Genomic DNA, 72089 nt, shown 5'->3' with positions numbered 1-72089 from the left:
CTTGGCGGAGGCCTTAAGCCTGTTTCAAATTTACGTATTTCAAAGTCGTCGCAAAAATTCCACAAGAAATGGCTCAATAGCGCCACCTAGAAATTTTCAAAGGACCCTTTGCTATTCACTTACTTCATCGTAGAGACATGAAATTTGGTACACTTGTAGAGCTCCCCAACATGCTCAAAATTTACAATTAATGTCATAGTGCAAGTATCACAGGAAGTCAGCCATTTTGGATTGAAGGTCAAATTTTCACCCCATTTTTGCCGTTTACAGCCTTCGTATTTGATCGAACTCCTCCTAGGGATTTCGATTGATCGGCTTCAAACTCGGTCAGTCTGTTCATAAGGCATGTCCCATCTAAAGTTATCAAAACGGTGAGTTTTTGAGTATGCTGAAGGGGGGTTAGCAGGGGTCAAAGTTCACCTACTCCCATAAAAAATAAACTGCTATATCTCCTACACAGAAACTCACAGAGGCACCAAAGTTTGAGTGATTGATCATCATCGGGTGTCCTACAATACCCTATGGTCGAATGATGACATCACTTAGGCCACGCCCCCTGAGAACAGGAAGTGTAATGTTTTACTGTGAACGTTCGCTATCTGACCCCTTTGACCTCATCAACATGAAACTGTGCCCAGACACAGAAGACATGTTGGTGTATTGAGGATTCCAACCCCGACCAGCTTCGATGGAGGAGGTGGGTGTGGCGGCGTGGCGAAGTGACCTGTAACGCCATCGCCATACGTTTGGCTCTCAATACCACATTTTCGGGCTCAGCTGCTGCAAACTCACAAGGATGAATATTTATCCACTCCCCGACTAGAATCCATCACAATATTTGTAGGGCGTGGCCTAATTTCTCTATAGCGCCCCCTAGAAAACAGCAGCCCATAGGTTATGTTGTTATTAATTATTTAAATATACATTATTATAACTTTTTATATATATATAAGTTTATTTTGTGGGTTAAAGTACAAACATTCATTCATTTTTGCTAGAAATAATACAAACAAAGTCATTCAGCAAAACTTATGACCAGGCGAAGTAAGAACACACTGGGGTCAGTGTTGATGGAGTACCACTGGCACCTTGTGGCGATATACTGGTACTGCTAGTGCAATACCAGTATTGCCCCAGCAGGAGGCAGTGGTACTCCATCAATGAGAAAACAGATCGACGCTACGTAATAACAGTCAGCCGGCGACAGCTGGAGCTGCGAAGTTTTCCTGAACATTTTGCCTGCTTTTTGGAGCCACAGAACTGGACTACGCTCAACATTTTGCTTTGATTTTGGAGTTGCAAATCCGAACCACGCTTTTGAGCAAGAAGGCTCTGTTGGACCGGAGTTGGAGAAGTTTAAACTGAGCAACAGCTTCCGCGGTGCGGGCGGAGGCGCTGAAAACTGCGTGAGAGGTTCTGTGGTGGCTGGCGTGAGGCGGCGGTTGCTCGTACCCCGCGGTGGCAATAGGCCGGAGCGGCGCTTGGCTGCGAGGGCCGTTCGAGGCTGCTTGCAGCTTTAATTATTATTATTATTATTCTTCCACCCAAATGAATTGGCTTTTTGAGGGCTTTATCATATTCAAAAACTCACCAAACTTGGCGGACGCGTAAAGGGAGTTTCAAAATTTTGTATTTTAAGGTCATTGCAAAAATCCCATAAGAAATGACTCAATAGCGCCACCTAGAAATTTTCAAAGGACCCTTTGCTATTCACTTACTTTATCCTAGAGACATGAAATTTGGTACTCGTCTAGAGCTCCCCAGGACGCTCAAAATTTACAATTAATGTCATAGTGCAAGTATCACAGGAAGTCGGCCATTTTGGATTGAAGGTCCAATTTTGAGGCCATTTTTGCCGTTTACAGCCTTCGTATTTGATCGAACTCCTCCTAGGATTTCGATCGGCTTCAAATTCGGTCAGTCTGTTCATAAGGCATGTCCCATCTAAAGTTATCAAAACTGTGAGTTTTTGAGTATGCTGAAGGGGGTTTAGCAGGGTCAAAGTTCACCTACTCGCCATAAAAACATAAACTGTTATATCTCCTACACAGAAACTCACAGAGAAACCAGAGTTACTGTGATTAATCATCATTGGCTGCCCTACAATACCCTGTGGTCGAATGATGACATCACTTAGACCACGCCCCCTGAGAACAGGAAGTGTCATGTTTTACTGAGAACGGTCGCTATCTGACCCCTTTGACCTCATCAACATGAAACTGTGCCAAGACACAGAGAACATGTTGGTGTGTTGACGATTCCAACCCCGACCAGCATTGATGGAGCAGATGGGCGTGGCGGCGTGGCGAAGTGACCTGTAACGCCATCGCCATACGTTTGGCTCTCAATTCCACATTTTAAGGCCCAGCTGCTCCAAACTCACAAGGATGGTCCCTCATCTACTCCCCTACAGGAATCCATCACAATATTGGTGGGCGTGGCCTAATTTTTCTATAGCGCCCCCTAGAAAACTTTAAATGATCAGCCCCAAGCCATGCTTTAACCTACAATTACGAAACTTTGTACACATTTGTATCATGTCAGGACTTAAAAGAAAGTCTCTTGGAGCCATGGTCTAAACCCCACAGGAAGTCAGCCATTTTGGATTGAAGTTCAGATTTTGACCCCATTTTTGCCGTTTACAGCCTTCCTATTTGATCGAACTCCTCCTAGAGATTTCGATTGATCGGCTTCAAACTCGGTCAGTCTGTTCATAAGGCATGTCCCATCTAAAGTTATCAAAACGGTGAGTTTTTGAGAATGCTGAAGGGGGGTTAGCAGGGGTCAAAGTTCGCCTACTCGCCATAAAAAAATAAACTGCTATATCTCCTACACAGAAACTCACAGAGGCACCAAAGTTTCTGGGATTGATCATCATCGGGTGTCCTACAATACCCTATGGTCAAATGATGACATCACTTAGGCCACGCCCTGAGAACAGGAAGTGTAATGTTTTACTGTCAATGGTCGCTATCTAACCCCTTTGACCTCATCAACATGAAACTGTGCCCAGACACAGAAGACATGTTGGTGTGTTAAGAATTCCAACCCCGACCAGCTTCGATGGAGCAGCTGGGCGTGGCGGCGTGGCGAAGTTACCTGTAACGCCATCGCCATACGTTTGGCTCTCAATTCCACATTTTTGGGCACAGCTGCTCCAAACACACAAGGATGGATCTTCATCCACTCCTCTACAGGAATGCATCACAATATTTGTAGGGTGTGGCCTAATTTCTCTATAGCGCCCCCTAGAACATTTTAATGATCAGCCCCAAGCCATGCTTTAACCTACAATTACGAAACTTTGTACACGTGTGTACCATGTCAGGACTTACAAAAAAGTCTCTTGGAGCCATGGTCTAAACCCCAGAGGAAGTCGGCCATTTTAGATTGAAGTTCAGATTTTGATCCCATTTTTGGCGTTTATAAACCATTTCAGTAATTCGCCACTTGGGGTAAGTATTGCTCCACAAATGAAACAGCAGATAAACAGGATGAAGAACAATATCAGTATTTCGCCATTAGGTGTCAGTGTTCCTCCACCAATGACAAACAGATCCACGGGCGGATGGGCGTGAAAACTTTGTGAGAGCGTTGCCATGACATTTCTAAAAGGATAGAAATGTCTCAGATAATTTTTGTTGAATTAAATCATGCAGTAAATGTAGCGTTTTCTTACTTCTTACAAACCATTTCAGTAATTCGCCACTCTGAGTAAGTATTACTCCAACAATGAAATAGAGTGCTTTAGAAACACAGCTGAAAATGATGAAAAATGACGAACTGTAGTACTTCGCTATGTGCATATGATCGGCTGTAAATGACACGTGGATCATCCGACTGACGCCAAATTGGATACGTATGACCTTTGTTGACCTCTAAAGAGAACAACAGCATTGAAATATATTTTGACTACACTGCGCGTCCTACATTAATCCGCCAGCTATATTTCCTCGCTAAACCAATGAATCTGCACCACATTTTTTGAATCGTCAAGGAGCGCCTCCGAACGCATCAGTGCGTACCGCCTGGTGGACGGGCGCGGAAACTGCGCAACAACTTCTGTGTTAGCACGTGGTCAGCGTTGATGGAAACTGGACAACAGCTTCCGCGGTGCGGGCGGAGGAGCTGAAAACTGCGTGAGAGCTTCTGTGGTGGCTGACGTGAGGCGACGGTTGCTAGTACCCCGCGGTGGCAATAGGCCGGAGCGGCGCTTGGCTGCGAGGGCCGTTCGAGGCTGCTTGCAGCTTTAATTATTTTTATTTTCTTAAATAATTTTGTATTGATTTAAGTTGAGTGGTTTTGTGTTTAATATATTTTTAGTGTAGTGATTCTTTTTGTAATTAGTTTGGCTTTAATTGGTGGGCGAGGACGGCCTATATATATAGGCTGGGTTGTAATGGTTGGCCCGCCCAGCCGCTCTCTCTCTAGCTTGCTCATCCACCTCCAAGAGGGATGCCCGGAGGAGGCTCCTCCAACTTTGTCGGCATTTGGACCCTTGTGATGCCTCCTGCCTGCCATGGGGATTTTTTGGGTGTTTTTTGGTTTGTTTTGGCCTGGTGAGTCCGGTTGTCCTGTTTTCGGGCATTTGTGTTAATAGCTTATATTATTTTTCCCTATTTTTCTTTAGTCTGGTACTAGCAGGGGCTTCGACGGCCCTGTATAGGGTTGGCCCCCTGCTGTACCTTTTTGTTTCTTTGGACCGGCTCACCAGGTCCACCTTTCTGTTGAACTTTTTTCTCTTACTTTTTTGTTACGTTTTGGGACACGGGAAGGGGTTCTTTCCTTCCTTTACAGAAAAAAAAAAACAAGTAGAAAAGGACAAGGAAGTTTGAAAGAAAAGAAAAAATGAATAAAGGAATATTTTTCTTGGAATCCTTTTGTCTACGTGTCCTTTTAAATATGGCGTCCTGGTGGACGTAACAACATGGCAAACAACATTTTACATTTTTTTTAATATTTTCTACTTTCTCATAAAAACTAGAGATGTGGAGTTCACAACCTGTAGTTATCCCATCAACAGGTTCTTCTACCTGAGTTCATAAATAAAAACCCTGAATACAAGTATTTTTAGTAAAAACTATTGATGGCAACATATAATTTTCCCTTAAGTAGTGCACAAATTTTCCCATTTGTGCACTACTTTGCATTGGTCTATCACATTAAATCTCAGCAAAGCAGTTTGTACTCTGTTTTATGATCCTCTCTTTCTGTGTCATTTTTTAAAATCCTCCCACTATTGTTTTTGAGCATTGCAGAAAAATAAGGCATAACAGGGTTGAATATTCTGAGGAACAGCTAAAGAAATCCTCTGATTTCATTTCTGAAATACTTAGCACAGGTCAGCTGGGACCCCTGGCAAACTGTGTGTTCTTTTTGTTGTTGGCAGATCTGAGTGCTCTTCTGCTCACAGTTCAACCGCCGCAATGACTGTTAGAGCTACGTTTGAACTCGGGTTTGCTACTTCTGCAAGAGAAAAAACCTCCTAGAAGATCTTTAGTAAAAGCTAACAACACAGTACAACTTCTATGGTTTGCTGTTATCTATTGTCAGGCTGGGTGTTACTGGTCATTGACTGATTATACTATGTTGACTCAACCAAAGGTGACCATAATGAGTGTTGGAAGGTAGACCAATACTTCACTTGTTGATTAACCTCTTTCTTCACCACAACAAACCTTAATAGCACATTTCTTTTTAGTCGTATCAATTTAGTTTATTTTGCAAAACTGCGACAAAAGCACTTTTTTGTTGCAGTTTTCTAAATGTAAGCTAATATTTATAATGATTTCAGACAAATGAGCTAAATTCAAAGCAATTTTGTGCATAAAAGATAATGCCTTTGACTTTTTTATGGCTTTGAAATGTGGGGAAGCCTTTGCTTTCCATGATAATGGAACATTATCATGTTGCTTTTCAACACTAAAACTAGAAAAAAGGTAATCCAAAATGACTATCTGATTGTTATCACATGGTCAACAATCAGATACTGTCACTGGCACAAACTACAAAGGAGAAGAAGATGAGAAGCAGCCGGAGGATGATTATCACATGAACAAACTTTCTCACATTTCATCTTAATTGTGTTGCTTATTTATAGGAAACACATCAACTGTTAAATTGTGTTTTTTTGTTGTTGTTTTTTTTACTTTAGTGGCATACTGACATGTGTAATGAAAATGAATTACTGTCTGGAATGGCATCCCATTCTTCAACCACCATTTTTTGAAAAGTAACCAATTTTATCTTGTTGGTTTACTCCGGTAAGATTTACATTTTCAACTTGCCAATCAAGCCAAGATTTTACATGTTTTGGTGTTCTTCTAGACCAATCAATGTCTCCAGAAAGTAAGTCAGGAGAACCTGTGGAGAACTATTATCATGGAAAAATATCTTAGAGCTAAGGATGTTTGTGTCAAAATATAAGCTGGAGATGATTGTTCACACTTCTATTAGTAATTAATGGCTTCTTTTTAAGCCATTAATTACTTTCAACTATGTTACTCAGCACTTAAAGCCACAAATTCCAACTCAAACCCTCAGATTCTGGAACCAGAATAGTCCCAAAAACTGGATAGGAAAGTTCTTCCAGACTGTTTTACATTGACTGTAGAACAACCTTCACCTTTTCTTACATTGTCTTCAGATATATTCATACATGCTTTTCCTTAAGATCCTCTTTTGAAGGATTTGTTTTCTTTTTACTTCCTTCTTGTCTTTTATTTGGGTTCTTATCAAGTTTTGATCTTTGTATTCTCTTTGTAAAACCCTTTTTATCCTTGAATGTTGCTGTATAACTGAACTTTTCTTACTTACTGGAAGCCTCTAAATCTTACTTGTACCAATCAACCTAATTTGAAGAGGTTTTTAAATTATTTAAGGTGCAACTGTGTGTCAGTCGGGCTTGATCTGTCAGAAAGCTCTTGGGATGTAAACTTATGTGACCTAATGTGCTGAGAAAATATTGATATTTGAACTGTGATGTCAGAAATTTAAATATTTAATTTTCAAAACATTGTAGAGGCAGCTGTTGATTCACCAATTGGTCATAGCTGAAGATGAGATCTGCTTCAGATATGAGACCTGCGTGGCTACTAGATCTCTAAAAATCCTCAAGTGGCTCTGAAAAAACATTTGGAAATGAATTGGCCTTCCACAACAAATTATTGTTTCTGTAAATAACGTAGCAGTTTTCAATTTTTATGACATTAGCTGAACATTAGCTGAACATATTTTGGCTTTAGCTCAGTGAAATTGGTAAGTAACACCGAACACCCAGGGATCTGAGTTTTGTTTTTGTTGGGCCATTGTTTCAATTAATTCACTGAAAACAGAAAAAGAAGACAAACCAAATAACTGCAACATAAAGAATGACCAAATTCCTCTCGGGACTTTGCACAGATTGTTTGAAGATCCTTTTTACTTTGGGATAAAAAAGATGTTTTTTTTTTATTGAATTGAATTCAGTTGAACTGTGTTCCTGGAGAAAGGGATGGCAAGGTTTCCCTTGTTTACATCTTACACTGGTGACCCAATCATAGAAAAGTTTTCGTAAAATATCTAGTAGAGATTGCTTTTGCACTGTAGAAGAAAATTCAGAAATTCAAATCTTTAATTTCAAAGTTCTAGATAAATTTAGAATGAAGGATGGTTTAAAGATCTTCGAATGTGATTTTCTACATTAAAATCACATCAGAGATACACCATAAATGCTCATCAATCAAAACAAAATCTTAAAGACGCGCAGCTTATGATAAATACATATTTCCACACCTTTTGTGGAAAATACACTAAAAGTATGCAAGAAGAATTCTTTCATCCTTATTAATCGTCCACATACATATCTTGCAAATCCTCTGACCTACATTTTCTTAATTTTACCAGTCTGTGCTGTGTAAAAGAGATGAATTATAAATCCTGGCACTCTATGTGAAACCTAAGGCTTTATGCGATGCCTGCTGAGGGCACCTCTAAATAAATCCTCCTGAGACTCAAACGAAACATATGAGAGCTGTAGCTCATCCCTCATTATTGATATGTAGAAGGTCCTACGGGCTTTCTGTCCTCCCATCCTGTGATAGTGCTGTCAGCTTTTCTTTACAGTTGATATGTGCGTGATGCAGAGGGAATAGCAGCTTCACAGAGGAGAATACGAGACTGCATCTGTCTTCTGCTGCAAGAAACCTGCACTCTATTCGTTTCTTTGCAACAAATTTCTTCACGTCTGAAAAAGCATGACAAACACAAGTCTATTGACTGCTAAAACTTTAAATAAAGGAGGCCTTTTGCTTAGTTGAATTAATTAGCACTTCTTGCATCAGTTACTGCTTTTCAAAGAGGCAGAGAAAAACTTTTCATTTTATGCAAGAGAAAATCAAAGCACTGTTTTGATTACTCAAACATCAATAATAGTTTAAAGAGCAGAATCCCCTCTCTAATCAGCATGCTGGTGTCACCTTAACGCTGACTGAAGAATGTGATTGTGGGTGTGAAGCCTCTTGTACTAATGAGAGTATTGCTCAGTGAAAGCTCTTGATGTTTCTCTGAGCCATGTAATATAGAATCACTCACATCGTCCCAACCACTGGCTGTAAAATCATGCCACCATGGATTGGTAACGTCATTAAAGTACCAGTGTGTGTTTTCCAGCCACATAATTCTATTTAATAGCACAATCAAGTAACTCTTTAACCTTCGTTAGTTATAAAAATGCTATATATATCAAATATGGCATAAAAGAAATTTTACTTTGTGATTTAGTGCGTTGAAATTGGGCTTCTGCCTCTTTAAGAAACCCTGTTTAAAGATCTCAAGGTCCTTCCACATCCAAATTCTAAAATTTGGATTTGATTTGTTGCGGATCCTAATGTTCCCAGGACAAAGAGATGTGAATGGAAAAAAGCACAATGAAAACACACAGGAACCAGGGGGTGATCAGCAGTGAGAAAAAGAAAACAAACAGCTTGAATATGAGGAGTTGCAACTATGACATGAAAATCATGTGTACAATCAACAGAATGCTAAGTGTAGCATGTTTCCAGTGAGTGTGTGTTTGCCTGTTTGTGCCTAGGCACGCTAGTAGGCATGCCAGTTGTTTACCCTTGTGTGTGCGAGACTGAAGCGATCGGTTGATGTCGCCAAGGCAAAAACGACACAGTTAATGCCTGGGCAGTTCACCTTGTTACTACAACTGGTGAGATATGCTACAATATCTGTACATTGAGGACAGTAGAAAATATAAATCTCTTACCTGTACCATGAAATGTGTTGTGGAGCTGCTTCTGTGGACTATCCAGGAGACTGGTCACAGACAGCCTGCTAGCTACTCGCTAACACACCAGAACCAACAATCACTCCACCGGAGAATCGATTTGGCATACACTCCTTGTTAGCACCACAAGGTTAGCCAGAGTAGCACACCTCATAAACTCACGGTCTCTTTCACACGGTTCTCGCCGGCCCGGATGTATGACACTCTATGTTCTGACCTCCAGGCCTATAAGCAGGTAACTCGCTACCTGCTAAGACACCAGAACCAATAACCACTCCACCAGAGAATCGATTTGGCTTTCCTTAGCCTTGTTAAGTTGCCCGCTTGTTAGCATACCTCGGCAACTCCCAGTTTCTTTCACATGTAAAACAACGCAATAGATGCTGATGCTGGGTGGTCTGAGTGCACAGCTTTGAGGCAAGTGGGTGCCCCAAGGTTGTCTGGTTTCAACTAGCGAGATATGCAATATCTGTGCAATAAAGACATTGGAAATGCAAATCTCTTACCTGTGCCATGAAGTGTGTTGTGGAGCTGATTCTGTAGACTCTCCATGAGACAGATCGCTTATCAGATGTTCCGATGAGCAAACATCTCATCAGTCGCTTTCACATGGAAAACAACACATTTGCATTGTGCGTGTGTTTGGGGGTTTTGTCCTTTGAATGGTCATAAGTGTAGCACTCTGGTTTTTGTATTGTGATACGATGCATACCAGACCTATCCTATCTGTGCTAATGGACAGCAAAAAAAGAAGGCTGTCCAATCAGTGATCATCCTCATCATGTTAGTCATTAGCCTCTCCAGTGCTAACACAAAAGAGTAGGCCTGTTCTGGCCTCTCAGTCATTAGTCCAAGCCTATCAATAATCAGATTATTAGCCAGCCTGTAGATATTTTGGGGATGAGTTTACCAATAATCCATATACAGTCTTTTAGTACCCTTCAATGATCAAATAGTTATAACATATATTGATCAGAAAGTCATTGTGGTTGTTAATGCAGAGGTGGCTGAATATTCATCAGTGCAGGCAAAGAGTCTCATGTGACTGAAAAATGTCATTCAGACATTTTCACACATCAGAGCACTAGTTATATTTCATAAAAGTTGATAAAGTGAGATATATCTTGCCTGTCAGGTGCAATGCTCATCCAGAATAGTGGAAAATGTGGTGAACAAAATCTGCTTAGTTTCTGATCAAACATTATTAGAATCTTTCTTCTATTGCCGTTCCATTGCTCTCTAATTTGTTTCAACATGGGCTCATGATCTGCCACTGATCCATCTAAAGCACACAAACACATTTTATCCACACGACTCTCATGGCGATCGAAGGTGATAAGTCAGTAGATTGGTACAATGACATTTTTTAACTCCGAGACATAAAAATGAAATTGCTGATAAGCAATTTGGCAGATAAGGAATGCAATTTGGAATGCTAAGCTACAAGGCGGTCCTCTAACTGAAGCTTCCATTGATAACACTCTGCCCTATGATTACCTACTTTGCAGAAAGTATATAAATGCATACATCTTAGAGAAAATAAGATATATGCAATTAGAGAATAAGAAAAGCTGCTCTGTAAATGGATGAGTGAGAAACTGGCTGTACAGAGATTCTTGAAAGCAGAGCTTTAACTAAGACTCTTTTCACCTGAGAAACCTTTCTGCCAAAGATGGAGTATTGATAACCTATGATATACATTGCAATAAATTATTACGTAGATGCTGAAGCAGAGTGCAGAAGACAGGACATAGGACATTTTAAAACAGACACCTGGAATTCTTATGTTTTTTTTTCAAATACACCAAGCTCAAGTTATCCGTTATAATATTCTTAGCATGTTGGATACACAAAAGTAATCAATAGGTCTGATAATGCTAAGACAAATCTAGATTTGCTTAAATCCAATATGGTGTTATGACACATTTACAAGTAACAGACTTTGAAGAAAAAGTGTCAGCACTAATCATTTCTCTGATTAAACTAATCAATGTCAGTTCTGACTGCTTTGATATAAAATTTCTCCTTTTGTAGTTTCAGCTTTTTAGATGCTAACAGTCACTGTGTGTGGGTATTACGATCATGGAGAAGACTTAACACTGTAATGCAACAGATCACTAGTTTGAATCTGATACTGCACAAAAACTTTTTTTTTCACTTCCTTACTATCCCTCCCCTCTGACTCACTGTTCCTCATCATTGACAAACTAATGGCTTGAAAGGTTTGTCTCAGAAATAACATAGTAGTTTAGATGTTTCAAAGTAAAAGGCAATAATACAGTTGGACATCAGCAGCACCCAAGCAAACAGGGTTGCCAGACAGGTTGCCACAGCAGCTCACTTTCCAGCCCATCGGTTGGAACACAACTTTTGTTTGAGACGGAGAAAACCAATTTTGAGTTGTCTCCTGGAGACACCAGCCTCCTGAAATAAACCATCTCCACATCAGATCTGGTAGTGATTGAAATCATCATTCATTATTAGTTATTATTAGACATACAGTAATAGGAATGACATGATATGCACAAATTGCTCTTTTAATAAAACTAATAAATGTGATCAAAGTGGAGAGTGTAAATTTCATGGTTTTCTTGCAGGATAGATGTCATTATTAGCATTTACATTGTAATTAAAAGTAGTAGTTGTGGTAGAAGTAGTAGGAAAAATTACAACTTCTACAACAATACCTGATATTGTTGATATCAGGTATTGAGTCCCACGAGGAAATGGGTTTTGGTTGACCTCCACCTATTCAGTATTTGCAGATTATTATATTTGCAGATTTTCTTGTGGAGAGTAACTCTGAAATATTTGTGAAAAATTAAATGATTTTTTTTCAGGAAGCATATCTAAAATATTCAAAAGAATATAAAGCTTAGGTAGCTGAAAAACATAGGTACTCCAGCCAATAACATGTTTGACATGTTATTGGCTGGAGTTGGCAAAGCAGCCAATCCTGGATCACCATTTGTTTTTCTTTGGTGCTAATTGTTTGTAACCCCAAGAACAGAAATAAAGGAGGTTGCAGATAAAAGTGGTCTTAACACATCTTAACATGACTATTAAGATGTTTTCCAATGTTTTCTCTTAATTCACATTAAGGTGTGTTTGGTGTTAAACTAATAAAATAGGCAGTTAACATTTTAGAGTGGATTTCAAATATTTGTAGATTTGAGCAATTAGATTTTTGCAGCTGTGGTCGCTATTCTCCCAAAATGAACCAGCAGCCTACCTATTATAGGGCAAACTCCTATATTATTGTCACAGTATACAATAGAACTTTGTTATCAGACAAAGATATTCTAGTGGAATACAAATAATGTTTTCAAATTATAATTTTATTTATTAATAGAAAATAATCAATACCAACCTCAATAATATTCTTACATCTTGAATGTTTTTGATTAACCTCAATGGTACAATTTTACTGATAATGTCCAAGTCTGATTTCTGCCAGACCTGAAGAATCAAGAAATCTCTGAAGGTTTCAAATAGCATCACATCATCAACAAAAACTATGGTGGGTCAGTTTAACACAATTTCTGATAAGACATGTATGTTTTTTTTTCTCTAAAGAGTTTTTGTGGCACTAGTGGCTTGTATTTTTTACAGTAGACAGACAGGAAAGAGAGTGAGGAAGACATGCAGCAAAGGTCGCCGGGACCGGGAGTCAAACCCGCGATGACAACTGAGGCTTCCAAACATGGGAGTGCTCACACCTGCGCCACCACAGCACTCCCCATGTGTTGGATGAGGACTTTAGATTCCTAAAGTGCATTTTAATTTTCATCTGTACATGCAAAACCACATAATGAATACACTCATAGGCTGACACACAATTTTGGGAAATGAACCCAAAGTGAAACAGAGCATTACAAAGTGTGTAATTTCTTCACACCTGAATGTCAAATATTCCCCTAAGCTTGTTAAATTAGTCTGGTTAAACATTCTTAAGAGTCAAACTTTCTTTGCTCAGGGTCTTGAGAAATTCCTCTCTTACTCCTTCAAATCCACTGGGAGAACCAGGACATTATTCTTGAAGGTGTAAAAGCTTGTTTCCCACCACAGTGCACAACAAATGAGTGAGTTGTGTGCCTGAAGTGACTGCTAACCAGACTGCTCACAACTGCAACCCAGCAGCCGGAACTCAGTTTATCTCAGAGTGCGCATTGCCTCACTTTAAACACTTTGTTGTGTCTTAACTCATAACTTCTAATAGGGAACATCAGAAACCCCTAAGAAAAGAAGTGGTAGATAGCCTTGGGAGGAAGCATTATTACTTTTGCTGAGTCATGAATAATGGATCAAGTTGCTGCATATTCTTTGGATGATAACTATCCGCATCAGCATGCACCGGGGGAAGCTGAAAACAGAAGAAAGAGAAGCAAAAAGAAAGGGATAGGATCTTTCACAGGAACATGTGCATGACACAGCATCAGCCCAAACCCAGCCGTCCCTCCCTGCTGTGACACCACCATCCCTTACACTTACAAAATTCATTTTGTTGTCACAGTTTTCAAATCCATCCACCTTGACGAAATGTGTTTTTGCAGTAGGCTTTGGTTGGTGATGTGGGGTCGCTATAGCAACAGTGACTGTGAGATTTTATTTTATTTATTTTTTCTATATTGGCCGTAAAATCAGACTGCTATTCCTGGCATGGATGGATATCGGTAACATCTCTCAGGTAAGTGATTGTATTATGGCAGCTGACGGGAGTAAAGCACATCTATTTCAGGGTGCCGCTCTTTTGAAACGCTTAGAGAGCTGAATATCAAGTAGAACCAAGGAGGGCAGACAAGAAAACTGCAGAACAATAGCTCCCCCACCTGACCAAGGTAATACTGCAAGTGCTTGCTTCAAAATATCCTAGAACTGCTGATGGTTTAAGGAGACACATCTAATCATCAGATGTAATCTGTACTTCACATCCCCACACATTACACACTCAGTAAAAACAGGCAACCTCAACACACACAAACACTCCCTCACACATACATCCTTTTTTCCTCTCTCTCTATTCCTAATATGGGCATCAATAGTAAAAATAAAGACATTGTTGCAGCCTCCTGTCGGCTCCCTCATTCTAATAACTATTGTCTGGCCTTCTTGAGGGCTAAAGCACCGGCAAACTGTGGCTGGATGAATGGATGTTGATACAATAGCCCACAGCAGTTTGCGGAAAGCTTTTTCCAAATGAAAGCAATGTTGTTACTCTGGCAATATCTCAAATTAAACATGGCTGCCTTTTAACCTTTAACAGGTCCTTTACAATCCTAACACATTTGTCCTAGAGGATATTTTCAACACATTCAATGTTTGTGTATATATGGAAGAGCGAGTCTGTATTTTGACATGTACAGTTTAACATTTGAACATCCCTTCTTTGGTTTTTGGACACATCAAGTCAATAAAAGTTTCAAATGTGAATAAACATTTTATGGCAACCTCCAAGTAAAACCTTGGAGGTTTTACTTGGAGGTTGCCACCTATTGTCTAATTGACTGGGAGGTTATGGGTCAGAGGAGTGCTCATGGGTTCTGTGCCCCACATTATGGACAAGGCTCTCATCAGCCAGGTGATCCTTCAGGGGCCAGACCTTGAGGTGATGTTCACATGGTGCTCTGTGGTTTCTGTTTTGAGCCCACCATGTCATATTCCTAATTTTTGTTATTTCTTGCACCTGTGATGCTCCCCGATTGTTTCCCTTCTTAAGCCTCTCTCAGTCACAACCACACTGCCAGATTATCGAATGCTTTCTGCAAGTAGTTTTCCAACACTCCTATCTCGCCCTCATTATTACAACCATGTTGTCATTCCCCGGATTTGCTCCTTTTGTCTTGCCCTTGTCAGACTTTTGCTGACCACCCATCTGGATCTCTACCCATGCCTGTTTTGGTTACACTGCTCTCGTCCACTCCCACAGAGTCTGCTCTCAGCCGCCATCGTGCATGACCTCAGCCCATCTGACCAAGAATTTGGATTTGGTACTTCTGCTGCTTCACAGAGTTGATGTGCTGCCCTGCATTAAGGGTTCCCCTCCACAGGCACTTCCTTCTGAGTCCTGAGTCAGCGCAGCATCTGCTCTCCAGCTCGTCCCTCAGCTGATCACTCCAGTACCTGATCGCCACGCCAGTGCTGCAGCTGACGATCCAGTGAGCCCGGTCTGCGCTGTCTTTTAATAAATATCTGAGTTTTCTACTCACTCCTGTGTCGTGGCTGATTTTCCGGGTTCTTCTAGTGAGTCTTTACAACCCGAATACATATTAGAAATAAAAGCCAAATGAATCAGTTTTAAAGACTTCTAATATATCCACATTTCTTTTCTGCAAAAGACCAGCTGCTTGACTTTCATAATTTAGTGGTCTAATCTTTTCAGGTCAGACCCACAGAGGAATAGAAATAAGTGAGAAAAGTGCCATCTGTATTGTGCTCAGTGTGCTTGACTGAAGCTGCTGCCATCTGACAGACCAATGGCAACATTCATTATGTTTGAATGTCATCTAAAGAAACACTTATTAGATATGACTGCAGCTTCATAACATTACATATATAGTTTTATTTACTTTTTATAGTTCTATAGGCAACAGTATTCTCATTTTACAGCAATTGAGGAACATATAGTGCATTGTAATTTACACACACACACACACACACAAGCAGGAATATTATATCTGCATCTCTTCTTACTGAGTGTTGCAACAGTTTGTGTTGCAACTTTAGCAGCTTGAATTACTTCTTTTTCATCCAGATTAGGTCTGACTGCAATTTGGACCTGCTGCCTCTTGTTTTGATCAATTCTCTGGAAAATGTCTGATGCTTTTCTGCATTGCAGAAAGAGTCATATGCACTGAAATGAAATATAAAGCCATACCTTTACCAGAACAGACATGATTTCATCAGTATTATTGCTACAATGAATTTAGATAATCCCTTTGATATCATGTATAATGTCAAATGAGTTACAAAGCAGAAATAATATTTCATAGCCATCTATGTATTCTAGAAAGCGTTAGGGCTTTGGGTATTCTCTTTGTGTCCAAGACAACTTTTAACAAATGCAGGCGATAATTGTGCAGACTTCCTATTTCTGCATTTTCAGGCCAGCTGTGATCTATGGAACTATCAAGAAAACATTCCATTTTGACCAGAGGCCCAAACAAAACAAGAGCAAAGCTAATCAGTCAGTGGGTGCTTCTTTTTTTATTGATCATTCTTTGCTAGAGCTGCAGTCAGGGGACGTGCAATGTGATTTAATGCAGTGATTGAGCTTTTAAACAGAGGCACAAAACCTGTTTGTTAGCAGCTTGTATGACATGCAAATTACAAAGAACATGGCATGTGTCTGCTTTGAGAGTTGTGTATCCTGTAAAATACAGGAGAATGTTGTCAAAATACAGGACATACAAACATCACAAGAATATGTGATTCTTGTTAATTTGTTTAAAATATTAGAAATCTTTCACTGAAGCTACATGACAACTGAGAACAAATTTATATATTTAAATAAATAGTGGTAGTGGACTAGTTGAAGCAACATAACTATGAAATTTTCCTCATGCATCAATGAGAGTCGATTTTAACACTTTGGTTGAAGTATGGGAGAGCTTTTAACTCTGATCCATTACATTTTTTAATAGAACTTCAGTCTTTTTATTAGCTGTGTTTCCATTGACCATAAAATTGTGCAAATTCAAAATACAAAATAAATTGTTTGATGGAAACAGCTATATTGGCAAACGTTTTTTGGTAAAAGGGTTTTGCAGTAGGATGAGATTGTTTTTTGGCTGTATCATAATGTATTTTGCGAAACTGCAACAGACACACAATTTCTCCATCATACCAGTCACATGATCAAACAACACTATCACTGGTAGAAAAGACAAAGAAGATAGCGGAAAGTGCTGCATGCTTTAAAGAGTCTGGTCTCTTGTAGGTAAACATGAAGCAAGAAATCAGAGAAAATTCCTTATGAAATATATTTGTGTTGCGTTACTGATGCTTTGGTTAGACTTTATTTTGATTTATAGGCAGAAGCAGCAATGTCCAAACTGTACACTGCACATGGACAAGTTAGAAAATGCATCAAAGCTGAGGATGATCAAAAGAGACTTTGAATTTCTTTACCAAAGATGGATTCTCCATTTTATTTTGGAAACACACATGAATATTTAAATAATCTGAACAACCCATATATTCAGAAGGCAGCCTTTTAACTTGGAGCACAGATTGAAAACCAACTGGAAATGAAAACCATCTGGTGTTTTGTTATATTATTACTGAAAGAGAGAATATTTTTATTACTTTTATCTTTTTTTCAGTTATTGGGTTAAAAATAGTTAGTTTATCTTTCTAGAAAGAGAGTTATCAAGATTTTATTTTGGCTTCTTTTGATAAAAAAAAAATCTACCAACTGACTTTCTGCTATGAGTTATTTCAAGATCTAACTAATAAAGTCATTATCTATGTTTACTACATTCACTGCTTTACATTCTTATATATTCTTTTTTCATATTTTTCCACATTTCAGTCACAAACTTAAATTTATTTTACATGAATATGCTGTGACAGACCAACACAAAGTGGAACCTAATTATGACTAGGCAAAAAAAAATAAAAATGCTCCAGATATTATTTAAAACTGTATTATTCACAGACACTCTGCATCCAGTTTGATGCAGAGTGTCTGTGAATAATACAGTTTTAAATAAAACTGTATTGGGAAAAGAATGTTTTTCCCATTCTTTTTTTTTATAAAAAAGAATGGGAAAAACATAAGATAAATATTCTTAAAATGAATACAATCAAACATTATTCCAGAAATGTTTCTGTGACCCTGAGAAAGAATGGATGAGGATCTTACAGTTTGTACTGATGAACCCAGCCAGAGGCTCCGGTTCAGAGCTCTGCTGTGTTTTGGTTTGATGGGAGCTTGTCCAATTACAAGGACGCCACAAAACTTTCAGCCCATTTCTTCACCCTCTGCAGAAACCTATCAAGTTTCTATTGTGTGTACATGCGATACGCAACACAGTTTTTTCTCTTCTTTTTCTCCCTGCTGTCTGAGCAGCCGGGAAAAGAATCACAGTTATTGTTTTCCTTCTTTGTCCTCCTGAAGGATATCCAGTTTTACCTTCTGTAAATACTATAGTTTTGCCCTCCATCTTCCAGAGGAGACTCACTGAAATTAGAAAAATTGGCCAGAGACTGCGAGCTTGGCGCTGTTGTGCTTTTCCACATCTACTTTAGAAAACTGCTGTGACTCTTCAACCAAACCTCAGTCTACTACTACTACTCTAATGCCATTTAATCAACATTTCTATGAGAGACTCTTGTCAGAGTTGGTAATGTTCGCCTTGTGCTATTTTGTCACATGCAATTTTTTCAAATATTAAGGTAATTTAAATTTTCACTTAAAAATGCATCAAAACTATTTGTAAATATACCCTGTCTGACCTCCCATACTCTTTAAAAATCATGAATTCACAGTTTTATTAGCAACCTTTTTGTAAACGTCTAATTCCTGATCTGTGGAAACAAGTAAATTCTTTAAATGCACAGTGTATTTATAAGATCTCAAAAAGCCTCATAATCCATTCTAAAAGAATTTCAGAACAGATGAGAACTAAAATCACTGACATCAGTCTGGAAACGGTTACAGCAGTCATGGTTCCACAATGAGGACAGACTGTGTAAAAATGACTGAGTTCAAAGGTCAGAGCCAATGCTGACTCAAAAAAACACAAGGTTTGTCTCACATTTACCAAGGTTTGTCTCACATTTACCAAGGTTTGTCTCACATTTACCAAAAACCTACTTCTTAAAAAGAACATCATAGACACAGTCAAACATGGTGGTGGTAATGTGATGGTGCAATGCTTCGCTGTGTGATTTGTCCCTTGCTGATGTGATTGCACTAAAGGTCTTTCAGTAGGTCATCACATTCACTCTCTCTTTTCTTTGACTCCATACCTAACTACATTGTTTTTTTCCAACCTAATGTTAATCTTTTCTCTGTCTTGTCTCTGGTTCTTTTTTTTAACACTTGTAATAAATCTTTCAGCAGATTTATTATTAAGTTGTCGAGTCATTCCAACAGCATATTTGGGGGTTGCTTTCTCCTCTGTTCAACCATTAGGCTATAATTGCAAGGCCTAAACTCACAGCAGTGACATCTCTCTCCACCTTGTTTATACTCCAACACATAAACATGTAGCTCACTCCTGACTCTAAACTTTGATATTTTTTTCTTTCTAATTTTGCTCCAAATATTGACTTTTAAATTTTTAATTAAACTTAATTTACTTGACTGTGAATTTGTAAGCTCTCTGACAGCTTTACAAAATGCATTTGCATCAGAAACACCAAAGCTAAAAGATACACACTTGCAACAAAAAACATAACCCCTTCAATTTCTACAAATTTTGTGATGTTTCCACTTTCATGATTTATTGTGTGTTGTTTTGATTTTATGTTTCAGACCAGCATAGAACAGAAAATTAGTGAAAAGTAGAAGGAAAATGATTAATAATTGTGATTTTCATTGTTTTTCAGCCAGAGGTCAGTTTACCACCTTCCATTTGGATTTCTGCTGGTTTTTGAAAAGTATCAATTTCAAAACAACACAGTGATAGAGGCTTCATCAAAATATGGAAAGCCTATCTGATGAAGGACTTTGATTCTTTTCCTGTTTAATTTGTCTTAAGAGAAAAACATCCTTTTCGTTCTTCTGATCTAAAGTCTACTGCACACCTTTCAGGATGAATGGCTATAAAATAGTGTGGTCAAGGGTCATCAAGGTAAAAAAGAAACAGCATCAGCCACCAGTTTCTTCTTCTTCTTCTTCTTCGTGTGAGAGGAGGGTGTGAGGAAGAGCGGAAGGAAAGTGAAAGAGAGCGTGTTTGTATATCTTTATCTTTTCTTACTGTCTTTTCACTGGGTGTCTAGTTTTATTTGTTTAATTGTAATTTTGTGTTAGTTGTATCACGTTTTAAGGGGTTTTTTGTTCGTTTGTTTGGGGTGTGGCCGTCGGGCGTGCCTGGCTTGCCGGCGTCTGACGGCAACAATGGTGGGTGTTGGTGGTGGGTCTTTCTCCACGCTGACACGGAAGAACGGCATCAAGGTGGGTGCCGGCTCTCCGTGCAGCGTGGAGGAAGTTTGTTTAGCGGTTGGAGAGGTGATTGGGCACGGGTCTATTCGGTCGGCTGCACGGATGAATGGGCGGTGGTTTTATTTGTGGAAAAAGTCGAACAAGCTCAACAGTTGGTGGAGGCGGGTGTCCGTCAACGGCTTATTTCTGCAAGTGTCACCGTTAACGCTACCAGCAAAAAAGGTGACACTATCGAATGTACCGCGTTCATTAGCGATGAATTTCTAGTAAAGGAGCTATCGAGGCATGGTAAGGTGGTTTCACCTGTTAAGAAGGTACCATCAGGGTGTAAATCACCTTTATTGAAGCATGTAGTTTCTCATAGAAGACAACTGTTCATGCTTCTAAACAAAAAAGATGAGGAACTAAACTTACGGTTTCATGTGAGACTAGATGACTTCGACTACGTGCTTTTTGCAACCACTTCAAATATGAAGTGCTTTGGTTGTGGACAAGAGGGACATTATAAAAATGTGTCCCGACAGGGCCGGGCTAGCCGCTTCGGTATCGGAGGAAAAGCAGCCCCCTGCTGGGCAAGATGGCGAGGCCGCTATTGCTGCTGCGGCGGGGGAACCCGCTGCTGCGGCGGGGGAACCCGCTACTGCGGCGGGGGAACCCGCTGCTGCGGCGGGGGAACCCGCTACTGCGGCGGGGGAACCGGAGAATGTTGATGAAGGGTCAGTGGAGGACGGAGATAAGAGTGGGAATGTCGGAAAAGGTGAGAGCATGGCGGTGTGTGGTGATGGGGTGAATGGTGGTGTGAGTGAGAGTGTGGAGCAGGTGAATGACGGTGTGGAAAGAGATCTGGAAGATGTGAGGGGCGATGAGGAGTCGAGTGTATGAAGGTGAGGGAAGAGAGCTCAGGCAGAAGGACAAAGCAAAAGGAAAGGCAGTGTAGAGTCGGTGGTAGGGGATGGAGCAGAGAGAGAAACGGTGAAGTAGAGGAAGACATGGACTTTGAAGCCAGTGTCCCGGCAAAGAGACGCAGCAAAAGGCAGAATGTAGTGGCTGCTGCAAAAGCTAGCAAACAAGCTAGCAAGTTGACTGTAGAGAGGAGGGAGGTGTCAGACAGCAGTGATACAGAGAGCTGGTTCTCTGACGCCAGCGAAGCCTCTGTATCAAAAATGGACAAAGAACCGAGATACCCAGCAGAAGCCTTTACAACCTTTTTAAGGCAAACAAAAGGGTTAAGGGGGTAAAATTAGAAAAATATTTCCCTAATTTAAGAACGTTTTATTTCTCTGCCCGACACCACATCAGACACAAAGAAGAATCAGATTTTACGGACACAGAAATTTACAGGTTAAAAAGATAATGTCAAAAGTTAGAAAACAATTTTAATGATGTATAGTGATTATTTATTATTTATTGTAGTGTTTTGGTGGGTTGGTTTTAGTTTTTTACACAAGATGGAGTCTTTTAAAATAGCATCTTTGAATTTAAATGGGGCCAGAGAGGTTGAAAAACGGGCATTAATTTATCAAATGTTAAAACAAAAGAAAATTGATGTAATTTTTCTGCAAGAGACACACAGTGATCACATATTAGAAACGGAATGGCGCAGAGAGTGGAAGGGAGAGGTCATATTAAGTCATGGCACATCTATGAGTGCAGGGGTAGGCTTTCTTTTTTCTAAAGCTTTTACCCCTATTGCTATTGAAACCGAACACGTTATAAAAGGGAGGTGTCTTTTAATAAAGAATTTGATTTTTTTAGCATGGTTTTTATTAATATTTATGCTCCGACTACCAATGCAGAGAAGAAACGTTTTTATGAAAAAATTGGGGAAAGACTAGGTGATTGCGGGCCAGAAGATTATGTTTTCATAGGTGGGGATTTTAATTGCACTGAGAATGAGTTTTTAGACCGCAATCATGCAGAGCCGCACCCGATAGCCCAACATGTCTTGAAGCAGCTGGTCTCGTCTCATGGCCTGGTGGACGTATGGAGGAGGATGCACGCAGGCTCCAGGCAGTACACATGGTCCCATATTAAGGAAGGTAAAATCTCTTTAGCTCGTTTAGATCGTTTTTATTGCTTTAAACACCATTTTAACGTTTTAAAACATGCCAGATTTTACCCGTGGCTTTTACGGATCATTCGTTGCTTTTAGGTAGTGTTTTTTATCAGAAACATTTTACCTAGAAGCGCGTACTGGCATTTTAATTCTGCTTTGACTTACGATCAGAGTTTTAAAGAGGTTTTAACTTATTTTTGGAACGGTTTTAGACAAACGAAGGCTGATTTTATCTCCATCAGACAGTGGTGGGACTATGGAAAGGTCCAGATCAAACTGCTGAGTCAACAGCACACTGTCAATGTCACTTGTGACATTGCCGGATCTATCAGAGATCTGGAGATGAGCATAGTGGAGCTAGAACGACTTAGTGACGCCACAGGAAATCGAGAGCATATTGAAGCTCTCAAATCAAAAAGGCTAACTTTGGCCAACCTGCTGGAGAATAAAGTCCAAGGCGCGTTGGTCAGATCCCGGATGCAAGATCGCAGAGATGGATGCTCCCTCTGGCTTTTTCTTTGGCCTGGAGAGGAAGCACGGCAGAGGAAAATGATCCACTCGTTGCTGTCGGACACGGGGCAGCATCTGAGCAACCAGGGCAGATAAGGAGGAGGGCTGTCGATTTCTACCGTTCACTGTTCCAAAGCGAGAACAGGGAGAACGACGAACTGATGGAGGAGTTCTGTGAGGAACTGCCTCAGGTCTCTGAGGAGACCAACAGCGAGTTGGAGCGCCCTCTGAGCATGCAAGAACTCCACACAGCCCTCCTGGGCATGCAGGGCCAGAAGTCCCCGGGTGTTGATGGGCTCACGGTGGAGTTTTTCAAGACCTACTGGGATCTTCTGGCCCAGGACATGCTTGAGGTGTGTAATGAAAGTCTGGCCACTGGTTCGCTCCCCTTGTCCTGTCGTAGGGCGGTCATCGCCCTGCTGCCCAAGAAAGGAAACCTGCAGGATATAAAGAACTGGCGCCCCGTGTCCCTTCTCTGCACCGACTATAAAATCCTCTCCAAGGCCTAGCCACAAGGTTAGGAAGAGCCATGGAGCAGGTCATCCACCGGGATCAGACCTATTGCGTCCCCGGCAGGTCTATGGTAGATAATATCTACCTAATTCGGGATGTTTTGGAAGTCTCCGGTTCATTGGGTTTACAAACTGGCTTGATTTCACTAGATCAAGAAAAGGCTTTTGACCGCGTTGAACACGGCTTCCTCTGGAAAATTATGGGGAAGTTCGGGTTCAGCGAGGGTTTTATCGCCAAGATCCAGGTATTGTACAGTGACATTGAGAGTGTGCTGAAGATCAACGGTAGCCTGTGTGCTCCTTTTAGGTGTGTAGAGGTGTCCGACAGGGCTGCGCGCTCTCGGGGATGCTCTACGCACTCTCCCTGGAACCCCTCCTGCAAAAAATGCGCTCAGAGAGATCCATGGCATGGTTTTACCTGGTTTTAACAACAAATTGGTTTTATCCGCCTATGCTGACGATCTCGTGGTTTTTATTAAAGATCAAAGAGACGTCAGCGCTTTAACCAAGATCATACAGAAATTCTCCATGCTGTCTGCCGCCAAGGTGAATTGGGGAAAGAGCGAGGCCCTGGCTGTTGGCAAGTGGGCTGAAGGACTCCCGGCTCTCCCCAAGGGCATGACTTGGAGGAAAGATGGCTTGAAATATCTTGGTGTTTTTTTAGGCGGAAAGGACTTTGAAGAAAAGAACTGGGGAAACGTAGAACAAAAGATAACAAATAAACTTGCCAAATGGAAATGGCTACACGGCAAAATGTCTTATCGAGGAAGAGTGCTGGTGTTAATAACCTGGTTGCCTCACAACTATGGCATAAACTTGTTGTGTTAGACCCGCCATCAAGGCTGTTGGCTAAAATCCAAACAGAAATGGTGAATTTCTTTTGGAATAACCATCACTGGGTACCGCAATCAGTGTTGTTTTTACCTAGAGAGGAGGGGGGCCAAGGCCTTGTCCACCTGGCTAGTAGAGTGGTTGTTTTTAGATTGCAGTTTTTACAGAAATATTTGACAGGATCTCCTGTATGGAGAGATGTGGCCAGCTGCATTTTGAGACATGTGAATTTATTGGAGTTGGATGCTGCTCTGTTTTTAACAAATTTTAGTCTTTTAAAGTTAAGGGAGATTCCGCAATTTTATCAGAGCGTTTTTAAATCGTGTGCTCTTTTTAAATTGCGTAGATCGGAAACGAATGACTCTCTGCATTGGCTTTTAGAAGAACCATTGGTCTGCGGAGCAAGATTAGACGTCGAAAAAGACACGTTCCTAGGACTATCAGAGACTTTGAGCAGAGCTGGACTGGTGACTTTAAAGCGGCTGATCCAATTTTCTGGAGCGGATTTTGGAGACGCCCAGGGGTTGCCGCTGCAGTCAAAATGAAGTCCACCAGAACAATGGAACGTGTCCTGGGGAAAGTAAAGGAGAGACTGGCTGCAGAGGAGAAGGATTTACTGCAGTCATACAAAGAGAAGGAATGCCTACCAAGAGACACGGATCCATTCCCAAAGGTACTCCTGAGTCCGGGCTTTGAAGAGGACAGTGGTCCCCTTTTAAAGAACACGGACTCGGAAATGGACCTGTGCAAGGTAATGCCAAAGACACTGTACAAAAACTGTGTAAAAATCCTAAACAGGAAAACACTCCAGGGGAGAGCTGTCAGCGTGTGGCTGATAAGCTAAAAGGACAGCCGATACAATGGAGGACGCTATATAACTGCCAATTAAAAAAAGGACTGGTGACCTCCAGTGGAGGGTGCTCCACGGCGCCATTGCCACAAATGCTTTTTTATCGGTCATCAATCATAATATTGTAAGTGAGTGTCCTTTTTGCACCTTATCAGAGAGTATTTTTCATGTTTTTATAGATTGTACACGTTTAACTGGTTTTTTTAGTTTTCTATCGACTGTTTTTAGTCTTTTTAAAATGCTTTTTACCAATGCAGTATTTATTAACGGTGTACCTCATAGTAAAGCAACTAGTTTTAGATCTCGGCTTTTAAACTATTTATTGGCTGAAGCTAAACTAGCTATTTATATCACTCGAAGAGATAGGATGCAGGATGGACCTCAGTTGGATGCTGTGACCCTGTGGAAAGTGAACATAAAGGCGAGATTGAGATTGGAGTTTGCTTTCCACAGGGCCACCGGGAATTTGGAAAAGTTTTTGGATTTGTGGGGATGCGATAACGCACTATGCATCATCTCAGAGAGAAACGAACTAATTTATAAAAAAATACTATTATAATGATTTTATTGATGTAAAGAGAAACATTGTGAATTGTGTATATATATTTGTTTAATAAATGTATTGGTAAAAATCAAAAAAATCTTCTTCTTCTTCTTCTTCTTCTTCTTCTTCTTCTTCGTGTGAGAGGAGGGTGTGTGAGGAAGAGCGGAAGGAGAGTGAAAGAGAGCGTGCTTGTATATCTTTATCTTTTCTTACTGTCTTTTCACTGGGTGTCTAGTTTTATTTGTTTAATTGTAATTTTGTGTTAGTTGTATCACGTTTTAAGGGTTTTTTTGTTCGTTTGTTTGGGTGTGGCCGTCGGGCGTGCCTGGCTTGCCGGCGTCTGACGGCAACAATGGTGGTGTTGGTGGTGGGTCTTTCTCCACGCTGACACGGAAGAACGGCATCAAGGTGGGTGCCGGCTCTCCGTGCAGCGTGGAGGAAGTTTGTTTAGCGGTTGGAGAGGTGATTGGGCACGGGTCTATTCGGTCGGCTGCACGGATGAATGGGGCGGTGGTTTTATTTGTGGAAAAAGTCGAACAAGCTCAACAGTTGGTGGAGGCGGGCGTGTCCGTCAACGGCTTATTTCTGCAAGTGTCACCGTTAACGCTACCAGCAAAAGGTGACACTATCGAATGTACCGCCGTTCATTAGCGATGAATTTCTAGTAAAGGAGCTATCGAGGCATGGTAAGGTGGTTTCACCTGTTAAGAAGGTACCATCAGGGTGTAAATCACCTTTATTGAAGCATGTAGTTTCTCATAGAAGACAACTGTTCATGCTACTAAACAAAAAAGATGAGGAACTAAACTTACGTTTTCATGTGAGACTAGATGACTTCGACTACGTGCTTTTTGCAACCACTTCAAATATGAAGTGCTTTGGTTGTGGACAAGAGGGACACATTATAAATGTGTCCCGACAGGGCCGGGCTAGCCGCTTCGGTATCGGAGGAAAAGCAGCCCCCTGCTGGGCAAGATGGCGAGGCCGCTATTGCTGCGGCGGGGGAACCCGCTGCTGCGGCGGGGGAACCCGCTGCTGCGGCGGGGGAACCCGCTGCGGCGGGGGAACCCGCTGCTGCGGCGGGGGAACCGGAGAATGTTGATGAAGGGTCAGTGGAGGACGGAGATAAGAGTGGGAATGTCGGAAAAGGTGAGAGCATGGCGGTGTGTGGTGATGGGGTGAATGGTGGTGTGAGTGAGAGTGTGGAGCAGGTGAATGACGGTGTGGAAAGGGATCTGGAAGATGTGAGGGGCGATGAGGAGTGTCGAGTGTATGAAGGTGAGGGAAGAGAAGCTCAGGCAGAAGGACAAAGCAAAAGGAAAGGCAGTGTAGAGTCGGTGGTAGGGGATGGAGCAGAGAGAGAAACGGGTGAAGTAGAGGAAGACATGGACTTTGAAGCCAGTGTCCCGGCAAAGAGACGCAGCAAAAGGCAGAATGTAGTGGCTGCTGCAAAAGCTAGCAAACAAGCTAGCAAGTTGACTGTAGAGAGGAGGGAGGTGTCAGACAGCAGTGATACAGAGAGCTGGTTCTCTGACGCCAGCGAAGCCTCTGTATCAAAAATGGACAAAGAACCGAGATACCCAGCAGAAGCCTTTACAACCTTTTTAAGGCAAACAAAGGGTTAAAGGGGGTAAAATTAGAAAAATATTTCCCTAATTTAAGAACGTTTTATTTCTCTGCCAGACACCACATCAGACACAAAGAAGAATCAGATTTTACGGACACAGAAATTTACAGGTTAAAAAAGATAATGTCAAAAGTTAGAAAACAATTTTAATGATGTATAGTGATTATTATTATTTATTGTAGTGTTTTGGTGGGTTGGTTTTAGTTTTTTACACAAGATGGAGTCTTTTAAAATAGCATCTTTGAATTTAAATGGGGCCAGAGAGGTTGAAAAACGGGCATTAATTTATCAAATGTTAAAACAAAAGAAAATTGATGTAATTTTTCTGCAAGAGACACACAGTGATCACATATTAGAAACGGAATGGCGCAGAGAGTGGAAGGGAGAGGTCATATTAAGTCATGGCACATCTATGAGTGCAGGGGTAGGCTTTCTTTTTTCTAAAGCTTTTACCCCTATTGCTATTGAAACCGAACACGTTTAAAAGGGAGGTGTCTTTTAATAAAGACAAAATTTGATTTTTTTAGCATGGTTTTTATTAATATTTATGCTCCGACTACCAATGCAGAGAAGAAACGTTTTTATGAAAAAATTGGGGAAAGACTAGGTGATTGCGGGCCAGAAGATTATGTTTTCATAGGTGGGGATTTTAATTGCACTGAGAACGAGTTTTTAGACCGCAATCATGCAGAGCCGCACCCGATAGCCCAACATGTCTTGAAGCAGCTGGTCTCGTCTCATGGCCTGGTGGACGTATGGAGGAGGATGCACGCAGGCGCCAGGCAGTACACATGGTCCCATATTAAGGAAGGTAAAATCTCTTTAGCTCGTTTAGATCGTTTTTATTGTTTTAAACACCATTTTAACGTGTTTAAAACATGCCAGATTTTACCCGTGGCTTTTACGGATCATTCGTTGCTTTTAGGTAGTGTTTTTATCAGAAACATTTTACCTAGAAGCGCGTACTGGCATTTTAATTCTGCTTTGACTTACGATCAGAGTTTTAAAGAGGTTTTAACTTATTTTGGAACGGTTTTAGACAAACGAAGGCTGATTTTATCTCCATCAGACAGTGGTGGGACTATGGAAAGGTCCAGATCAAACTGCTGAGTCAACAGCACACTGTCAATGTCACTTGTGACATTGCCGGATCTATCAGAGATCTGGAGATGAGCATAGTGGAGCTAGAACGACTTAGTGACGCCACAGGAAATCGAGAGCATATTGAAGCTCTCAAATCAAAAAGGCTAACTTTGGCCAACCTGCTGGAGAATAAAGTCCAAGGCGCGTTGGTCAGATCCCGGATGCAAGACATCGCAGAGATGGATGCTCCCTCTGGCTTTTTCTTTGGCCTGGAGAGGAAGCACGGGCAGAGGAAAATGATCCACTCGTTGCTGTCGGACACGGGGCAGCATCTGAGCGAACCAGGGCAGATAAGGAGGAGGGCTGTCGATTTCTACCGTTCACTGTTCCAAAGCGAGAACAGGGAGAACGACGAACTGATGGAGGAGTTCTGTGAGGAACTGCCTCAGGTCTCTGAGGAGACCAACAGCGAGTTGGAGCGCCCTCTGAGCATGCAAGAACTCCACACAGCCCTCCTGGGCATGCAGGGCCAGAAGTCCCCGGGTGTTTGATGGGCTCACGGTGGAGTTTTTCAAGACCTACTGGGATCTTCTGGCCCAGGACATGCTTGAGGTGTGTAATGAAAGTCTGGCCACTGGTTCGCTCCCCTTGTCCTGTCGTAGGGCGGTCATCGCCCTGCTGCCCAAGAAAGGAAACCTGCAGGATATAAAGAACTGGCGCCCCGTGTCCCTTCTCTGCACCGACTATAAAATCCTCTCCAAGGCCCTAGCCACAAGGTTAGGAAGAGCCATGGAGCAGGTCATCCACCGGGATCAGACCTATTGCGTCCCCGGCAGGTCTATGGTAGATAATATCTACCTAATTCGGGATGTTTTGGAAGTCTCCGGTTCATTGGGTTTACAAACTGGCTTGATTTCACTAGATCAAGAAAAGGCTTTTGACCGCGTTGAACGGCTTCCTCTGGAAAATTATGGGGAGTTCGGGTTCAGCGAGGGTTTTATTGCCAAGATCCAGGTATTGTACAGTGACATTGAGAGTGTGCTGAAGATCAACGGTAGCCTGTGTGCTCCTTTTAGGGTGTGTAGAGGTGTCCGACAGGGCTGCGCGCTCTCGGGGATGCTCTACGCACTCTCCCTGGAACCCCTCCTGCAAAAAATGCGCTCAGAGATCCATGGCATGGTTTTACCTGGTTTTAACAACAAATTGGTTTTATCCGCCTATGCTGACGATCTCGTGTTTTTTATTAAAGATCAAAGAGACGTCAGCGCTTTAACCGAGATCATACAGAAATTCTCCATGTTGTCTGCCGCCAAGGTGAATTGGGAAAAGAGCGAGGCCCTGGCTGTTGGCAAGTGGGCTGAAGGACTCCCGGCTCTCCCCAAGGGCATGACTTGGAGGAAAGATGGCTTGAAATATCTTGGTGTTTTTTTAGGCGGAAAGGATTTTGAAGAAAAGAACTGGGGAAACATAGAACAAAAGATAACAAATAAACTTGCCAAATGGAAATGGCTACACGGCAAAATGTCTTATCGAGGAAGAGTGCTGGTGTTAAATAACCTGGTTGCCTCACAACTATGGCATAAACTTGTTGTGTTAGACCCCCATCAAGGCTGTTGGCTAAAATCCAAACAGAAATGGTGAATTTCTTTTGGAATAACCATCACTGGGTACCGCAATCAGTGTTGTTTTTACCTAGAGAGGAGGGGGGCCAGGGCCTTGTCCACCTGGCTAGTAGAGTGGTTGTTTTTAGATTGCAGTTTTTACAGAAATATTTGACAGGATCTCCTGTATGGAGAGATGTGGCCAGCTGCATTTTGAGACGTGTGAATTTATTGGAGTTGGATGCTGCTCTGTTTTTAACAAATTTTAGTCTTTTAAAGTTAAGGGAGATTCCGCAGTTTTATCAGAGCGTTTTTAAATCGTGTGCTCTTTTTAAATTGCGTAGATCAGAAACGAATGACTCTCTGCATTGGCTTTTAGAAGAACCATTGGTCTGCGGAGCAAGATTAGACGTCGAAAAAGACACGTTCCTAGGACTATCAGAGACTTTGAGCAGAGCTGGACTGGTGACTTTAAAGCGGCTGATCCAATTTTCTGGAGCGGATTTTGGAAACGCCCAGGGGGTTGCCGCTGCAGTCAAAATGAAGTCCACCAGAACAATGGAACGTGTCCTGGGGAAAGTAAAGGAGAGACTGGCTGCAGAGGAGAAGGATTTACTGCAGTCATACAAAGAGAAGGAATGCCTACCAAGAGACACGGATCCATTCCCAAAGGTACTCCTGAGTCCGGGCTTTGAAGAGGACAGTGGTCCCCTTTTAGAGAACACGGACTCGGAAATGGACCTGTGCAAGGTAATGCCAAAGACACTGTACAAAAACTGTGTAAAAATCCTAAACAGGAAAACACTCCAGGGGAGAGCTGTCAGCGTGTGGGCTGATAAGCTAAAAGGACAGCCGATACAATGGAGGACGCTATATAAACTGCCAATTAAAAAAAGGACTGGTGACCTCCAGTGGAGGGTGCTCCACGGCGCCATTGCCACAAATGCTTTTTTATCGGTCATCAATCATAATATTGTAAATGAGTGTCCTTTTTGCACCTTATCAGAGAGTGTTTTTCATGTTTTTATAGATTGTACACGTTTAACTGGTTTTTTTAGTTTTTATCGACTGTTTTTAGTCTTTTTAAAATGCTTTTTACCAATGCAGTATTTATTAACGGTGTACCTCATAGTAAAGCAACTAGTTTTAGATCTCGGCTTTTAAACTATTTATTGGCTGAAGCTAAACTAGCTATTTATATCACTCGAAGAGATAGGATGCAGGATGGACCTCAGTTGGATGCTGTGACCCTGTGGAAAGTGAACATAAAGGCGAGATTGAGATTGGAGTTTGCTTTCCACAGGGCCACCGGGAATTTGGAAAAGTTTTTGGATTTGTGGGGATGCGATAACGCACTATGCATCATCTCAGAGAGAAATGAACTAATTTATAAAAAAATACTATTATAATGATTTTATTGATGTAAAGAGAAACATTGTGAATTGTGTACATATTATTGTTTAATAAATGTATTGGTAAAAATCAAAAAAAATCTTCTTCTTCTTCTTCTTCTTCTTCGAGTGAGAGGAGGGTGTGTGAGGAGGAGCGGAGGAAGAGTGAAAGCAAGAGTGCTTGAATATCTTTTCTTTATCTTTTTCTTACTGTTTTTCTGGGTGTTTGGTTTACTTGTTTAATTGTTTTTTTCTTGTGTTTAGTTTTATCACGTTTTAAGGGGTTTTTGTTCGTTTGTTTGGGGTGTGGCCGTCGGGCGTGCCTGGCTTGCCGGCGTCTGACGGCAGCAATGGTGGGTGTTGTCGGTGGTGGGTCTTTTTCCACGCTGACACGGAAGAACGGCATCAAGGTGGGTGCTGGTTCTCCGTGCAGCGTGGAGGAAGTTTGTTTGGCGGTGGGTGAGATCATTGGGCACGGGAATATAAAGTCGGTTGCACGTATGAATGGGGCAGTGGTGTTGTTTGTGGAGAAGGTGGAACATGCACAGCAGGTGGTGGAAAAGGGTGTTTCGGTGAATGGGTTGTTTTTACAAGTTTCACCGCTCACGTTACCATCCACTAAGATAATGTTGTCAAAACGTACCTCCTTTCATCAGTGATGAATTTTGATTAAAAGAACTGTCGAGACACGGAAAGGTGGTGTCGCCGGTGAAAAAAGTCCTTTCCGGGTGTAAATCACCGCTATTGAAACATGTTGTTTCTCACCGTAGACAGTTATTTATGATACTGAACAGAAAGGATGAGGAAATGAATTTGCGTTTCCACGTTAGAGTGGATGATTTTGACTATGTTTTGTTTGCCACATCAGGGCAGATGAAATGTTTTGGTTGTGGGCAGGAGGGCCACATCATAAAGATGTGCCCTGATAAGGCAGAACTGGCCAAGCCGGACTCGGAAAAGCAGCAGCCTGTTGCCGCTGAGCAGGGTAAAAAAACAAATAGTGAGGAGGATGTTGTGGAGGGAGACACTGCTAATGTTGCGGCGGGAGAACCCGCCGTAGCGGCGGGGGAACCCGCCGCTGCTGCTGCTGCTGCTGCTGGCGCGACTGCCGCTGGGAACCAGCGGTGGTAGAGGAGGATGTGACAGGAAACATTGTTAAAGAGGCGGTGGAGGACGGTGGTAATGGTGCGAGTATAGGAGAGGATGAGAGCACGGTGGTGTGTGGTGATGGGCTGAATGGTGGTGTGGGTGGAAGTGTAGGAAGGAGAGTGATGGTGTGCAGAAAGAACAGGAGGATGTGAGGGGTGATGAGGAGCATCGAGTGTGTGGAGATCAGAGCGAGGGGGGAGAGGTTCAGGGGGAGAAACAGGTACAAAGAAAAGACGGTGTGGAATCGTTTATAGTGGCTGGAGTGGAGGGAGAAACAGGTGAGGTGGAGGAGGAAATGGAGCTGGAAGCTTGTGTCCCGGTGAAACGGCGCAGCAAGAGGAAAAATGTGGTGGCTGCTGTGCAGGCCAGTAAGAAGGAAAGTAAGTCGGTTGTGGAGAAGAGGGAGGTATCGGACAGCAGTGATGAAGAGAGTTATTTCTCAGATACCAGTGAAGCTTCCGTATCTCAGACGAGTAGAGAACCGAGATACCCGGTTGAAACATTTAGAACCTTTTTAAAACAAACAAAAGGTCTCAGAGGGATAAAACTTGAGAGCTATTTCCCAAATTTAAGACTTTTCTATTTTTCCGCAAGGCATCACATTAGACATAAAGAGGACTCAGGTTTCACAGACACAGAAATTTTTAGGTTAAAGAAAATAATGTCTAAAGCCAGAAAACAATTTTTATGATGTACAGTAGTTTTTTAATATCTATTTTAATGTTTCGGTGTGTTTGTTTAGCCTTTTACCTAAGATGGATTCATTTAAAATAGCATCCTTGAATCTAAATGGGGGGAGGGAGGCTGAAAAACGGGCATTGATTTATCAGATGATGAAACAAAAGAAAATTGATATCGTCTATCTACAGGAGACACATAGTGATTGTACAATAGAAACAGACTGGGGCAAGGAGTGGGAGGGAGAGGTGATTTTAAGTCATGGCACCTCCAAGAGTGCAGGGGTGGGTTTTCTTTTTCAAAAGCTTTCACCCCACTTTCTATAGAAATTGAACATGTGGTGCAAGGGAGATGTCTTTTAGTAAAGACAAAATTTGATTGTTTAAACATGTTTTTTATTAATATCTATGCTCCGATAGCCAATGCAGAGAAGAAATGTTTTTATGAGAAAATTGGGGAGAGGCTGGGTGATTGCGGGACCGAGAATTATGTTTTTATAGGTGGGGATTTTAATTGTACTGAGAACGAGTTTTTAGATCGCAATCACGCAGAGCCACATCCGGCGGCCCAACGGGTCTTGAAGCAACTGGTCTCGTCTCATGGCCTGGTGGACGTATGGAGGAGGATGCATGCAGGCGCCAGGCAGTATACATGGTCCCACATTGTTGATAGTAAAATCTCTTTAGCTCGTTTAGATCGTTTTTATTGTTTTAAACACCATTTTAACGTGTTTAAAACATGCCAGATTTTACCAGTGGCTTTCACAGACCATTCGTTGCTTTTAGGTAGTGTTTTTATCAGAAACATTTTACCTAGAAGCGCGTACTGGCATTTTAATTCTGCTTTAACTTATGATCAGAGCTTTAAGGAGGTTTTAACTTATTTTTGGACTGGTTTTAGGGAAAGGAAAGCTGATTTTAGCTCTCTTAGACAGTGGTGGGACTATGGAAAGGTTCAAATAAAACTGCTGAGTCAACAGCACACTGTCAATGTCACTCGTGACATTGCCGGATCTATCAGAGATCTGGAGATGAGTATAGTGGAATTAGAACGACTTAGTGACTCCACAGGAAATCGAGAGTATTTTGAAGCTCTCAAATCTAAAAAGCTAACTTTAGCAAACCTGCTGGAAAATAAAGTCCAAGGCGCATTGGTCAGATCCCGGATACAGGACATCACAGAGATGGATGCTCCCTCTGGCTTTTTCTTCAGCCTGGAGAGGAAACACGGACAGAGGAAAATGATCCACTCCTTGCTGTCGGACACGGGGCAGCATTTGAGCGAACCGGGGCAGATAAGGAGGAGGGCTGTGGAATTTTACCGTTCTCTGTTCCGCAGCGAACACAGAGAGAACGACGAACTGTTGGAGGAGTTCTGTGAGGAACTACCTCAGGTCTCTGCGGAGACCAACCTGGAGTTGGAACGGCCTCTGAGCCTGCAGGAACTACACACAGCCCTCCTTGGCATGAAGGGTCGGAAGTCTCCAGGCGTTGACGGGCTCACGGTCGAGTTCTACAAGGCCTATTGGGAGCTTCTGGCCCAAGACGTGCTCGACGTATTCAACGAGAGTCTGTCTACCGGTTCGCTCCCCTTGTCTTGCCGCAGGGCAGTTATCACCCTGCTGCCTAACACGGGAAACTTGCAAGAGATTAAGAACTGGCCCCGTGTCCCTCCTTTGTACAGATTATAAACTCCTCTCCACCGCCCTGGCCACTAGGCTAGGGAAAGCCATGGAGCAGGTCATCCACCGGGATCAGACCTATTGCGTCCCCGGCAGGTCCATGGTGGACAATGTCTACCTAATTCGGAATATTTTGGAAGTCTCCGGTTCATTGGGTCTACAGACAGGCTTGATTTCATTAGATCAAGAAAAGGCTTTTGACCGCGTTGAACACGACTTCCTCTGGAAAGTAATGAGGAGGTTTGGGTTCAGCGAGGGTCTTATCGCCAAGATCCAGGTGTTGTACGGTGACATTGAGAGTGTGCTGAAGATCAATGGCAGCCTGTGTGCTCCTTTAGAGTGTGTAGAGGCGTTCGACAGGGCTGCGCGCTCTCGGAATGCTCTATGCACTCTCCCTGGAACCCCTTTTAAAGAAGATGCGATCAGACATTCACGGCTTGGTTTTACCCGGTTTTAAAGACAAATTGGTTTTATCTGCCTATGCTGACGATCTCGTGGTTTTTATTAAAGATCAAAGAGACGTCAGCGTTTTAACAGAAATCATAAGAAAGTTCTCCATGCTGTCTGCCGCCAAAGTAAATTGGGGAAAAAGTGAAGCCCTGGCTGTTGGCGAGTGGCCCGACGGACTCCCGGCTCTCCCCAAAGGCATGACCTGGAGAAAAGATGGCCTAAAATATCTAGGCGTGTATTTAGGCGAGAAAAGTTTTGTTGAAAAAAACTGGGAAAACCTAGAACAAAAAATATCAAACAAACTTGCGAAATGGAAATGGTTGCATGAAAAAATGTCGTACAGAGGAAGAGTGTTAGTGCTTAATAACCTGGTCGCATCACAACTCTGGCACAAGCTCATTGTACTAGATCCACCGTCAGGGCTGCTGACAAGAATACAGACGGAAATGGTTAATTTTTTCTGGAACAATCGTCACTGGGTGCCACAGTCGGTGTTGTTTTTATCCAGAGAAGAGGGGGGCCAGGGCCTTGTCCACCTGGCCGGTAGAGTCACTGTGTTTAGGATACAGTTTTTACAAAAGTACCTGATAGGATCTCCTGTGTGGAAGGATGTAGCCAGTTGCATTCTAAGACGCGTGAATTCCTTGGGATTGGATGCTGCTCTGTTTTTAACAAATTTTAGTCTTCTAAGGTTTAAAGGAACTCCGCAATTTTATCAGAGCGTTTTTAAATCATGTGCTCTTTTAGATTGCGTAGAGCGGAAATGACTGATTCTCTGCATTGGCTATTAGAAGAACCCTTGGTGTACGGAGCAAGACTGGATGTTGAAGAGGACACGTTCCTGGGGCTAACAGAGACGCTGTCTAGAGCCGGAATGGTGACCTTAAAGAGGCTGATTCGAGCGTCAGGAGCAGACTTTGGCGATGCCCAGAAGGTCGCTGCCGCACTGAAAGTAAGGTCTACAAGAATGATGGAACGTGTCCTGATGAGAATAAGAGAAAGATTGACTGGAAAAGAGAAGAGTTTATTGCAGGCATACAAGGATGGAGAATGCCTGCCAAAAGAAACAGATCCTTTTCCTAAGGTTCTTCTGAGTCCAAGCTTTGAAGAGGACAGCGGTCCTCTGCTAAAGACCATGGACTCAGAAATGGATTTGTGCAAAGTGGCACCAAAGACTTTATATAAAAACTGTGTGAAAATTCTAAACAAGAGAACGCTTCGAAAGAGGGACGTCAGCGTGTGGGTTGAAAGACTGAAAGGACAACCAATCCACTGGAGGACAATGTACAAACCGCCGATTAGAAAAAAGATTGGCGACCTCCAGTGGAGGATACTCCATGGCGCTATAGCCACCAACGCGTTTTTATCGGTGATTAGTCCTGGTTTTATAAATGAGTGTCCATTTTGTAGGTTGTCAGAGAGTGTTTTTCATGTTTTTATAGATTGCACACGTTTGATAGTCTTTTTTAGTTTTTTATCGACTGTTTTTAGTCTTTTTAAAATGATTTTTACCGATGCACTATTTATTAACGGAGTACGTCATAGTAAAGCGACTAGTCTTAAGTCAAGGCTTTTAAATTATTTATTAGCCGAGGCAAAATTAGCTATATATATAACTCGAAGAGACAAGATGCAGGATGGACCTCAAGTTGATGTTGTGGCTCTGTGGAAGGTAAACATCAAGGCGAGGCTGAAGTTGGAGTTTGCTTTCCACAGAGCCACTGGAATGTGCAGGGGTTTTTAGAGTTATGGGGATGTGACAAAGTGTTGTGCATCATTTCAGAAAATAATGAACTAATTTATACTGATGTTTTATTATAATGTATTTGTTTGACATAGGATTATTGTAAAACAACAAAAAAAGGAAATTGTTTTATTATTATTGTAAATAAATGTTTTGGTAAAAATCAAAAAAAAAAATCTTCTTCTTCTTCTTCTTCTTCTTCTTCTTTTTTTCATGGCGGTTGGCAAACAACTTTTAGGTGCATTACCGCCACCTTCCAGACTGGAGTATGGACCAGATGTATAACCTCTATAATCTTTCCATAATACCTGTCCTCCCAAGAAAGCTAAATATGCTGTTAAATACCACATCTTCAGACGATTTTTGTAACAAATTTCTAATATCCAATTTAGTTTCATTCCTATTTAACTCTCTGACTAACATCTCTCTTTCTTGAGTATATTTATTACATTCTAAAAAAATATGCTGTATTGTTTCTGACTTTTCACAATATGTACACATACCTGTACTATGTTTGTTAATTATTTTCAAAGTACTTTTTTAAACCCATATGCCCAAATCTGAATCTGGATATAATATCCTCCTCTTTTTTATTCCTATTACCTTTCCTACATTCCCCAACTTTTTTTGAATATTATAATAAAATGTTCCATTTTCTTCTCTATCCCATTGTTGTTTTACTTATATTTTTGACCTCGTTTCTGCTAATTTTAGTATTTAGTTCAACATTATCTCTTTTTACTGCATTTTTAGCAAATTTCTCTTCCAACTCATTTCCTATTATTCCAATGTGAACAGGAATCCAAATTAATTTAACATTGGATCCATATTTTTCCATTTAAACATTTTTTTGATTTATATCCAATACAATATCTTGTCTTGTTTCTGAAGTTTGCTCTACAATGCTTATCAATGCACTATTTGAATCTGAGCAAATCAATATCTTCTTCTTTCCTGATTCCTCACTCCATTCTATAGCCATTAATTCACCTGTATATACTGTCAGTCTATCTGTCATCCTTTTATTTGTCTTAATATTTAAATCAGGAATTATGAATGCTATTCCAATTTTGTCATTTAATATTTTAGAAGCATCTGTATACATTTGTATATAATCTCTATATTCTTTCCTTATATATCCTTCGACCTCTTCCTTTCCTATTTGTCTGCCTCTTTCCAATAAACTTAAATCAACTTCAATTTTCCCATTTAACCAAGGTGGAGTACAAGAAACATTTACCATAGGACTAATTAAACAATAATTTATATCTGCTTCATTTATTTCTTTATTAATAATCCAACCACAACTATTTATTTTCTTATTCTTTACTTTTTCTTGACAAGGTTGAAATATACTCTTTTGGGGATAACTTTCCTTGTGTCCTTAGCCACCAGTTTCAGATTCTTCTGATGCCTTTTATTCAATACATTTGCCTCAGACATCCCTTCCCTGCTTCCAAGAGCTCAGTGTTTTTTTAGCCAATTGGCAACACACCTGCAGTTGACCAGACCAATCCACAATTAAACAGGAAAGAATCAACAAACAAATCTAAACAGAAAAACAAGAACATTATTAATCTAATTTACAAACTCATCCACATAATGAAATGGTCTGAAAAATAAACCATGTTATAGAAGATAACTCAAAAAGTTACTTCAAAGAAAAAAAAAGCACTCTTTCAAAGAAAACCCTCTAATTGGTCGAACCCAGAAAGGTAATTAATGACATCATCCAGCCATTTAAGCAGAAAATACTGGGCCGCCCCCTCCCATATTCCTGCACTGCTGCCGATCTACAAGGGATAAACAATGGTGAGTAAAAAGTAGTGATGGTGAGATGAAGCCTCACGAGGCTTCATCTCATTCATCTCAACTGTCTCAAACTAAATAACCACTCTCCAACCCTAACCCTTGAGCCAAATGGTTTGAGAAAGGTTCATTTCTTGAAGCTTCATGTGCACACGAAACCGCCTACTGGCCAGGTGTATAATCACAGCCAGTTGTATCTTAACATGTGTGACGCATTGAATTTTTGTCTATTATGGCTCTGGGGAATGACGTCACAAAAGGTGTAGGACGAAATCTTTTGTCTACATAAATTATGTCATATACATATGTGTATAACAAAATATTGTTTGAATGTATTCTCTGTGTGTATTTTTTCCCAAAATAGTAGTGTCATGTGATATGGCATGTTGTGTAAAAATGCTTTTCTGTGACTCTAGAAAAATTGCCTGGGCTTAATCAAGCAGAGGACAGTTAAGTGCTGGTGGAACTCGGGAGGGGGTAGTGAATAGGCTAATGCTTGTGTAACTTGGATGATTACATGCATTTTTATTAAGAAACAACAACTTCTCCACAGTTTTTGGTTTCAAATTATTATTATTTTTTTTGACACTACTTCTCCAGCCTTTGAAAAGACACGCACACGCTCCTAAATCTCCTATCTCTCTCTCTCTGTCCTTAGCTCTCCAAACACCAAACTAACTGTCTCAAACTAAATAACCACTCTCCAAACTCTGCTATCCAAACTATCAACCTCTATCCACTCTCTCAACTGACCGCAACTCGCCTACAACAACCCACATTTTGAATGGAGCCTGTGGGGTTCATAGAGCTGTCAAACCCCGTGCCAAAATCTGAATCACTTCCCGAAGCAGTCACCTGTACAGCCGGGCAGCGAGGCTTCGGATGTCGTCGTTTTCAGCTCCTCCCCTAAATGAAGCAAGCTTCGATACGCGCTTTACGGAAACGCCCCCTCCATTACTCGACAGACGCTTTGAAGCCTCGGCAGTGGTCACATCATGTAAAAAGGAAACCAAATACCATGAATATACTTTGAAACTAAATAATCAAATTTAACCAAAAATCCAGAAGTAGTAATTTTAACCTAAACATATAAATAGATGGAAACTCCAACATAATGCTAACACAAGCAAACCCGGGATAGTAAGTGAAGCAAAGTTGCAAAGTAATGTTTACATTTAAGCATTATGACCAGCTACAGAAACTAAATTAATCAGAAATGAGAATAAGGGACAAGTGGTGAACACAAACTGAACCACTTTGTCACAAAGGCAAAGAAGATTATGAAAGAAAATATAAATTTTTGTTTTGTTTTGGGGCTCTTTAAAGGTCTATGGTCTTATGCCTGTTTCTTTTATTATACATCCAATAACTCAGCTTACAACTTGGTTCAGATCCAGTTGTGTGACAGATCTAGTTGTTATATATACTCCTTTCTCAAGACAAGACACTAAAAGGAGCCATGATGAAGTGGTCATTACTGGTAATTCATTTCTCTGCTTAATGATCATAATATAACCAAACATATTTTGCAGAATATCCCAAACATCAGAAGAATTTCCCACAGTTACATATTAACATTTTGCTCCTACTATAATAGAAAGAAATGCATCCATGAATGACCAGATTATTCCATAGAAACAAATTATCTGCATTAAAAACAAAAGCCATTAAACTTCCTTACTGCAGATTAAGGAAGTTTTTTTTTTTTTTTTTTTTTTCGTTTAAACTTGTAATCCACAGCAGGTACTGTCACAGATCAAAATACATTATCCTCTCTCCATTATTTCAGAAGCTAACTAAGACCGGTCGTTTTTCCTCTGTGTTTAACTTTATCTCTTCTCATTTCTCACAGTGTGCAAAACACCTAATCTACTTTAGGCTGTAGAAGAATACAGGCTATGGTAAAGAAGCTGTAAATTTGTGCTGAAATACTAGGAAACCCAGGCAAAAGCAAAATGCAGAGAATTCCGATGGTGGAAGGTCCACGGGAAATAAATGCTGACAGAAGAGGAAGAACTGTACCCCAGGGATCCTGCTTTAGGAGAGAAAATGATAAAGTAGGGCTAGTAATAAAAGTGCACACAGCTTTATATTTGTGTTATTAAATCTTGAGACTTTGCAATGTTCAGGGACTTTGGTTCTGTTAAGAATTAAAAGAGGAATAACTTGATTTAGCTCTTTAATTAATTCTTTGTCCGAATTCCTGTGTCTGTGTAAGTGTGCAGAGAGAAAAGAGCAATCATACGACGTCAGACTTCAGATATTCAGAGTTTTATCCAGAGAAATTCAATCCAAGAAGAACTTTACAATAAGCATCTCACCTAGAGCAAAAGTCCAAGACATGACAAAACAGAGACAAAGAATGAGTAAAAAAAAAAGACAGAAGATGCATCCTCCGGGAAAAACTCTCACTCAGCACAAGAGATTCCAACTTCTGCTGTGAAACAAACCATTTTTTATAGACTGCATATTCTCCTCATTTAAATATATGCATTAGGAGGTGTGTTCTTTTCCTTTGTGTGCTGTCTTAATGTTAATTTTATTACCTCCTGCTAAAGAGCCCCAAAAGCAGATATACGGCAAAACCCTTCTCGTATCAGCGCTGTCCAGTTTGATATATGATTGCAGCTGCAGCGCTATCTGTGCCTCAAAATGTTTCCACAAGAAAGTAGTTTGTATTTTTAACCAAGCTGCACACAATGTAATGCTAAATAATGACTATAAGTTTGGATCTAATAAGTAACTAATTAAAAACATGCTTAAAGAAATATAGTTAATTCTAATATAGATAAAATTATTTATAAAAAGTTTTAAGATCCTAGTGAACTTTTGAACCATGCTAAGGAATTTGTTAATTGCCTGGCAGACAGACTCTCTGTGTAAGAGATTCTAGGCCTGTCTTTTCTGTAGAATCCTCCCTAAGAATTTATATAAGTTCAGAGATTCAGCAGTTGTTTTAGTTTGGATCTTTATCTAAATTTATGTGAATGTAGAGTGTACTTTAACTTTCTATGGTATATTTCATATGTATCAAAACTATCCTGTGCAGTATTGTGCTAATTTAAAATATTATTTCAACAGTTCCATTGTAAATTTTGGGCTTAAAGTAGTAGATGGGGTAATGGTCAGTTCTACACTGTGTCATTCATAAAACTTGAACCTTCATTTTGTCTCAGATCGATCAAATAGACAAAATTTAAAATTTAGTCTATTTTTTCCAGGTTTTTATTGATCAGCAGCTCATCCTATTCTTGGTAAAGTATTGTCAAGACAAGAGGATGTGACTGTTAATTTCTGTAATAAAGTATTTTAGAAGTACCAAAAGGCCTATGTATATCTGCAGCAACTAAAATAGCTTTTAAATCTAATTTAGTGGTGAAAATCTTTAATCATGTGCAGTTAGAATAGATGTTATTTCTTGACACCTACTAAGACCAACAGTCTGGATGTCTTTTTTATGTCTGGGTCTCTCTAAGGAACTTTCACAGTTTTATTTTGAAATTCTTTAGCAGGGCCCAGAGCTGCCTTAGTTACTTCCGGTATTTAGAGGGTGGCTGAATAACACGGAGCCCTGTCTGTCAAAATGTAGTTCCAGTTTACATAATAGACATCTAGCAGTCCTCTAACCGCTTCCTGTTCACCGAGGTGGGACTGAAACACGGTAGGTTGTCCTTGGAGACATTTTACTGACTGCTCCTTTAGCTTCCCTATGAAAAAAAAAAAAAACACTCACTGCAGTTTGAACGACGAATACCATAATTTTTCTTCGTTCAGTGGTGTATTTGCGTGTATGGCACACCTCCAAGTCTACTCGGAGATGTTTTGAGTTACTTGCCGATTTGGATTCTAAGCGAAATCTGGACATCAAAAAATAAATAATTAATAAGTAAAGATATGGACATTTGAATGTTGGCGCTCAGAAAACGAGATTGTAAAAGAAACCAGTTCTGAAAATTCTTACTCATCTTTTCTCCTCTAACTTGTTCTTGGGAATATTCATTTACATTACTTAGTAAATTAAAATTAAAAATGTAACTACAATGTATTTTCTTGCAGAAAGAATAGTTATGTATTTTCATAAAATGCAACATTTTAAAATATAAATGTCAAATACCTATATTGTTCTTAACTGCAAGTGTTGTGTCCATTAATAACATGTTGGGACTATTTGTAATTTAGAAGCATAATTTTAAAAAAAGATAGACTTAAGTTGCTTGGGTAGAAACAAAAATCCTATACTGTACCATTTAACATAAAAATTATCTACTAATTTCTATTAGTTGTATTTTGTACTGTATTTATTTTCCAAATGAATTATTAAAATTGTGTGCAGAGCATCATAACCAAGCTAAGTCACACACACACAAAAAAAATCGAGTCATTCAAATCGATTGTTCATGAATGTCACATCAATACTGTCAGCAGGTACTTGACTTATCTAAAAATATATTTTTTATAGATATTCAGATTTTGATCCATTTTCCAAATAGGCTGGGAGCTTCTGTTTTGTAATGGAGTCATCTAAGAACCCTGAACTCTTGTGGGAATACTCCATGGAACACACTGGAGGGTTTCTCAGCAGTCCTGAAAACGGCATGATATTCCCTCAAATAAGAGAAAAACAATAAATGTAATATGTTCAACAATGCTTTCTTTCAGCCCTAAGGAAACCCAACGTAAATAATAATTTTATTTTAGGTGTTATTGATGCAGTTAGTAGGTGAAGGCATGGTGCTCACCATCTCATCACCATCATATCACACTTTAAGCAGAGCCACACTAGTGCAGTCCAAGGCCAGGCAGACCTCGCTCGTTGTGCCAGAGGCATGCTAAAAGCTCTGCAACTCACTTAGCGAAACTGATCATATAAGTAGTCCTGCTGTTGTTTTCTTTTCACCAATATCTTTATGCTGGATATTGTCATCTCCAAAGTATCTTTCTTTGTAGCATCTGTTATCGGTGTGTATTGAATCATATTAATAAGCCTTCTGTTTACTTTCAATGTGCAACTTATTTCAAATCAAATCAAATCAAATTTTATTTGTATAGCACATTTCAGCAGCAAGGCATTTCAGAGTGCTTTACATCATAAAAACAAGAACACAAAGTCATGCAACACATAATAAATTTGTTACATATTACATTTCAACAATTCTAAACAGGTGTGTTTTTAGTTGAGATTTGAAGGAAGTCAGGGTTTCTGCTGTTTTACAGTTTTCTGGAAGTTTGTTCCAAATTTTTGGTGCATAGATGCTGAAAGCTGCTTCTCCTCTCTTGGTTCTGGTTCTGGAGATGCAAAGCAGTCCAGAACCAGAAGACCTGAGAGGTCTGGAAGGTTGATACAACAACCGCAGATCTTTTATGTATTGTGGTGCTAAACCGTTCAGTGATTATAAATTAACAACAGTATTTTAAAATCTATTCTTTGAGCTACAGGGAGCCAGTGGAGGGACTTTAAAAGAGGTGTTATGTGCTCTATCTTCCTGGTTTTAGTGAGAATGCGAGCAGCAGCGTTCTGGATCAGCTGCAGCTGGAGGATTGATTTGTTGGACAGGCCTGTGAAGACGCTTTTTAGGCCTGTCACGATAACAGATTTTGCTGGCCGATAAATTGTCTCAAAATTATTGCGATAAACGATAATATTGTTTGAAGACCTTTTTTACATTGATTTAATGGAAATTACATAATAATACATGCGATTTCCTGCCAAGAGGCAGGAAACACTTTACTTTCAAAAGACACTTAACACTGGCACTGATACACAAAATAAATAAAACAACCAAAAATAAAATAGATTCTTAGTCTCCATTAACAATAAATGTACTTGAATAAAAATTAAACAACATAAAGCCAAAGTGGAAATAAACACTTCATTCAACCAAAAGAGTGCAGATTATGAAGTCAGTTTATTGCCCTTCAGTGATAATTAGATTTAAATAGAGAAGAATCCGACTGCCTGATGCAATAGTTCAAACTACAGGATTTTTTTTACCCGAACGACAATCTTAGAACGTTCTTCGTTCTGAGATTGTCACTTGTGTGTTACGGTCAGTGGCGGAGCTAGACTTTTTTTCAAGGGGTGGCCAAAGGGTGAGCAAGGCTTTATCAGAGGGGTCCATATACAAATGATGAACAAAAGGAAACAAATATTTTCTCACACACACTCAAATTAAAATGGTTTATTTAACTAAGATTTGCCATGACCAAACAAGACGTTAAATGGCACTATGGAACAGTGAACATGTAAATGTAAATTCAGAGCCCAGAATATCACCAAAAACAAATTCTCAAAAATAAATAAATAAACTGGTGCTTCTGGTGTGCAATAGGTTGTGCTGGGTGGGGGCAGTTCAGTGCCATTTCCTCCTGCTTCACTGTCCTCCCCAGAGTCTGACTCTGAATCTCTATCACCCTCATCTCTCTCTGGAACTTAATTGGAAATGCATAAACAGACACAATAAAAAAATGCAAAAAGCATCATGCTAACCTTTAGAATTAGGCTTATTGGATTTTAATACTTAATAACTCTCTGTACAGCTCTAACCCGCTGGTGATCCACTTGGGCCTGGAGTCTCCTGGCTGGATTCTTCAGGTTGGTCACTGCTGCAGAGTTCTGTCTGGTCCTGGTCACTGCTGCAGGGTTCTGTCTGGTCCTGGTCACTGCTGCAGGGTTCTGTCTGGTCCTGGTCACTGCTGCAGGGTTCTGTCTGGTCCTGGTTTTTGCCTCTTTAAGAAGAACTGGGAGATTTTCCCTTTTCTCTTCATTTTGGCTCTACACAAAATAAGACAGCCTGGTATTTAGACTCCATGACTGTTTGGCAGAGACACTATTTTAACTATTATTTAAACTATAGTTTTTAGTTTTCTGTAGCTAGCTAAAATACTAAATTCAAAAAAAACATTAATTAAAATTAATTAAAATAACTAGTGAGGTTATAATTCAAAGCTTTCATATGACATAGCCTACTTACATTTCAGTCATTATAAAACTTAATGGTTTTTCACATATTCTTACCACACATTTCAAGCAAGAGCTGGGAGATATAAAACATTACAGGGCAGCATGTCACTAAAACATATGTTAAAAGAATCTGTCTAAAACACGATCTACCAGCACTAACATGGCTAATATAATAAACGAGGCACTATGCAGCGGTACACAACCATTTTTCTTTTTAGAAATGTATGACAAGTGCCGCCTCTCATTAGGAAGGTAACAGCGGTTACCGCTGAGCGGTAAAATGTTAATACCTGCAAAACTCCTCGACGGTGTAACTCTAAAGCAGTTGATGTGTTTTGGATCAAGCAGGATTCTCCTCGTGCTTTCTGAGGGGAAACACGGGGGGAATCCCGAACAGCTGACACGGCGCAACCCGAAGTCCAGCAGACATCGGACACAACATGAATGTTTATTCAACAGTTCGTGCAAAGAAAATATAAATAACTAGGGGAGGAGTTGGAGCGAAATTTCTACCAGAAAACCCGGTAACTTTTCAGCAGTTCTTCGTTAACGTGACATAAATAGGTTATAATGATTGTCATTCTGTCAGTACTGACACTAGCCACACGCATTGCAGGTAGATTGTAGTAAGGAATTGATTAATGCCTCGTTTCAATATTAGTGAACTAGGCTTATTATTTTGAGTCCATTGTTGGACACAACGCGGTTCGATCGAACCGTTATAGCTAGGATTTCTGTCGGCTAATGTGTCTCTCAGGTTTTGATAATGAGCCGACAATCCGCGACATCAGGTGGTGCAGCGCGCGCTGGGCATTACACTAAGGAAATAAGGAAGGGAGGGTCAGTGGAGAACACCGGAGTTGAGCCTTTTTTCATTCAGTGTCATCAACAGTAAGAGATGACACGATATAGCCTTTAATTAAAATGAGGTCGATAGTTTTAACTTATAGTGCGATTAATTGACTTATCGTTTATCACGACAGGCCTAACGCTGTTGTAATAATCAATGCGACTAAAAATAAATGCATGGATGAGTTTCTCTAGATCTGGCTGAGACATTAGTCCTCTAATCCTGGAGATGTTCTTCAGGTGATAGAAGGCCGACTTTGTAATTGTCTTTATGTGCCTCACAAGGTTCAAGTCTGAGTCCATCACTACTCCCAGGTTTCAGGCCTGATCGCTAGTTTTTAGTTGTAATAACTGAAGCTGTGCATTGACTCTAGATCGTTCCTCTTTAGGTCCAAAAATAATGACTTCAGTTTTGATTTTGTTCAGCTGGAGAAAGTTTTGACACATCCACACATTTATCTGTTCTAAACATTTATTCAGTGATTGGATGGGTTCAGAGTCAACTGGTGACATCATAGTGTAGAGCTGTTATGGTAGCTAATATTATTTCCTGTTATAACCTGAGCTAGTGGGAGAATATAAATATTAAATAAGAGGGGTCCTAAGATTGAACCTTGGGGTACCCCACATGTGACCTTTGCCCTCTTTGATGAGAAGTTTCCAATTGAAACAAAGAATCCCTGTTCTTTAAGTAAGATTCAAACCAGTCGAGCACCGAACTGGAGAGTCCGACCCAACTTTCAAGTCGATTCAGTAATATATCATGGTCGACAGTGTCAAAAGCTGCACTGAGGTCCAACAGAACCAGCACTGTGGTTCTCCCACAGTCCGTATTTATATGGATATCATTGAATACTTTTACGAGGGCAGTCTCCGTGCTGTGGTGAGCACGAAAACCAGATTGAAAAGAGTCAAAGCAGTTGGTCATCATGAGGAAACTATTTAATTGTTTACACACAGTTTTTTCTATAACTTTGCTGATGAATGGGAGGTCAGAGGTCGGCCTGTAATTCTGCAATAGTGATTTGTCCAGGTTGTTCTTTTTTAACAGTGGTTTGATGACTGCTGTTTTCAAAGCCTGGGGGAAAACACCTGATGTAAGCGATGAGTTTACTATTTGGATCAGCTCAGTAGCAATAACAGGCAGGACTTTCTGAAAGAAATGTGTGGGTAGGACATTCAGACAGCAGGAGCTTGAACTTAATTGACTTATAATTTTTTCTAGGGTTGTATAATGAAGTAGTTGAAAATGGGTCATTTTTTCTGTATTTGTTTTGTTTGGATACAGCAATGCTTCTGGCTTTGAAGTTGATTTGCCAAAACCAAATCAAAAGTTTCACATTTATGAAACGGCTCAATTTATTCTGTAAGCAAGCTGATTTAAACACAAAGTTTATTGTTTTAAATATCCAAAATTGACATTTAAAGCATGCAGTGATTCCGTCATGACTTCAGCAAGTATATTTGGCAAAAAAAAAAAAAAAACTTTTCTAAGAAATTGGTGGTTTTTGTCTTTTTCTCAGTTTCTGCTCTGCTGACTCATTCATACATTTGTCATCTCATGTCACATACAGTGGTTCTCCATGATGGTATTACTGCAGGACTGACATTAAATTAGTTTCAGGTTAACACAATGAAATTGGTTACTTCATTGTGTAAACTTGTGGTTATATATATCAGAAATACTGAGGCAGGTTCAAATGTTTCTTCACGTTGAATCTGTAGTAGAGCATCCTCTACTGTGCAGAGCATATAGAGATATAATACTTCTTTTATGCTGCTTGGCTCAAAATGTTCCCTGACCTCAACAATTAGCCTTTCCTTCTGTGAAAGCAGAACAGAGCCCACCCTGAAAGCAGATTGAAACAGAAATTATGTATTTTCTTACTCTTTTTTTTTTTCTCTGTGGACGCTGTTCAAAGTGTTCTGAGCTGTGGAGCATCAGTGTCTGGCCCATTGCCACCTGTATGTGGGGAGCTCTAATAAAAAATAATGGCTGTTGACCGTATCTTTCACGTTCACAGTCAGTCAGCAGCCTCAGGTTATCGCCTCTGTGACTCCACTTAGCATAATTGCCTCTTAAAGTTTAAAGGCAGCCAGATGACCAGAGGCTCAGTGGGGATGTTGGACTTGTTTTGTTGCAGAACTCCCTGGTGTTTGCCTCATTAATGTGTCCCTTCTGCAAGATGGGTCGGGCTAGCCTTGAATCCAGCAGCCAGGCTAAGTGATGTGTAATAGGGAAGAATGTTTCAGTAATCCACATTTTTCAAAAGCTTCTGTTTTTCCAGAGGTGAATACAGTTGAGTGGTTATGTTAGGTGAATGGAACTGACTGTGAGGAGATATTTTTTTATTCTATCACCTGGGTTGTATGCTATGATATCTATGGAAATGTTTATTCCCCCTTCAATTCAATTTAAAAGTGCTTTACATCATAACAAAGACAAAAAACACAAAGACATCAAGCGGGGGTTCTTGCCTTTGTATCCACAAAAGGTTTACTAGTTACACTCCTACTGTGTTATATGGAACAAAATAGCTACTGGTATTTTTATTCCCAGTCACCCAGTTAAAACGATGTTAACAGCCTTTCAACGGGCTTCCAGCACGAGGCTCCATACACCTCTTTCATGGCATTTCCAGCAGGGACTTCGTCGTCCCTCACAGATTTTTGTACAATTTTATGGTACCTGTTAGTGTCTAGAACAGGGGTGCTCATAAGGTCGAGGCAGAACTGATCAATCGCAGCCTGATGTAAAAAAAAAAAAAAAAATGTCAGCCTATCAAACATCACATTACTTGATTGACATACAGGGCAACCATTCAGATGACAGCTGAATTTTGGGAGGGAGAATATATATGTAGCATCCCGATCCACACTCCTTTCCAGTAGATGGGGATTAATGCACATCAATAAGTTGTTTGCCAACCGCCATAAAAAAATGAAGACGTTGCTAGCGCAGCAAAATAAATTACGATTTTAAGCCCTTGCTAAAACATATGCTGATCAAAATGAGTGAGAAAGTTGGACCAAGTAAGAAGGCAAAAACATATCACTTTCATACGGAATGGGAGGTGGACCTTTTTTTCACAATGTCTTTTTCGAAGTGTGTTTGCCTCATCTGCCCGGCTGTCATCGCAATACCAAAGAAGGGAAATGTGGAGCGGCATTTTCGGACGGTTTATGGAAAATACGGCAATGACTTTCCGCCAAAAAGCCAGCTGAGAAAGAAAAAGGTGGAGGAACTAAATTCACAGTTGTTCACTCAACAAACTTCAAAAGCGAAAGCCGCCACCGAAGCATTGTTCCGGGTGAGTCACCCCATTGTTAAAAACAATAAGTCCTTCCAAGTCGGAGAGATGGTAAAAGAAGCATTCGTTGAAGCAGCTGTGTGACGGCCCTGTTGTCACAGTCCTGTGCGTGTCATGTGATTTACTAACTATCAATTAAGGTCCTCAATGTGGGAGGCGCTTCCATCACCTGGATGGTATATAAGGAGCACCGTTCCATTCATGGGGGTGACTGCAGAAGCCACCACGCGCAGACGACCCGAAGATCCAGGCTGAAACCAGGCTGAAGGGGCCAGGAGTGATGTCTCCTAGACAATTCAATTCTTTTAATAATAAACGCCTTTCATGGGCTTAATATCACTGGTTGCCGTGTCCCCCTAATTTTGTTGGGGCTTAACAAATGGGGGCTCGTCAAACACAAGACTTTTGCAATTTGGAAAATTGTTGGTTTGAGTGTGTGACGTTTTCATTCACCTTTTTCCTGTTTGTAGGAGTGAGCAGTGACAACACCGTTGGGGGTGGGACAAGGCTTTGTTAACCAGTTTGTTTGTTGTAGGCAGCTGTGGTGCGTTTTGTTGGTTGGTCTAAAAGACAGGTGAGTGAAATATTGTGGGGTTTGTGCGTCAGAGTGGTTCTCTTTTTGTGATTGTGTCTCCTGACAGGCTAAGAGGTGCTGTTGCTTTAGACTTCACCTGTTTGTTGTTTTAGTAGTGTTGTGGGGGTTTGCGGTTGGCGTTCACTGTGCAAGCAGTGATCTCGGGGGCAATCCGTGAGATTAATTTCTCACTGGTTTGGTGCTTAATAAACCCGCCACCGATCCACGTGAAGAGCCAGGAATCAGTTAAACAGGTGAGTTCTGACAGGCAGGTAAAGTATAGTGGGGACATGATTGCTTTGGAACCATTACGCATTCTTTCACTTTAAGCTGTATTTGTCGTTTAGTTTGTGTTTTTCTCCTGTAGTGTATGATTGCGGTTTTTCTTAAAAATATGGAGTTTGATCTGGACGACTTTGTAGCTAAACCTTCTTTGGAGAAGTTTCATGCTGCTCGTAAAAGTGATCTCGTAGCCATTGCTGCTCAGTTTGAAATACCTGTGATTAAACAAGAGAAAAAGAAGGTTATTTTTTGCTCATTGATTGAGCAAAACGTTTTGCCACCTCCCGAATCAACCACCCAGGGTGACGTTGGGGCGTCTCCGAGTGAGGTGCGCAAAATGGAATTGGAGTTAGAGATGCGTCGTTTGGAGCTCCGAGAGAAAGAGCTGCAGCATCAGGTGGAGATGCGCAAATTAGAATTGGAGGCAGCTGCGAGGCGCGACTCGGCGCGCGTTTCAGTTGATCAAGATGGCAGTTCTGCAGGGGCAGAGTTTGATATCAACAAATGTATTTGCTTGGTTCCACCTTTTACCGAATTGGATGTGGATAAATATTTCATCCTGTTTGAACGTGTGGCAAAAACACTGAGGTGTCCTCAGGATGTTTGGCCGCTGCTTCTGCAGTGTGTGTTCACTGGTAAAGCACAGGAAGCCTATGCCTCGCTGTCACCTAGTGACAGTTTAAATTATGATAAAGTGAAGAGTGCAGTGGAAAAAGCTTATGAGCTCATGCCGGTGGCATATAGGCAGAAATTTCGCCGCTATAAAAAAGCCGATCATCAGAGTTATACTGAGTTAGGTCGCGTTAAAACTGCTTTATTTGATCGGTGGTGTGCTGCACAAGATGTTAAGAATTGTGATCAGCTCCGCGATCTGATGTTGTTGGAGGAATTTAAAAACTGCTTACCGGAAGACATTGCAACTTACATTAATGAACAGAAAGCTAAAAACATTTCTGTGACCGCGGGGTTGGCGGACGAGTACGTGCTGACTCATAAGGATTATTCGGGTTCTGTGGGTTTTAAACGCTATTTTGGCCGAGATGTGAGCCGCAGTGATCGGGTTGGTGGTGTCACTAAGCAAATGGAGACGAGGCAGTTTAAAAATCCGGTTGTTCGGGATGATAATCGGGTTTGTCACTACTGTCACAGACGCGGACATATTAAAGAAGATTGTCATCAGCCTAAGGGTGAAACAAAAAAAATTCAAACTGCTCCTAAAGGAGTTGGTTTGGCTGCGCCAGTGCGGAGTCCTTTAGAGGACACGAAGAACACTCCGTCTTCTGAAGTAGGTGTTTCATACCTACCTTTCATTCGTGAGGGGTATGTGTCACTGTCAAATGGCGAGGGAAAGGTTCGAGTTAAGATTCTGAGAGACACTGGGGCGTTTGACTCTTTTATTAGAGCTGACGTGTTGCCGTTCTCGGCTGAGTCTGAGACAGATGCCTGTGTTCCAATTCTGGGAATGGGATTAAACATGATGTTTCTGTGTTTCTTGATTGCGAACTGTTTGTTGGTGACATGCAATTGCCCGTGCGCCCTGCTTTGCCAATTGATGGCGTCTCTGTGATTTTGGGTAACGGTTTAGCAGGAACTCGTTTGTGGGCGGACGCTGCGCCATTAGACGGCCTGGTTACGTCAGAGCCAGTTGAGCAAGTCATTCCTCAGACTGAGGGGAACGGGGAATTTGCAGATGTGCTTACCGCATGCGCAGTTACTCGGGCCATGGCGCGCGGTCAGAGTGTGAGACGAGAAATGTGTGAAAATTAATTTGCCTTTGTCTAGTTTTCCCATGTCTCTGTCTCGCAGTGAGTTCGTGACGGAACAACAAGCTGATGTTTCACTGAAGACTCTTTTCGATCAGGTTCGCCCATTAAGTGAAATAACTGATTGTGCTTGTGGATATTTCCTGCAGGATTCATTGTTGGTGAGGAAATGGTTACCACATGCTGACGTTGTGGGTGAGCCAGTATTACAAATAGTGGTTCCCATCAAGCTACGCTCCGCAGTGTTGAAAGTTGCTCATGATGAATCTGGCCATTCTGGTGTACGTAAGACGTATGATCGAGTTTGCGACATTTTTTCTGGCCCCGTCTTAAAAAGGACGTTTCGTCTTATATTAAGATGTGTCATGTCTGTCAGCTCATTGCTAAGCCCAATCAGGTTTTGAAACCGTTCCCTTTAAGCCCAATTATCGCTGCATCTGAACCATTTGAACATTTGATCATAGATTGCGTGGGTCCGTTGCCTCGCTCAAAGGCTGGGTCTTCATATCTACTCACTGTGATGTGTCAAACTACACGTTATCCAGCAGTTCTTACTCAGTTCTTTTCGGTGTTTGGCATCCCTAAAGTAATACAGTCTGACCAAGGAACAAATCTTTCATCACATTTGTTCAGTCAGGTTTTGAAACAGCTGTGGGTGCAACACAGTAAAGCGACAGCATATCATCCAGAGAGTCAGGGGGCATTAGAGCGCTTCCACTAGTCTCTGAAGTCTTTCTTACGCGCTTACTGTACAGAACTGGCAGGCGACTGGGAGGAAGGTTTGCCTTGGCTGAAGGTTTGCCTTGGCTGCCTTGGCCGCCAGGGACGTAACACAAGAAAGCACTGGGTTTAGCCCAAATGAATTGGTTTTTGCACACAACGTGAAGCCGTGGCTGTGGTGGCGGACGGGCTGAAAGAGTCTGCTCCACCGAAAAACTTGGTGAATTACGTAAATGGTTTTAGAAGACGTTCATATCTGGCACGGGAACTTGTTAAAGAGAAACTGACTGTGGTGCAGGAAAAAATGAAAAGTTTGTTTGATCGTTGTGCTGAGGCGCGCTCATTTTTGTCTGGTAATCAAGTCTTGGCTTTGTGTCCGGTCACAACTTCTCCTTTTCAGGCGAAATTTACTGGCCCATATACAGTTCTGAAGCGGGTTTCCGATCAGAACTATTTAATATCGATGCCGGAGCAGAGAAAGAAAACCCAGTTGTGTCATGTCAACACATTAAAACCATATTATGCTCGTGATGATTTATTTCAGCCACAGGGTACTGATGCCACGCCTGCATGTGCCGTAAACAGCCTTGCTGGGGGGAGCGAGACTTTCAGCACCACGGACAGCGCACTATTACCTGTCGAAGATGACGGCAGTACGGATGGGTTGGACAGCGCTCTGATTCATGGGCGTCTTAAAAACTCTGAAACTTTGGGTGAGCTGGACACGTTGTTGGCTCACTTACCTGCAGGTTGTGCTAAGCAGTTGGCAGAGTTGATAAGTGAATTTCCATGTCTATTTTCGGACACGCCAGGTCGCACACATTTGATTGAACACGATGTGGATGTGGGAGACGCTAAACCAATCAAGCAACGGTTTTACAGAGTGAATCTGGAGAAGCGTAAGCACTTGGATGCAGAAGTAGATTATATGCTTTGTACTGGGATTGCAGAACCGAGTAAGTCCAGTTGGGCATCGCCGTGTATTTTGGTCCCTAAGTCGAACAATACGCTGCGTTTCTGCTCAGATTTTCGTAAGCTTAACGCTGTTACTAAACCAGATTGTTTCCCGCTGCCGAGAATGGATGATTGCATCGATCAAGTGGATTCTACTAACTTTGTTAGTAAATTTGACCTTTTAAAGGGTTACTGGCAGGTACCACTGACTAAACGTGCACGTGAAGTGTCTGCATTTGTTACGCCTACAGGCTTGTATTCTTATACAGTCATGCCATTTGGTCTGAGAAATGCGCCAGCCACGTTCCAAAGACTAATGAACAGAGTGGTTGGTGACATGACTGGTTGTGCGGTCTATTTGGATGACGTGGTGGTGTATTCTGACACCTGGGGAAAGCATGTGGAGTCACCCCATCGTTAAAAACAATAAGTCCTTCCAAGTCGGAGAGATGGTAAAAGAAGCATTCGCTGAAGCAGCTGACTCATTGTTCCTAGACTTTAAAAATAAGGCAGAGATATTATCTTCAATCAAAGATCTGCAACTGTCAAGAAATACAGTTACCTGGCAATGTGAAGCCATGGCTGAGGATTTAACCCAGCAAATGTGGAAGGACATCGGAGATTGTGAGTGTTTCTCCCTGCAGTTTGACGAATCTACAGATATGAATGACACAGCCCAGATGTGCATTTTCATTTGTATGGTGTTTAGTGATCTTAGTGAAAAAGAGGAGCTATTGACAGCACTTCCCATGAAAGAACAAACGTGAGGAGAGGACATTTTTCAGACATTTAAAAACCTTAGCGAGAAAACTCAGCTCCCAGTGTACAAATTGGTGTCCATTACCGCAGATGGAGCACCTGCAATGGTTGGACGTGTGAATGGATTTATTGCAAAGTGCAGGCAGGATGATGTATTCCCAGTCTTCTTGAATTACCGTTGTATAAACCACCAACAAGCGTTATGCGCTAAAATGCTCAACATGAAAGAGATTATGGATGTGGCAAAAAAGATCACCTGTTCTGTCTGAGCCAGATCTCTTCAAAGATGGTTATTCCGTGCACATCTGGAGACGGCTGACTGCAACCACTCTGATTTGTTACTACATACTGATGTGAGATGGCTTAGTCGTGGGAAATTCCTCCAAAGATTTCGAGAACTCTGTCCGGAGAAGTTTTTCCGTGTATCTGGACATGGAGAATACAAGCAACTAAATGATGGTGAATGGCTAGTGGACTTGGCATTTTTAACTGATCTGACAAACTTGTTGAATGAGCTTAACTTTGAGCTGCAAGAAAAAGACAAAACAGTGACCAGTATGAATAGCTCAGTTAATGCTTTCAAACAAAAGATGCAACATTTTGCCTCAAAGCTGCAGTGCCATGATTTGGCAAATTTTCAGAACTTGGCGTCAAAGCTGGAGATGCAAGGGAAGGCCCACGAACAGCTTGAAAGTGCACGCTACTTGGAGCAGATGAGGAATTGTCTGTCAGAGTTTGACAAACGCTTTCAAGACTTTTCTTTGCTTGAGCCAATTGCTACATTCATGTGCTATCCTTTCCAGGAAGATGCTGAGTTCTGGAACTTACTCACAGAGGAAAAATACCCCAACATGAGGAAATGTGCGACTCCCTTGACTGCATTATTTGGCTCCACTTATTTATGCGAATCAGCCTTTTCCTACATGAAGATCATTAAATCCAGATATCGTTCCTCCATGACTGATGCACATTTGGAAATGTGCTTGAGGCTGACTGTCAGCAGCTACTGTCCGGACTATGCATCCCTGGCTGTTTCAAATCAGTGCAGGTCATCAAAGTAAACTTGGGTAATTATAAAAAATTTAAATAATTTTTTATTGGCTTATTCAGTAATGCAAGGTACATAAACGTACATTGTACATACAAAGAATACATAATAAATTTGAAAATAGTTATGTTTAGCATTTTTGTCGTCGTGGGTTGGTAGATCTTTTTGACTTGGTTGTTTTATAAGTAGCTCACATGGTGAAAAATTGTGAGCACACATGAATTTACAGGGTTTCTGTTTCGCGCAATGACCCTCAGCCATTTGCCATTTTTCTTCCGGCATGAGGCTCCGTACACCTCTTTGCACAGAATTTCGCTTAGGGACTCCGCCGTCCCTCTCGGATTTTTGTGCAATTGCAACGTAGAATCAACAATCAAAACATTACATTAAGTCAAGTTCCATCATTAAATTAGTAGTTGATTACATTTCAAATACAATTCTAAACAGGTGGGTTTTTAGTCGAGATTCAACACTCAGCTGTTTTGGAGTTTTCTGAAAGTTTGCTCCAAATTTGTGGTGCATAGATGCTGAATGCTGCATAACAATGACCATTCTGAATCTGTCCTTTGCTGCCTGTGGTTTTATGGGAAACATCTATCTGATCCACAGAGATTCAAACTTAAGCATGGAAGGTTAAAGAAATTAATTCATTTCTGCCAATAATTCAATAAAAAACATTCTATTTATCTCAAAAGGAAATGAAATGTTGCTGTAACTAATATCATCTAATTATCATCTAATTATCTTCAGAGTTATTGTGGATGGTGTTACTGTGGGCAGTAAGTATACACTAGCTTTCTGTCTTGCAGTAAATCTGAAGGGCCCTCTGACTGAAGACTGATGCTGATTGGAGCATAAAATCTGGAGAATATCATAGGACTGGAGAGCATTGACCAAAAAGAGTGGATTAAGGATTCTCTAATAAGTATTAAAGATGCTTGCTCTGAAGGAGTTGAATGTCTTTGAGACTACATGAGCAGTCATTAAAAGTGGTATTTTGTGTTGACTATGTAGAAAAACTTGCTTTATGGTTTGATTAATTTTGTCTTTTCCTGTTTCTTGCACCTGGCCATCTCAGAAAACTGTTCTTTCAGTTCCTTCAGAGCAATGATAGATGAAGGCTTACACCTTTTATAGAGCAAATGGTTTTTCTGGAAGTTGTCATATTGTTTTGTTTCTGCAGGCATAACAATGACCATTCTGAACCTGTCCTTTGCTGCCTGTGGTTTTATGGGGATCTACCACCTGGGTGCGGTGGAGGCCTTTCTTCATCATGGAGATAAGCTGCTGAGCTCCATGAGGGCCTGTGCAGGAGCGTCAGGTGGAGCGCTGGTGGCTGCTGTCCTCATCACAGCTCCAGATAAGCTGGAGGTCGGATGGCTGCAGTTAGAGGATATAAATGGATGACTGATGTCAGACAATTTCAACATGATACGTCTGTTTCCTTTCTTCAGCACTGCAAAAAGTTCACCTACAAGTTTGCTGAAAGTGTGAGACAACAGAGGTTTGGAGCCATCACACCAGGATTCAACTTCATGCTCATTCTACGGTAAATGCTAAAGTTAAATGCCAAATGGCAGCTGCATTGTTGAAGTAACTGATTTGTAGTTTAGCTATGCATAATCTTATTTACCCTGTTACAAAAATCACACATGAATCAATCAATCAAAGTCTTAATAAAAATTAGAAATACATAATCCACTTTTTTTGCTTCTGACTCATATCTGAAGTTTAGTATGGACCGACACTGATCCAATAAAGAAATACTATTGACTTAAACGTTTCCTTTGTTAAATACATAAATGTACTGATAAGTCTGCACCAATACAGTATGCTGAAATACACCAATAGCTTCATAAGCTAACAAACATGTAGAAACAAAATACACTGCTTAAAAAAATAAAGGGAACACTCAAATAACACATCCTAGATCTGAATGAATGAAATAAATATGAAAATAATTTCCACCTGTTGTCTATTCCATTTGCACAACAGCAGGTGATATTGATTGTCAATCAGTGTTGCTTTCTAAGTGATTTCATTTCACAGAAGCTTGATTTATTGGAGTTATATCATGTTGTTTGAGTGTTCCCTTTATTTTTTTGAGCAGTATAGATTAAAATGTAATTTTTTAAAAAATAATGGAGCATAGAATTAAACTGAATATACCTGCCGTCTTGAATCAACCACATTTTCACAATATTGAATTTTTTTCAATATCGGCTCCAATACAGATATTAATACTGGATCTGTGCCTCTCTAATGACAATCTAAAACAAGTATGGCATGAAAGAGGATGCCTTGTTCAAATGGGAGACCTCAAGTCAAAACCCAGAAGGTGCAGATAAATGTGATAGCTTGTGACCAATGTGTGTGAATCATCTGCAGGGAAGCACTAGAGGAGATTCTGCCAAGTGAAGCTCACAATCTGGCCAGCAACCGACTTTATATCTCTATAACTCACTGTAGGAGTGGGAAGAACCACATCGTTTCCAGGTTTCCCTCCAGGGATGAGCTCATAATGGTCAGTGTCCACCAAACGCACACACACACACACACACACTCTTCCATAGTTCATTGTCTGTTTAGGTTACAGAAAAATCGTTTGCTGTCTTGTGTTTTAATATCTACAGACTCTGCTTGCCAGCAGCTTTGTGCCTCTCTATGCCGGGCTCAGACCGGTGGAGTTCAATGGACAGGTAGCTCCGTTTCTGCCTCTAATACTGTCTAAAATCTAGCACTGGTTTTTATTCTGAGACACTCACTGACTTTTATTAAATGGATTGATGGGGGGTTTACAGACAGCCTGCCCATCCTGCCTGTGGGGGAACCATCACTGTGTCTCCCTTTGCTGGACTGCAGGATGTGTGTCCTGTCCACAGGGGGCGCTTCAAACACTCAGCTCAGCCTTGTTAACATGAAAATTATGGTGAGTAAATGACATTAAAATATTTATATTTGGCTTAAGAGTTTGGAAATGTCATTATTTCTTTGCAGTGATGAAAAAATGCTAATAAAACACTGATGTGGGATGCCTTTCTGTTTCAACTAATGTTGTGCAACAGAAGGTGTTAGGCTGCTGGTGCACAACTGAGATGAAAGAAGTTGTTTCCACTTATAATACAAATTTAAAAAAAAAATCTTGCCTAGATAAAATTTGCATACCTGTGGATCAGAACACTCCTGATTCAAATTGAATGCTTTCAATGTTAAGAATTGAAGAGTTTGCGTAAAACATATTGCTTGACAAAGGTTTATTTTTTTATCTTAATTGGGGCCTGCCCATAGCAATGCATAAGAAGAGCAGTGACTGACTTGCGAAACTTTATTCGACTAATATTAGGACCTTATTCACATCTTTTTCTTTAAAAAAAGTTTCTCAAAATGATTTTCCCGTTAATTGGGGCCTGCACATAGCAATGCATGGAGGAAGTGAATGACTGGAAATGTCATTATATATAGAAAAATTCCCTTCTCACCCCCGCGGGTGGTTCTTATCCTCTGAGCTTGGGTCCTCTACCAGAGGCCTGGGAGCTTGAGGGTCCTGTGCAGTATCTTGGCTGTGCCAAGGACTGCACATTTCTGGATTGAGATGTGTGATGTTGTTCCTGGGATCTGTTGTAGCCACTGCTCCAGTTTGGGGGTTACTGCCCCGAGGGCCTGATGACCACTGTGGTCTTCATCTTCCAGGCCCTCTCCAGTTCTTCCCTGAGGCCCTGGTATTTCTCCAGTTTCTCATGCTCCTTTTCCTGATGTTGCAATCACTTGATATTGCTACATCTACCACAACGGCTTTCCTCTGTTGTTTATCCACTACGACAATGTCTGGTTGGTTCGCCATTACCATTTTGTCTGTTTGGATCTGGAAGTCCCACAGGATCTTAGCTCTGGCGTTCTCCACCACCTTTGGGGGTGTTTCCCACTTTGATCTCAGGGTTTCCAGTCCATATTCTGCACAGATGTTTCTGTACACTATGCCTGCCACTTGGTTATGTCGTTCCATGTACGCTTTCCCTGCCAAACTATCACAACATTCATGTCTTAGATTTTTTTTTAAGGTTATCTTAACAGTTCTTCAGCACTTAGGTGTTGTTAGTTTGGCATTAACGTCCGGAGAGCCCAGGTGAGCAATCATATAGTGGGAGGGGTCAATCAGGTGGCTGCTGTGATGTGCTGGACTGTCTCACGGGCCTCCTTGCACAACCTACACCTTGGGTCTTGTCTGGTGTGGTAGATCTGGGCCTCTATTGCTCTGGTGTTTAGGGCCTGTTCCTGGGCGGCCAGTAAGAGGGCCTCTGTGCTATCCTTGAGTCCAGCTTTTTCCAGCCATTGATAGGATTTAACTGATATCAGCCACTTGGGTTATTTGCTGGTGGTACATCCCATGTAGGGGCCTGTCCTCCATGATGGTATCTCTGGCACCTCAACCTCCGTTCCCTGTTTGTCTGAGACATTCACTGTTGAGGCTTTGTCTGTTCAGGCTTTGTCCCTGATGTATTTATGGATCTTAGTTGTTTCGTCTGGACAGTGGTTCTCACACTCACTAGACCTCTGCCTCCTTCCTTGCGGCTCGTGTACAGTCTCAGGGTGCTGGATTTGGGATGGAACCCTCCATGCATGGTTAGTAGCTTTCTAGTCTTAATATCTGTGCTTTTATCTCCTCCTTGGCCAGCTAATTATTCAGCAGGATATACATATATACATATATATATATATAAAATTCCCTTCTCACCCACCGCGGGTGGTTCTTATCCTCTGAGCTCGGTCCTCTACCAGAGGCCTGGAGCTTGAGGGTTCTGCGCAGTATCTTGGCTGTGCCAAGGACTGCACATTTCCTGGACTGAGATGTCTGATGTTGTTCCTGGGATCTGTTGTAGCCACTGCTCCAGTTTGGGGTTACTGCCCCGAGGGCCCCGATGACCACAGGCACCACTGTGTGTCTTCACCTTCCAGGCCCTCTCCAGTTCCTCCCTGAGGCCCCTGGTATTTCTCTAGTTTCTCTTGGCTCCTTTTTCCTGATGTTGCAATCACTTGATATTGCTACATCTACCACAACGGCTTTCCTCTGATGTTTATCCACTACGACAATGTCTGGTTGGTTCGCCATTACCATTTTGTCTGTCTGGATCTGGAAGTCCCACAGGATCTTAGCTCTGGTGTTCTCTACCACCTTTGGGGGTGTTTCCCACTTTGATCTTGGGGTTTCCAGTCCATATTCTGCACAGATGTTTTCTGTACACTATGCCTGCCACTTGGTTATGTCGCTCCATGTACGCTTTCCCTGCCAGTATCTTGCACCCTGCTGTGATGTGCTGGACTGTCTCAGGGGCCTCCTTGCACAACCTACACCTTGGTCTTGTCTGGTGTGGTAGATCTGGGCCTCTATTGCTCTGGTGTTTAGGGCCTGTTCCTGGGCTGCCAGGATGAGGGCCTCTGTGCTGTCCTTGAGTCCAGCTTTTTTCCAGCCATTGGTAGGATTTACTGATATCAGCACTTGGGTTATTTGCTGGTGGTACATCCCATGTAGGGGTTTGTCCTCCCATGATGGTATCTCTGGCACCTCAACCTCCCCTGTTGTCTGAGACATTCACTGAGCACATTGTCTGTTGAGGCTTTTGTCCCTGATGTATTTATGGATCTTAGTTGTTTCGTCCTGGACAGTGGTTCTCACACTCACTAGTCCTCTGCCTCTTCCTTGCGGCTTGTGTACAGTCAGGGTGCTGGATTTGGGATGGAACCCTCCTGCATTGTTAGTAGCTTTCTGGTCTTAATATCTGTGGCTTTTATCTCCTCCTTTGGCCAGCTAATTATTCCAGCAGGTTTCCTCCCTTTTGCCGTAGCATTTGTGTTGTATCTCGTCAATCTCAAGTTGTGATAGCAGTTGCCGTTTGCGGATGTTGGAACACTGAGCTACTAGTTGTTTAGAGCTTAGTGTTGACTGGGGATGTCGAAGTAACCATTCCTTCCCCAGTCTTTGCATGTAACCTCTCTCACTAGGGTTACTTGAGTAGTAGCATTCCAACAGATCCACATTTTCATCTCTCGCCCATTTCCGTCTTGTTCCAGTAGCCCATTTGTCATCAAGGTGCTCTGGTTCCCCAACACCTGACGCAGACCTTGTTTGGGGGTGACGTCTGAGCCTGCATGTTACGCAACTTAGTATCTCTCATGGTATGAGGTAGGCAGTAGCTTGAAGGGTCTTGCCTAAGGACCCAGACTGGATTCGAACCCCGCCCTCTCGGGTGATATACTGATGCCTTATGTATTGAGTTATCCAGTCAGCATATATATATATATATATATATATAATATATATATATATATATATATATATATATATATATATATATATATATATGCTGAGTCAGTCAGCATATATATATATATATATATATATATATATATATATATATATATATATATAATATATATATATATATATAACCCTAACCCTTTTCAACAGGACAATGCTGCAGTTCACAATGCCCGCCTGACAAAGGAGTTCTTCCAAGAGAATAGCATCACTCTTTTGGACCATCCTGCATGTTCCCCGGATCTAAACCCAATTGAGAACATTTGGGGATGGATGGCAAGGGAAGTTTACAAAAATGGACATCAGTTCCAGACAGTGGATGCCCTTCGTGAAGCCATCTTCAACACTTGGAGCAACGTTCTCACTAGTCTCCTGGAAACACTGGCATCAAGCATGCCTAAACGATTGTTTGAAGTCATCAACAAGAATGGTGGAGCTACTCATTACTGAGTCCTTTTTTTTGACCCCCCAAAAGATTTCTCTTTTGGGGGTTTTCGGGGTTTTTTGAGATATGGTCTTAAACTTTTGATCAGGTGGAAAAAATCATGTTTTAGAATAAATGCAGTTTTCAATTAATTCCCCGCTCAAAAGTTTTTGTCTTTTACGCTGATTTCTTCTTTTAACATTGTGAAGCTCTACTTAGAACCTTCTTAAGATTCAATAGTTCTAAATGCAAATTCTTGCAATTTTTTGACTGGTCTTAAGATTTTGATCAGGAGTGTATATATATATATAATATATATATATATATATATATATATATATATATATAATATATATATATATATATATATATATATATATATATAAAATTTAACCCTAACCCTAAGTCTGTCAGGTTTGAAAGCACCCTAAACGCAATCTCTTGCTTGCTTTCCACAGTTTTCCATTGACAACATTAAACGTCTGAACCAGGCTTTGTTCCCTCCGTCCCTCAGCACCATGTATGCCATATGTGAGGAAGGTCACACTGATGCTATGCGGTTCCTGAAGCGAGAAGACCTTATGATCTGACTGCTATAACCCTCAGGAAGCAAAGCACAATTTCCAGGAGACTCCCGACTTTTCAGGGTTTTATAATAGTGTAAATGAGGGAAGACGCTCATCTTCTGCTGACTGGAGCAGAACATCATGAAGACACCTCATTTGGACATGGACTACTCATCAATTTTCCAAGAAGCCGTTTAATTTTCATAACTGAAGTACTGTGAGATCATGGAGTCTGGAAGCTTTGAAAAGTGTTTGATGTTTCTGCAGGGTTACTGTTTGGTTTTCCTCCAGCAGGTGGAAAACAGGTGGTCAGCTGAGAAAAGCTCCCATTGCTAATATATATTATTGGTATGAAATGATGGTCAGAATTACAATAATTTATGTAAAATTTATTTGAATGACTGTTCTATCCATCCTACTTAACTAAGGAACTCAGAAGGAACTTCTTCAAGAAATTCTTTCCCCTCTGTTTTTTGCAACTGTTTGCTCTTTTTCTTTATTTTAACCTTATATTTCTTGATATTTAACCTAATAAATTTTTATTTTTCAAACATCCTGTTTAAGTAAAACAGTGATCCCAATCACCTCAGTTGTCCAAGAATAAAAATGATTTATTTTTACAGTTAATCCATTCTTTCTGTGTTACAGAATGTTACACATTTTTAGGATTATTTCAAATGATTTAAATCACAGTTCAGTTAGTTTATGTGATTGGCAAAATTCTGTCGGCTTTATAAAATAGAAAACTGAATATCAGTTGCAGGTCCAGGCTGTTCATCTGTACTCTGTTTCTGGCTTTGTGTTGACTTACATTAAATACCTATGTAGATGACAAAATAGACCAAGTAATTCTGCCACAGCCTTTCCAACACGTTTTATTAACAAGTCACCTCTACACATACATAGAGCCATTCTCACTAAAAAAGTTATTTTTTAGTGTTTGAGCTACTAAAAATTTAGTAGCTCAAACACTGAAGTCAAGTTCAGAGACTCCATTGCAATCCATTTCTTGGATTTTTCAGAATGATGGAACATAGTTTAAGTGCTAAAAAATTACATGTCAAAATATTCAAAATTTAAACAGGGTTTCCCCCAGCTAAAAGCTCTCTGTGCCCTCCACTGCCTCCCACCCGCCAGGGTAAGCGTTGTGTTTTTGTTTTTATTCAAAGGAAAATATATATATTTTAATTTATTTATTTTTAATAAGTCGGACCGCAAGCATCTCTTTTGTGATGAACATTTTACTGGCAGGGCAGAATTCTTCCTGAAAGAAAGATGGATTTATAGTTTTTATAGTTTATAATAGTTAATACATTGAAGAGGAAGCGCACACAAATCAGGTCGCTGGCGCCTCTGCATACTGTTTACCTCAGCACGGATCACTCATATTGGCTCACCCATATGAACATTTATATCAAAATCCTGTGAGAGTGAAGATCCATATTTATTTGTGGAATTTGTCAAGGTAAGACTCAATCTTAAATCCACCGCATTTGCTCTGATCGCGCAGCTCGATGTGAACTTCAAAAATACCAGGCTTATTGCCAGCAATGCAGACCAGACTCCGACACCGGTCATAGAAGGATCGGACGGTGTTTTGAACAATTCCAGTGTTGATCTCAGTGAAATAAGTCAAAAATAAAACTAAGATGAAAAAAGCTTTCTCTCAGTGAAATAAGTCAAAAATGCACCACTGTAATTTTCTGCAAATTCATCAAAGTTCAGCTTTATAATCTTTGAAACAGCATAGAAGTACTAATAAGCAGTGTATTTTAGTGTTTTGAACAATTCCAGTGTTGATCTCAGTGAAAGAAGTCAAAAATAAGACTAAGACGAAAAAAGCTTTCTCTCAGTGAAATAAGTCAAAAATGCACCACTGTAATTTTCTGCAAATTCATCAAAGTGCAGCTTTATAATCTTTGAAACAGCATAACTGAGAAGCAGTATATTTTAGTGTTTTGAACAAATCCAGTGTTGATCTCATTGAAAGAAGTCAAAAATAAGACTAAGACGAAAAAAGCTTTCTCTCAGTGAAATAAGTCAAAAATGCACCACTGTGTAATTTTCTGCAAATTTGTGAAAGTTCATCGTTATAATCTTTGAAACAGCTTAGAAGTACTGAGAAGCAGTATATTTTAGTGTTTTGAACAATTCCAGTGTTGATCTCAGTGAAAGAAGACAAAAATGCACCAATGTGTAATTTTCTGCAAATTCATCAATGTTCAGCTTTATAATCTTTCAAACAGCATAGAAGTATTGAGAAGCAGTATATTTTAGTGTTTTGAACAATTCCAGTGTTGATCTCAGTGAAAGAAGTCAAAAATAAGACTAAGACGAAAAAACTTTCTCTCAGTGAAATAAGTCAAAAATGCACCAATGTGTAATTTTCTGCAAATTCATGAAAGTTCAGCTTTATAATCTTTGAAACAGCATAGAAGTACTGAGAAGCAGTATATTTTAGTGTTTTGAACAATTCAATGTTGATCTCAGTGAAAGAAGTCAAAAATAAGACTAAGACGAAAAAAGCTTTCTCTCAGTGAAATAAGTCAAAAATGCACCAATTTGTAATTTTCTGCAAAATCTTGAAAGTTCATCTTTATAATCTTTGAAACAGCATAGAAGTACTAATAAGCAGTGTATTTTAGTGTTTTGAACAATTACAGTGTTGATCTCAGTGAAAGAAGTCAAAAATAAGACTAAGACGAAAAAAGCTTTCTCTCAGTGAAATAAGTCAAAAATGCACCACTGTGTAATTTTCTGCAAATTCATAAAAGTTCAGCTTTTATAATCTTTGAAACAGCTTAGAAGTACTGAGAAGCAGTATATTTTAGTGTTTTGAACATTTCCAGTGTTGATCTCAGTGAAAGAAGTCAAAAATAAGACTAAGACAAAAAACTTTCTCTCAGTGAAATAAGTCAAAAATGCACCAATGTGTATTTTCTACAAATTCATGAAAGTTCAGCTTTATAATCTTTGAAACAGGATAGAAGTACTGAGAAGCAGTATATTTTAGTGTTTTGAACAATTCCAGTGTTGATCTCAGTGAAAGAAGTCAAAAATAAGACTAAGACGAAAAAAGCTTTCTCTCAGTGAAATGAGTCAAAAATGCACCAATGTGTAATTTTCTGCAAATTCATGAAAGTTCATCGTTATAATCTTTGAAACAGCATAGAAGTACTGAGAAGCAGTATATTTTAGTGTTTTGAACAATTTCAGTGTTGATCTCAGTGAAAGAAGTCAAAAATAAGACTAAGACGAAAAAAAGCTTTCTCTCAGTGAAATAAGTCAAAAATGCACCAATGTGTAATTTTCTGCAAATTCATGAAAGTTCAGCTTTATAATCTTTGAAACAGCATAGAAGTACTGAGAAGCAGTATATTTTAGTGTTTTGAACAATTCCAGTGTTGATCTCAGTGAAAGAAGTCAAAAATAAACTAAGACGAAAAAAGCTTTCTCTCAGTGAAATAAGTCAAAAATGCACCACTGTGTAATTTTCTGCAAATTCATCAAAGTTCAGCTTTATAATATTTGAAACAGCATAGAAGTACTGACAAGCAGTATATTTTAGTGTTTTGAACAATTACAGTGTTGATCTCAGTGAAAGAAGTCAAAAATAAGACTAAGACGAAAAAAGCTTTCTCTCAGTGAAATAAGTCAAAAATGCACCACTGTGTAATCTTCTGCAAATTCATGAAAGTTCAGCTTTATAATCTTTAAACAGCATAGAAGTACTGAGAAGCAGTATATTTTATTGTTTTGAACAATTCCAGTGTTGATCTCAGTGAAAGAAGTCAAAAATAAACTAAGACGAAAAAAGTTTTCTCTCAGTGAAATATTCAAAAATGCACCAATGTGTAATTTTCTGCAAGTTCATCAAAGTTCAGCTTTATAATCTTTGAAACAGCATAGAAGTACTGAGAAGCAGTATATTTTAGTGTTTTGAACAATTCCAGTGTTGATCTCAGTGAAAGAAGTCAAAAATAAACTAAGACGAAAAAAGTTTTCTCTCAGTGAAATATTCAAAAATGCACCAATGTGTAATTTTCTGCAAATTCATGAAAGTTCAGCTTTATAATCTTTGAAACAGCATAGAAGTACTGAGAAGCAGTATATTTTAGTGTTTTGAACAATTCCAGTGTTGATCTCAGTGAAAGAAGTCAAAAATAAGACTAAGACGAAAAAAGCTTTCTCTCAGTGAAATAAGTCAAAAATGCACCACTGTGTAATTTTCTGCAAATTCATGAAAGTTCAGCTTTATAATCTTTGAAACAGCATAGAAGTACTAATAAGCAGTATATTTTAGTGTTTTGAACAATTTCAGTGTTGATCTTAGTGAAAGAAGTCAAAATAAGACTAAGACGAAAAAAGCTTTCTCTCAGTGAAATAAGTAAAAAATGCACCAATTTGTAATTTTCTGCAAATTCATGAAAGTTCAGCTTTATAATCTTTGAAACAGCATAGAAGTACTGAGAAGCAGTATATTTTAGTGTTTTGAACAATTCCAGTGTTGATCTTAGTGAAAGAAGTCAAAAATAAGACTAAGACGAAAAAACTTCTCTCAGTGAAATAAGTCAAAAATGCACAATGTGTAATTTTCTGCAAATTCATGAAAGTTCATCTTTATAATCTTTGAAACAGCATAGAAGTACTGAGAAGCAGTATATTTAGTGTTTTGAACAATTCCAGTTTTGATCTCAGTGAAAGAAGTCAAAAATAAGACTAAGACGAAAAAAGCTTTCTCTCAGTGAAATAAGTCAAAAATGCACCACTGTGTAATTTTCTGCAAATTCATGAAAGTTCAGCTTTATAATCTTTGAAACAGCATAGAAGTACTGAGAAGCAGTATATTTTAGTGTTTTGAACAATTCAGTGTTGATCTCAGTGAAAGAAGTCAAAAATAAGACTAAGACGAAAAAACTTTCAGTGAAATAAGTCAAAAATGCACCAATGTGTAATTTTCTGCAAATTCATGAAAGTTCAGCTTTATAATCTTTGAAACAGCATAGAAGTACTGAGAAGCAGTATATTTTAGTGTTTTGAACAATTCCAGTGTTGATCTCAGTGAAAGAAGTCAAAAATAATACTAAGACGAAAAACTTTCTCTCAGTGAAATAAGTCAAAAATGCACCACTGTGTAATTTTCTGCAAATTCATGAAAGTGCAGCTTTATAATCTTTGAAACAGCATAGAAGTACTGAGAAGCAGTATATTTTAGTGTTTTTAACAATTCCAGTGTTGATCTCAGTGAAAGAAGTCAAAAATAAGACTAAGACGAAAAAAGCTTTCTCTCAGTGAAATAAGTCAAAAATGCACCAATGTGTAATTTTCTGCAAATCATGAAAGTTCAGTTTAATCTTTGAAACAGCATAGAAGTACTGAGAAGCAGTATATTTTAGTGTTTTGAACAATTCCAGTGTTGATCTCAGTGAAAGAAGTCAAAAATAAGACTAAGACGAAAAAAGCTTTCTCTCAGTGAAATAAGTCAAAAATGCACCAATGTATAATTTTCTGCAAATTCATCAAAGTGCAGCTTTATAATCTTTGAAACAGCATAGAAGTACTGAGAAGCAATATATTTTAGTGTTTTGAACAATTCCAGTGTTGATCTCAGTGAAAGAAGTCAAAAATAAGACTAAGACGAAAAAAGCTTTCTCTCAGTGAAATAAGTCAAAAATGCACCAATTTGTAATTTTCTGCAAAATCTTGAAAGTTCATCTTTATAATCTTTGAAACAGCATAGAAGTACTGAGAAGCAGTATATTTTAGTGTTTTGAACAATTTCAGTGTGATCTCAGTGAAAGAAGTCAAAAAGTAAGACTAAGACGAAAAAAGCTTTCTCTCAGTGAAATAAGTCAAAAATGCACCACTGTGTAATTTCTGCAAATTCATCAAAGTTCAGCTTTATAATCTTTGAAACAGCTTAGAAGTACTGAGAAGCAGTATATTTTAGTGTTTTGAACAATTCCAGTGTTGATCTCAGTGAAAGAAGTCAAAAATAAGACTAAGACGAAAAAAGCTTTCTCTCAGTGAAATAAGTCAAAAATGCACCAATTTGTAATTTTCTGCAAATTCATGAAAGTTCAGCTTTATAATCTTTGAAACAGAATAGAAGTACTGAGAAGCAGTATATTTTAGTGTTTTGAACAATTCCAGTGTTGATCTCAGTGAAAGAAGTCAAAAATAAGACTAAGACGACAAAAGCTTTCTCTCAGTGAAATAAGTCAAAAATGCACCAATTTGTAATTTTCTGCAAAATCTTGAAAGTTCATCTTTATAATCTTTGAAACAGCATAGAAGTACTGAGAAGCAGTATATTTTAGTGTTTTGAACAATTCAGTGCTGATCTCAGTGAAAGAAGTCAAAAAGTAAGACTAAGACGAAAAAAGCTTTCTCTCAGTGAAATAAGTCAAAAATGCACCACTGTGTAATTTTCTGCAAATTCATCAAAGTTCAGCTTTATAATCTTTGAAACAGCTTAGAAGTACTGAGAAGCAGTATATTTAGTGTTTTGAACAATTCCAGTGTTGATCTCAGTGAAAGAAGTCAAAAATAAGACTAAGACGAAAAAAGCTTTCTCTCAGTGAAATAAGTCAAAAATGCACCAATTTGTAATTTTCTGCAAATTCATGAAAGTTCAGCTTTATAATCTTTGAAACAGAATAGAAGTACTGAGAAGCAGTATATTTTAGTGTTTTGAACAATTCCAGTGTTGATCTCAGTGAAAGAAGTCAAAAATAAGACTAAGACGAAAAAAGCTTTCTCTCAGTGAAATAAGTCAAAAATGCACCACTGTGTAATTTTTGCAAATTCATGAAAGTTCAGCTTCATAATCTTTGAAACAGCTTAGAAGTACTGAGAAGCAGTATATTTTAGTGTTTTGAACAATTCAGTGTTGATCTCAGTGAAAGAAGTCAAAAATAAGACTAAGACGAAAAAAGCTTTCTCTCAGTGAAATAAGTCAAAAATGCACCAGTGTAATTTTCTGCAAATTCATCAAAGTTCAGCTTTATAATCTTTGAAACAGCAGAGAAGTACTGAGAAGCAGTATATTTTAGTGTTTTGAACAATTCCAGTGTTGATCTTAGTGAAAGAAGTCAAAAATAAGACTAAGACGAAAAAAGCTTTCTCTCAGTGAAATAAGTCAAAAATGCACCACTGTGTAATTTTCTGCAAATTCATCAAAGTTCAGCTTTATAATCTTTGAAACAGCTTAGAAGTACTGAGAAGCAGTATATTTTAGTGTTTTGAACAGTTCCAGTTGATCTCAGTGAAAGAAGTCAAAAATAAGACTAAGACGAAAAAGCTTTCTCTCAGTGAAATAAGTAAAAATGCACCAATTTGTAATTTTCTGCAAATTCATGAAAGTTCAGCTTTATAATCTTTGAAACAGCATAGAAGTACTGAGAAGCAGTATATTTTAGTGTTTTGAACAATTCCAGTGTTGATCTTAGTGAAAGAAGTCAAAAATAAGACTAAGACGAAAAAACCTTCTCTCAGTGAAATAAGTCAAAAATGCAACAATGTGTAATTTTCTGCAAATTCATGAAAGTTCATCGTTATAATCTTTGAAACAGCATAGAAGTACTGAGAAGCAGTATATTTTAGTGTTTTGAACAATTCCAGTTTTGATCTCAGTGAAAGAAGTCAAAAATAAGACTAAGACGAAAAAAGCTTTCTCTCAGTGAAATAAGTCAAAAATGCACCACTGTGTAATTTTCTGCAAATTCATGAAAGTTCAGCTTTATAATCTTTGAAACAGCATAGAAGTACTGAGAAGCAGTATATTTTAGTGTTTTGAACAATTACAGTGTTGATCTCAGTGAAAGAAGTCAAAAATAAGACTAAGACGAAAAAAGCTTTCTCTCAGTGAAATAAGTCAAAAATGCACCACTGTGTAATTTTCTGCAAATTCATGACAGTTCAGCTTTATATTCTTTAAACAGCATAGAAGTACTGAGAAGCAGTATATTTTAGTGTTTTGAACAATTCCAGTGTTGATCTCAGTGAAAGAAGTCAAAAATAAGACTAAGACGAAAAAAGCTTTCTCTCAGTGAAATAAGTCAAAAGTGCACCAATTGTAATTTTCTGCAAATTTATGAAAGTTCAGCTTTATAATCTTTGAAACAGCATAGAAGTACTGAGAAGCAGTATATTTTAGTGTTTTGAACAATTCCAGTGTTGATCTTAGTGAAAGAAGTCAAAAATAAGACTAAGACGAAAAAAGCTTTCTCTCAGTGAAATAAGTCAAAAATGCAACAATGTGTAATTTTCTGCAAATTCATGAAAGTTCATCTTTATAATCTTTGAAACAGCATAGAAGTACTCAGAAGCAGTATATTTTAGTGTTTTGAACAATTCCAGTGTTGATCTCAGTGAAAGAAGTCAAAAATAAGACTAAGACGAAAAAAGCTTTCTCTCAGTGAAATAAGTCAAAAATGCACCACTGTGTAATTTTCTGCAAATTCATGAAAGTTCAGCTTTATAATCTTTGAAACAGCATAGAAGTACTGAGAAGCAGTATATTTTAGTGTTTTGAACAATTCCAGTGTTGATCTCAGTGAAAGAAGTCAAAAATAAGACTAAGACGAAAAAAGCTTTCTCTCAGTGAAATAAGTCAAAAATGCACCAATGTGTAATTTTCTGCAAATTCATGAAAGTTCAGCTTTAT

At 40.0% G+C, this 72089-nt stretch overlaps 2 protein-coding genes across 2 annotated transcripts; both read left to right on the top strand.

Moving 5' to 3' along the window:
* The first annotated feature begins 20010 nt into the window (after positions 1-20010).
* On the top strand, positions 20011-53504 carry LOC129357032 (uncharacterized). Its single transcript, XM_055026554.1, has 2 exons — positions 20011-20070; positions 49815-53504. The coding sequence occupies exon 2, from the start codon at positions 50963-50965 to the stop codon at positions 52439-52441; it is 1479 nt and encodes a 492-aa protein (XP_054882529.1). The 5' UTR covers positions 20011-20070; positions 49815-50962; the 3' UTR covers positions 52442-53504.
* A 2874-nt stretch (positions 53505-56378) lies between these two features.
* On the top strand, positions 56379-63962 carry LOC129357033 (patatin-like phospholipase domain-containing protein 4). Its single transcript, XM_055026555.1, is given in 8 exon segments — positions 56379-57489; positions 57573-57667; positions 58507-58642; positions 58752-58825; positions 58876-58943; positions 58946-59010; positions 59012-59047; positions 63314-63962. Coding segments are annotated over 8 exon segments (786 nt in total). The 5' UTR covers positions 56379-57309; the 3' UTR covers positions 63446-63962.
* The last annotated feature ends 8127 nt before the right edge of the window (positions 63963-72089 follow it).

The sequence above is a fragment of the Poeciliopsis prolifica genome, unplaced genomic scaffold (assembly GCF_027474105.1).
Source record: "Poeciliopsis prolifica strain line A6 unplaced genomic scaffold, Auburn_PproV2 SCAFFOLD220, whole genome shotgun sequence".
Taxonomy (NCBI): Eukaryota; Metazoa; Chordata; class Actinopteri; order Cyprinodontiformes; family Poeciliidae; genus Poeciliopsis; species Poeciliopsis prolifica.
This window is presented reverse-complemented; position numbering and strand designations above follow the sequence as displayed.

What these genes read in the sequence shown, in the direction of transcription:
- LOC129357032 (XM_055026554.1), top strand. Translation starts at nt 50,963, where the DNA reads ATGATTGCGGTTTTTCTTAAAAATATGGAGTTTGATCTGGACGACTTT.